The sequence below is a fragment of the Loxodonta africana genome, chromosome X (genome assembly GCF_030014295.1).
Source record: "Loxodonta africana isolate mLoxAfr1 chromosome X, mLoxAfr1.hap2, whole genome shotgun sequence".
NCBI lineage: Eukaryota > Metazoa > Chordata > Mammalia > Proboscidea > Elephantidae > Loxodonta > Loxodonta africana.
The window spans coordinates 147,592,299-147,664,387 of record NC_087369.1 but is presented as its reverse complement, the minus strand read 5'-3'; positions in this window follow the sequence as shown (position 1 = coordinate 147,664,387).

The following is a 72,089-nucleotide window of genomic DNA, read 5'->3' as shown; positions in this document are numbered from 1 at the left end:
ATGCACCTATATGCTGCCTGAAAGAGACAGACCTTACACTCAGAGACACAAACTACAGCACAAAGGATGGAAAAAAATCAAGCAAAAAACAATAAAAATAGAGCAGGAGTGGCAGTATTAATGTCCGACAAAATAGACTTTAAAGTTAAATCCACCACAAAGGACAAGGAAGGACACTATATAATGATTAGAAAGACAATATGCCAGCAGGATATAACCATATTAAATAATTATGCACCCAATGACAGGGCTGCAAGATACATAAAATGAACTCTAAGAGCATTGAAAAGTGAGATAGATAGCTCTACAATTATAGTAGGAGACTTCAGCACACCACTTTCAATGAAGGACAGGACATCCAGAAAGAAGCTCAATAAAGACACGGAAGATCTAAATGCCACAATCAACCAACTTGACCTCATAGACGTATACAGAACACTCCACCCAACAGCAACCAAGTATACTTTCTTTTCCAGTGCACATAGAACATTCTCTAGAATAGACCACATATTAGGTCATAAAGCAAGCCTTGGCAGGATCCAAAACATTGAAATATTACAAAGCATCTTCTCTGACCATAAGGCCATAAAAGTAGAAATCAATAACAGGAAAAGCAGGGAAAAGAAATCTAACACTTGGAAACTGAACAATACTCTACTAAAAAAAGACTGGGTTATAGAAGACATTAAGGATGGAATTAAGAAATTCATAGAATCCAATGAGAATGAAAACACTTCCTATCAGAACCTTTGGGACACAGCGAAAGCAGTGGCAGAGGTCAATTTATATCAATAAATGCACACATCCAAAAAGAAGAAAGGGCCTAAATCAAAGAATTATCCCTACAACTTGAACAAATAGAGAGTAACAAAAGAAACCCTTGGGCACCAGAAGAAAGCAAATAATAAAAATTAGAGCAGAATTAAATGAAATAGAAAACAGAAAACAATTGAAATGGTTAACAAGACCAAAAGCTGATTCTTTGAAAAAATTAACGAAATTAATAAACCATTGGCCAAACTGACAAAAGAAGAACAGAAAAGGAATCAAATAGCCTGAATAAGAAATGAGATGGGTGATATTAGAACAGATCCAACTGAAATTAAAAGAATCGTATCAGATTACTATAAAACAGTGTACTCTAACAAATTTGACAACCTAGAAGAAATGGACGAATTCCTAGAAACACACTACCTACCTAAACTAACACAGAGATCGAACACCTAAATAGACCCATGACGAAAGAAGAGATTGAAGAGGTAATCAAAAAACTCCCAACAAAAAGAAAACCCTGCCCCAGACGCCTTCACTGCAGAGTTCTACCAAACATTCAGAAAAGAGGTAACAACGCTACTACCGAAGGTATTTCAGAGCACAGAAAAGACGGAATACTCCCAAACTCATCCTATGAATCCACATATCCCTGATACCAACAACAGGTAAATACTCCACAAAAAAAGAAGTTTACAGACCTATATCCATTATGAACATAGATGCAAAAATCTTCAACAAAATTCTAGCAAAAGGTATTCAACAACATATCAAAAAAATAATTCACAATGACCAAGTGGGATCCATACCAGGTACGCAGGGATGGTTCAACATTAGAAAAACAATTAATGTAATCCATCATATAAATAAAACAAAAGAACCACATGATTTTAACAACTGTTGAAGAAAAGGCATTTGACAAAGTTCAACACTCATTCATGATAAAAACTCTCAGCAAAATAGGAATGGAAGGAAAATTCCTCAACATAATAAAGGGCATTTATACAAAGCCAACAGACAACATCACCCTAAATGGAGAGAGTGCGTAAGCATTCCCCTTGAGATCGGGAACCAGACAAGGGTGCCCTTCATCACCACTCTTATTCAACATTGTGCTGGAGGTCCTAGCCAGAGCAATTAGGCTAGAAAAAGAAATAAAAGGCATCCAGATTTTAAAAAAAGAAGTATCTCTATTTGCAGATGACATGATTGTATACACAGAAAACCCAGAAGAATTCTCAAGAAAACTACTGACGCTAATAGAAAAGTTCAGCAGATCATCAGGATACAAGATAAACATAGAAAAAGCAGTTGGGTTCCTCTACACCAACAAAAAGAACAATGAAGAGGAAATCACCAAATCAAAATCATTTACAGTAGCCCCCAAGAAGATAAAGTACTTAGGAATAAATCTAACCAGAGACATAAAAGACCTATACAAAGAAATCTACAAGACACTACTGCAAGAAACCAAAAGAGACCTACATAAGTGGTTCTCATGGATGGGAAGACTCAACATTGTAAAAATGTTTATCTGCCCAAAGCAATCTATAGATACAATGCAATTCTGACCCAAATTCCAATGACATTTTTTAATGAGATGGAGAAACAAATCACCAACTTCATATGGAAGGGAAAGAGGCCCCAGATAAGTAAAGCATTACTGAAAAGAAGAATAAAGTGGGAGGCCTCACACTACTTGATTTTATAAACCTTTATACTGCCACAGTAGTCAAAACAGCCTGGTACTGGTAGAATAACAGACACATAGAACACTGGAATAGAATTGAGAATCCAGACATAAATCCATCCACATATGAGTAGTCGATATTTGACAAAAGCCCAAAGTTAGTTAAATGGGGAAAAAAAATGGGGAAAAGACAGTCTATTTAACCAATGGTTAACTGGATATCCATCTGCAAAAAAATGAAACAAGACCCATACCTCACACCATGCACAAAAACGAACTCAAAATGGATCAAAGACCTAAATATAAAATCTAAAATGATAAAGATCATGGAAGAAAAAACAGAGACAATGCTAGGAGCCCTAACACATGGCATAAACAATATACAAAACAGTACTAATAATGCACAAATACCAGAAGAGAAACTAGATAACTGGAAGCTCCTAAAAATCAAACACTTATGCTCATCCAAAGACTTCACCAAAAGATTAAAAAGATTACCTACAGACTGGGAAAAAGTTTTTAGCTATCACAATTCTGATCAGTGTCTGATCTCTAAAATCTACATGATACTGCAAAAGCTGAACAACAAAAAGACAAGTAACCCAATTAAAAATGGGCAAAGTATATGAACAGGCGCTTCACTAAAGAAGACATTCAGGTAGCTAACAGATACATGAGGAAATGCTCAGGATCATTAGCCATTAGAGAAATGCAAAACAAAGCTATAATGAGATCCCATCTCACTCCAACAAGGCTGGCATTAATAGAAAAAACAAAAATAATAAATGTTGGAGAGGTCGTGGAGAGACTGGAACAGTTATACCCTGCTGGTGGGAATGTAAAATGGTACAACCACTTTGGGAATCTATTTGGCACTTCCTTAGAAAACTGGAAATAGAACTACCACACAATCCAGCAATCCCACTCCATGGAATATATCCTAGAGAAGTAAGAGCCTTCACACAATCAGATATATGCAAACCCATGTTCATTTCAGCACTGTTTACAATAGCAAAAAGATGGAAGCAACCAAGGTGCCAATCAATGGAAGAATGGATAAATAAATTATGGTATATTCACACAATGGAATACTATGCAACAACAAAGAACAACAATGAATTCGTGAAACATCGCATAACATGGCGGAATCTGGAAGACATCATGCTGAGTGAAATTAATCAGTCGCAAAAGGACAAATATTTTATGAGACCACATTGTAAGAATTCAAGAAAAAGTTTAAGCACAGAAGAAAATATTCTTTGATGGTTACGAGGGTGGGGAGGGAGGGAGGGGGTATTCACTAATTAGATAGTAGACAAGAACTATTTTTGGTGAAGGGAAATACAACACACAATACAAGAGAGGCCAGCACAGTTGTTCTAAACCAAAAGCAAAGAAATTTCCTGAATAATCTGAACGCTTCGAAGGCCAGAGTAGCAGGATTGGGGGTCTGGGGACCATGGTTTCAGGGTACATCTAGGTCAATTGGCATAATAAAATGTATTTAGAAAACGTTCTGTATCCCACTTTGGTGAGTGGCGTCTGGGGTCTTAAATACTAGCAAGTGTCCGTCTAAGATGCATCAATTGGTCTCAACCCACCTGGATCAAAGGAGAATGAAGAACACCAAAGACACAAGGTAATTATGAGCCCAAGAGACAGAAAGGGCCACATAAACCAGAGACCACATCAACCTGAGACCAGAAGAACTAGATGGTGCTCACCTACAACCGATGACTCCCCTGACAGGGAACACAACAGAGAATCCCTGATGGAGCAGGAGAACAGTGGGATGCAGACCTTAAATTCTAGTAAAAAGACCAGACTTAATGGTCTGACTCAGACTAGGAGGACCGCAGAAGTCATGGTCCCTGGACCTCCTGTTAGCCCAAGACTGGAACCATTCCCGAAGCCACCTCTTCAGATAGGGATTGGACTGGACTATAAGACAGAAAATGGTACTGGTGAGGAGTGAGCTTCTGGGTTCAAGCAGACACATAAGACTATGTGGGAAGCTTCTGTTGGAGGCGAGATGAGAAGGCAGGAGTGGACAGGAGATGGCTGAATGGACAAGGGAATCCAGGGTGGAGAGGAGGAGTGTGCTGTCTTATTAGTGGGAGAGCAACTAGGAGTACATAGCAAGGTGTATATAAGTTTTTCTGTGAGAGACTGAATTGATTTGTAAACTTTCACTTAAAGCACAATAAAAACAAATAATCTCTTTGAGAGTCTCCCTCTTTTTCTCTGACCCTTTACCTACCTTACCAAGCATGATGTCCTTCTCCAGGGACTAGTCCTTCCTAATAACATGTCCAAAGTATCTGAGATGAAGTCTAGGCATTCTCCTTTCCAAGGAGCACTCTTGCTGTACTTCTTCCAAGACGGACTTGTTTGTTCTTCTGGCAGTCCATGGTATATTCAATATTCTTCACCAACATCATAATTCAAAGGCATCAATTCTCCTCCGGTGTTCTTTATTCATTGTCCAGCTTTTGCATGCATATGAGGTGATTGAAAATAGCATGGCACGGGTCAGGCGCACCTTAGCTCTCAAAGTAATACCTTTGCTTTTCAACCCTTTAAAGAAGTCTTTTGCAGCAGATGTACCCAATGCAATACGTCATTTGATTTCTTGACTGCTACTTCCATGGGCACTGATTGTGGATCCAAGTAAAATGAAATATTTGCCTACTTCAGTATTTTCTCCATTTATCGTAACGTTGCTTATTGGTAGACTGCATAAATGGTTTAAGTGGAGATTCTATGAAATGCCTATAGACCCAAATATCTCCTCATTTGGCCTTTCCTGGTGCTCCAAATTATTTCCGTTACCATAACACTGATGGGATCTTCACTTGATTGTGTAAAGCATTATTATGGAAGAGATACCACATCACTCCCAAGGCTCTTAACCTGGGGTACAAGAACTCTGGAAGCTCAGGAAACGTTAGGTAAAGTGGTATGTTCTTGTGCACCTTCCTGAGGAGATAGTTAACCAGTTTTCATCAGATTCTCAAAGAGGTCCCAGACGGAGAAAATTTTAACAAAACAATTACTGCACTAAAGCGTTAGCAAGGTTGGTTTATCTGATTAATCCTTTACTTTTGTTTCCTGCTTGAGACTTAAAATTTATGGGTATGTGGGGAATTCTGATGGAAGTGAGTGAGTGGAGTGGTGAACAGCTCAGGAATAGCATGTGGAAGAAGGTAGGTGCTAGAGTTTGGTAGCAGAGACAGGGTAAGATATAGATTTGGAAGTTTCCTTGTGCATCCTGGAAAACCACAGGGTAGTTAGGGGACCTTGTATGGAATACGGAAACCCTGGTGTCATAGTGGTTAAGTTTGAATCCACCAGGTGCTCCTTGGAAACCCTGTGAGGCAGTTCTACTCTGTCCTATAGGGTCGCTATGAGTTAGAATTGACTTGATGGCAACGGGTTTTGTTTTCTATAGAATACTGGAAGAAGGAAGGGAGAAGAAAGGGCAAAAGCAAGCAGAGTGGATAACTTGGCTTATTTCATAATCTTTTCCTGGGACCACCTTAGAGTGAGGTATAAAAACCCAAACCAAACCCAGTGCTGTTGAGTCGATTCCGATGAGAGTGAGGTATAACTGGTAATATTTTTAAAATATTAATCTCCTCTGACTTGTATATGCTTTTTCAGTCTGAAGGACCATAAATGAAACTCAGAGTATGCACTAGTATACCCACCCCACTTGAGAGTAACCTTGAAGAGTTAAAGTGTTTTAGATCTGAAGATAGCAGATACCATTCCATCATTTACTTCTATTTTCTCTTTAGGGAGAAAATAGACCTAATTGGAGTTTTCCAGCTCTAATGCCTCCAAGAGTTAAGCTTCAGTTAAAACAGTTAAAGAATGAAATATTAGCTTCATTTTAAAATTTCTGTGCTTTCACTGATGTGTTACTACTATAATGCCATTATAAATGTATTTTCAGTATGTTAATTATCATTAAGATAACCAACTAGCTGTTAGAAATTAGAACAGTGTGGAATAAAAAATATTAATGAATGATTATGTCAAATATATTTATAATTCAGTCACCAAGACCTCAGTAGTGAGATGTTATTGAGCAAAACTAAATATTGTTCCTAGTTTCGGACCTCATTTTATTTTTCTCTTTATGGTAAAAAAAAACATCATTTGGTTCTGCTTTAGCTCTAGTAAGGACTAGATTATGCCCATGCAAACACTGTCCCTGGACATTTAACTCAGCTCCTTAAATATCAGAAGACTGGAAAATAGAAGCCGCTTGGAGAGAAATTATCATTTCATTTTGGGAGTATAAGGCATTTTGGATAAGATATAAGATTTTCACTGCTCTGACATTTCTCCAGGTGTATCAGACAGTCTTTTGTTATAATAAAAAACAACCCAAGTGTCCATCAAAAAAATGGATGGATAAACAAAAGTGTGGCGCAAACACACAATGGAATATTATTCAGCCTTAAAGAGAAATGAAGTCCAGATACATACTACGACATGGATGAAACTTGAAAACATTATGCTGAACGAAATGTCAGACACAAAAGGACAAGTACTGTATGATTTCATTTATAAAAATTGTCCTGAATAGGCAAATCCATAGAGACAGAGAGTATATTAGTGGTTATTTGCGGCAGGAGGAAGCAAGGGGATGGGCCGCTATTGCTTAAGGAGTGCTAAGTTTCTGTTTCAGATGATGAAAAGCTTTTGGAAATAGATATTGGTGATGGTTGCACAACATGATGAATGTAATTAATACCACTGAATTGTACATTTAAAAACAGTTAAAATAGAAAATGTCTTGTCATATATATATATTTACCATAGTAAAATTAAAATTAAAAAAAGGAAAAAATATTATACATCATAGAATTTCAAGGTAGGGAACACTTAGTACCATCTTCCTGAGTCCTTTACCTAAATGGGTAATTTATCACAAATATATATACTTTATATTATATTACCAGTACATATTATGGAGCCCTGGTAGGGCAGTTAAGCTTTCTGCTGCTAGCTAAAAGGTCAGCAGTTTGAATCCACCAGTGGCTCCTTGGAAACCCTATGAGGCATTCTACCCTGTCCTATAGGGTCCCTATGAGTCAGAATAGACTCAGCGGCAATGGTTTTTGTTTGTTTGTTTATACATATTATATATAATTACTTTGCATAGCTATTATATTACATATGTAAACATATGCTATGTTACATGTACTATATATCTTATATTATTTTTTCACTAAAATGTATAACTACGTAACACCTCTAAAACCCACTCAAGCTTCTATAGTCTGCAAAAACTTTCCTCATAATTAAACCAAATCTATCTGCAGGTTTCATCATTCATGGAGTCACATTTTCTACCAGAAAGGGATTTAGAGGTTGTATTAGTTTCCTAGGGCTGGCACAACAAAATACCACAAACTGAGTGACTTGTAAGAACAGAAATTTGTTGTCTCACAGTTTGGAGGCTAGGAGTCAGAATTCAAAGTATCAAAGGCCATGTTATCTCTGAAGGCTCTATGGGAAGATCCTTCCTTGTCTCAGCTCCTAGCAGCCCTAGGCATTTCTTGGTTTGTAGTTGTATCTTCACATGGCTGTCGTTCCTCTGTGTCTGTTTTTCTGTATCTCTTCTCTTTAAAGAAGACACCACTCAGACTGGATTAGGACCCCACCTACTCCAGTATGACCTCATTTTAACTGATAGCATCTGCGAAGACCCTGTTTCCCAATTAGGTCATATTCACAGGTACCAAGGGTTAAGACTTCAACGTATCTTTTGGGGGGGTACACAATTCGATGTATAACAGACATCATCCAGTCCCATCTCTTGCCTGAGTTTGCCAATGAGGAGGCTGAATATCACAGATCTTCTCAAGTGAATAGGTACTTCAAGGCAGTATCAAGGATCAAATCTGCATCTTCTGCTCCTCAGTCCATTATATATCATGCTGCCTCCCCCCATTGTCCTGCATCTTTGCAAACTGGTAAATCTCCAGCTTTTTATTCCCCTTCTAAGCAGAAAAAAACCCGATAAACTCAACAAAGACCTATTTTAGCTTCAAAAATTGACTATTAATATCCGTCGTTATTAGGTGCTGTTTAGTTGTTTCCAACTCATAGCAACCCTGTGTATAACTTAAAGAAATACTGCCCATTCCTGCCCTACCCTCACAATCATTGTTATGCTTAAGCCCATTGTTGCAGCCACTGCGTCAACCCATCTCTTTGATGGTCTTCCTCTTTTTCACTGGCTCTCTATTTTACCAAGCATGATGTCCTTCTCCAGGGACAGGTCCCCTGATAAAATGTCCAAAGTACATGAGACAAAGTCTTATCATCCTCGCTTCTAAGGAATATTCTGGTTGTAGTTCTTCCAAGACAGATTTGTTGGTTCTTCTGGCAGTCCATGGTATAGCCAACATTCTTCACCAACACCATTATTCAAAGGCTTCAATTCTTTTCTGGTCATCTTTAGTCATTGCCCAGCTTTTGCGTGCATATGATGCAATTGAAAATACTATGGCTTGGGTCAGGTGCACCTTAGTCCTCAAAGTATTATCTTTGCTTTTTAACACTTTGAAGAGTTCTTTTGCAGCCCATTTGCCCAATGAAATATGGCGTTTGATTTTTTGACTGCTGTTTCCATGGACATTGATTGTGGATCCAAGTAAAATGAAATCCTTGACAACTTCAATCTTTTCTCCATTTATCATTATATTGCTCATTGGTCCAGCTGTGAGGATTTTTGTTTTCTTTATATTGAGATATAATCCATACTGAAGGTTGTGGTCTTTGATCTTCATCAGCAAGTACTTCAAGTCCCTTTTACTTTCAGCAAGCAAGGTTGTGGCATTGGCGTATCACAGGTTGTTAATGAGTCTTCCTCCAATCCTGGTGCCATGTTCTTCATACAGTCCAACTTCTCAGATTATTTGCTCAGCATACAGATTGAATGGGTATGTTGAAAAGATATAACCCTTACGCACACCTTTTCTGATTTTAAACCACACAGTACCCCCTTGTTCTGTTCAAACGACTCTCTCTTGGTCTATGTACAGGTTCCACATGAGCACAATTAAGTGTTCTGAAATTCCAATTCTTTGCAATGTTATCCATAATTTGTTGTGATCTGCACAGCCAAATGCCTTTAGATACTCAATAAAACACACATAAGCATCTTTCTAGTATTCTCTGCTTTCAGCCAGGATCCATCTAACTTCAGCAATGATATCCCTGGCTCCACATCCTCTTCTGAATTCGTTCTGGCAGTTCCCTCTCGATATTCTGCTGTAACTGCTTTTGAATTATTTTCAACAAAATTTTGCTTGCATATGATATTAATGATATTGTTCCGTAATTTCGGTTGGGTCACCTTTCTTGGGAATAGGCACAAATATGGATCTCTTCCAGTTAGTTGGCCAGGTAGCTGTCTTCCAATTTTCCTGGCATAGATGAGTGAGCACTTCCAGTGCTGCGTCCATTTGTTGAAGCATTTCAATTGGTATTTCGTCAATTTCTGGAGCCTTGTTTTATGCCAATGCCTTCAGTGCAGCTTGGACTTCTTCCTTGAGTGCCATGGGTTCCTGATCATATGCTACCTCCTAAAATGGTTGAATGTCAACCAATTCTTTTTGGTATAGTGACTGTGTATTCCTTCCATCTTCTTTTGATGCTTTCTGTGTCATCTAAAATTTCCCTGTAGAATCCTTCACCATTGCGACTCAAGGCTTGAGTTTTTTCTTCAGTTCTTTCAGTTTGAGAAATGCTGAGCGTGTTCTACCCTTTTGTTTTTCTACCTCCAGTTCTTTGTACATGTCAATATAATAGTTTGTCTTCCTTAGCTGCCCTTTGAAATCTTCTGTTCAGCATTTTTATTTCATCATTCATGATATTTTCTGTGGGTCAGGTTATCTGAGTCCTCTTCTAAGGGTTTCACCAGGTTAACACCAAAATGCCGACAGGGACTGCAATCTCATCTGAAGCTCACCGTGCTTTTCCAATCTCCCATGGCAGTTTCTTGAGATTGTGGAACCAAAATTCCCATTTTCTTGCTGTGTGTCGGTTGAAGTCTTTCTCAGTTCTTTGAGGGCACCAGTCATTCTCTGCCACATGACTCTCTCCACAACATGGCAGTACACTTTTTCAAGCCAGCAGGAAAATCTTTTCTACCCTTTAAATATCTTATAGGAAGGGATTAGTTTCCCTTAAAGTCTCACGTGATTAAGTCAGGCCCACCCAGGATAATCTTCCTTTTGATTAGCTCAGAGTTAACTGTTTTGGGGCATTAATAACACCTGCAAAATTCCTTCACCATTGTTATGTAACATGTCCTAATCACAAGAGGAAAATCCATCATATTCACAATCCTGCCCACACTCAAAGGGAGGGGATTACACACAGCATGTATATCAAGGGGCAGGAATCTTGGGATTCATCTCAGGATTCTGCTAACTACAGTAAACATTAATATAGGAATGAGGGAAGACATTCATACAGCAATGAAGAGAAGACGAACTTTGAGAGAAGACATTCACCTAGCATTGAAGAGAAGATGAACACTGGGTGACTAAAAGAGAAAGATGATTAGCATACATATGTTTAGGGAAGACAGCACTAAGACAAAACGTTACCTGTTGACCCCCTGTTAAATAACTTTAAATCTTTTGTGATTCTTCTCTAAGTTTCTTAGCTAATTGCGTTAAATGAATTCTTAGTAATGACATTTTTTTTTTTAATTTTTATTAAGGTTCAAGTGAACATTTACCATTCCAATCAGTCTGTCACATGTAGGTTTACATACATCTTACTCCCTTCTCCCACTTGCTCTCCCCCTATTGAGTCAGCCCTTACAGTCTCTCGTTTCGTGCCAATTTTGCCATCTTCCCTCTCTCTCTATCTTCCCATCCCCCCTCCAGTCAAGAGTTGCCAACACACTCTCCCGTGTCCACCTGATTTAATTAGCTCACTCTTCATCAGCATCTCTCTCCCCCCCACTGACCAGTCCTTTTCATGCCTGATGATTTGTCTTTGGGGATGGTTCCTGTCCTGTGCCATCAGAAGTTCTGGGGAGCACTGTCTCTGGGATTCCTCTAGTCGCAATCATACCATTAGGTGTGGTCTTTTAACGAGAATTTGGGGTCTGTATCCCATTGGTCTTCTGCTCTCTCAGGAGTTGTCTGTTGTGCTCCCTGACAGGACAGACATCGATTGTGGCCGGGCACCAACTAGTTCTTCTGGTCTCAGGATAATGTAGGTCTCTGGTTCATGTGGCCCTTTCTGTCTCTTGGGTTCTTAGTTGAGTAATGACATATTTTTAAGGACCCACAATTTTCAAAAATTTATTTCATTTAATCCTCACAAAGAATTCTAAGGAAATATGTTTTAATCATTTCAAGAGATTCTGCTCATAATATGCTCAAAGTAATACATAGCCAGAAAAGAATGCAGCTGGACATGAACTCAGGTTTTCTGCTTTAAGTCCACTACTTTTCTACTAAACCACAAGTCCCTCAACTTACTTGCTCTGTGCACTGGGCTTCGTTAGCACAATTGAGTTACTAGCAATGTATTATAAAATTCTTGCCCTTGTTGAATATAACATTTATTTGGCCATGCAGCCATCTCACAAGAAAAAATATATATATATATACATACATATATATTTATAATGCAAATTAGTTTACAAATTAGCGTGAAATGAATATTAGATAAGCCACAGGCATGTTTGTGGTACCATAGACTACAAAGCATATATCTTTCATTATTCTCTTCTCTGTTTTGAGAACAGAGACAGAGCTACCATACCATGAGCTACTTGAGGGCAGGGACTGAGTCAAATTCAGCTTTGTATTCACGACTAGCTTTGAGCTTGTACATGATAACATAAAAAAAATAGGCTCCCAATTGATGTTTGCTAAATTAATTAATTATTTTTCCTACAAGGGAATTTGTATTAGTTGTAACCGTAGTAAATTTATCGAGTATGTTATTTTCTAGCGGAAGCACTAGGATATATTCAGAAACCAACATGAATTTGAAGCAATGATCACAAAGCATTTAGAAAGAATATTTAAAATCTAAAATGAAGTGTTTAAGAAATAGAGAATTTTTGTTCATGTTGCTGTTGTTGTTAGGTGCCACTGAGTTGATTCTAACTCATAAGGACATTATGTGCAACAGAACAAAACACTGCCTGGTCCGGTGCCATCCTTGAGATTGTTGTTATGCCTAAGTCCATTGTTACAGCCACTGTGTCAATACATCTTGTTGAGGGTCTTCCTCTTTTTCACTGATCCTATATTTCATCAAGCATGATGTCCTTATCCACGAATTGTTCCCTCCTGATAACATGTCCAAAGTATGTGGGATGAAGTCTCGTCATCCTTGCTTCTAAGGATCATTCTGGTTGTACTTCTTCTAAGGCAGATTCATTCGTTCTTTTGGCAGTCCATGATATATTCAATATTCTTCGACAACACCTCAATTCAAAGGCGTCAATTCTTCTTTGGTCTTCCTTATTCAGTGTCCAGCTTTCCCATGCATGTGAGGCGATTGAAAACACCATGGCTTAGGTCAAGTGCACCTTACTCCTTAAAGTGATATCTTTGCTTCTTAACACTTTAAGAAGATCATTTGCAGCAGATTTGCCCAATGCAATGTGTCATTTAATTTCTGGAGTGCTCCTTCCATGAGTCTTGATTATGGATCCAAGTAAAATGAAATCCTTGACAACTTCAGTCTTTTCTCCATTTATCTTGATGTTGCTTATTGGTACAGTTGTGAGATTTTTGTTTTCTTTATGTTGAGGTGTAATCCATATTGAAGGCTGAGGTGTTTGATCTTCATCAGTAAGTGTTTCAAATCCTCTTCACTTTCAGCAAGAAAGGTTGTGTCATCTGCATATGACAAGTTGTTAATAGTCTTCTTCCAATCCCAGTGGCTTGTTCTTCATATAGTCCAGCTTCTCGGAATATTTGCTCAGCTTACAGGTTGAATAAGTATGGACAAAGGATACAATCCTGACACACACCTTTCCTGACTTTAAACCAGACAGTATCCCCTTGTTCTCTTCAAACAACTGCCTCTTGGTGTTAGTACAGGTTCCTCATGAGCACAATTAAGTGTTCTGGAATTTCCATTCTTCACACTGTTATCAGTAATTTGTTATTATCCACAGAGTCAAATGCCACCACCTGTCTGTTAATTTTTCTTACTATGGTGGCTTGTGTGTTGCTGTGGTACAGGAAGCTTTGCTAGCAGTATTTCAGATACCAGCAGGGTCACACTTGGTGGAAGGTTTCAGCAGAGCTTCCAGACTAAGACAGACTAGGAAGAAGGGGCCGGCAGTCTACTTCTGAAAAAATCAGCCAGTGAAAACCTTATGAATAGCAGTGGAACATTGTCTGATATAGTGTCAGAAGATGAGCCCCTCAGATTGGAAGGCACTCAAAATACGACTGGGGAAAAGCTGTCTCCTCTTAGTAGAGTCGACTTGAATGACATGGATGGAGTAAAGCTTTAAGGACCTACATTTGATGATGTGGCACAATTCAAAGTGAGAAAAAATATCTGTAAATATCCATTAATAATCAAAAGGTGGGATGTAGAAAATGTATATATTTATATATATATATTTTTTTACATTCCACAGAAGGTGGAATGTATGAAGTATGAATTTAGGAAGATTAGAAGTTGTCAAAAATGAAATGGAATGCATGAGAATAGATATCCCAGGCATTAGTGAGCTGAAATGGACTGGTATTGCCCATTTTGAGTCAGACAATCATATGGACTACTACTTCTGGAATGAGAAATTGAAGAGGAATGGCATCACATTTATTGTCAGAAAGAACATTTCAAGATCTATCCTGAAGTACACTGCTGTCAGCGATAGGATAATATCCATATGTCTACAAGGAAGACCAGTTAATATGACTATTATTCAAATTTATGCACCAACCACTAAGGCCAAAGATGAAGAAATTGAAGATTTTTACCAAAAAAGATGAAGAAATTGAAGATTTCTGCTGTCTGGAATTGATCAAACACACTATCAAGAGGTATGGTAATAATTGGCAATTGGAATGTGAAAGTTCGAAACAAAAAAGGATTGGTAGTTGGAAAATATGACCTTGCTGATAGAAACAATGCTGGAGATCGCATTATACAATTTTTCAAGAACAACTTCTTCATAGCAAATATCTTTTTTTAAGAACATAAACAGTGACTGTACATGTGGGCCTCACCAGATGGAATACACAGGAATCAAATTGACTACATCTGTAGAAATAGATGATGGAAAAGCTCAATATCATCAGTCAGAACAAGGTCAGGGGCTGACTGTGGAAAAGACCATCAATTGCTCATATACAAGTTCATGTTGAAGCTGAAGAAAATTAGAACAAGTCCAGGAGAACCAAAGTACGACCTTGAGTATATCCCACTTAGATTTGGAGGCCATTTCAAGAATAGATTTGACATATTGAACATTAACGACCAAAAACCAGACCAGTTGTGGAATAACATCAAGGACATCATACATGAAGAAAGCAAGAGGTCATTAAAAAGACAGGAAAGAAAGAAAAGACCAAAATGGATGTCAGAAGAGACTCTGAAACTTGCTCTTGAATATACAATAGCTAAAGCAAATATAAGAAATGATGAACTGAAAGAGCTGAACAGATGATTTCAAAGAGCAGCTTGAGAAGACAAAATATGATAATGAAATGTGCAAAGACCTGGAGATAGAAAATCAAAAGGAAAGAACTCACTAAGCACTTCTCCAGCTGAAAGAACTTAAGAAAAAATTCAAGCCTTGAGTTGCAATATTGAAGGATTCTATGGGAACATATTAAATGATGCAGGGAACATCAAAAGAAGATGGAAGGAATACACAGAAAAAGAATTTGTTGACTTTCAATCATTTCGGGTGGTAGCATATGATCAAGAACCAATGGTACTGAAGGAAGTGGTCCAAGCTGCACTGAAGGCATTGGAGAAAAACAAGACTCCAGGAATTGATGGAAATCAATTAATATGTTTCAACAAACAGATGCAATGCTGGAAGTGCTCACTTGCCTATGTCAAGAAATTTGGAAGACAACTACCTTGTCAACCAAATGGAAGTGATCTATATTTGTACACATTCCAAAAAGGGAGATCCAACAGAATGCCCAAATTATCAAACAATATTATAAGCAAAATTTTGCTGAAGATCTTTCAAAAGTGGTTACAGTAGCACATTGATAGGGAGCTGCCAGAAGTTCAAGGCAGATTCAGAAGAGGATGTGGAACAAAGTGTACCATTGTTAATGTCGGATGGATTGTGGCTGAAAGCAGAGAATATCAGAAAGATGTTTACGTGTGTTTTATTGACTATGCAAAGTTATTGTTATTAACTGTATGGATCATTACAAATTATGGGTAACCTTGGGAAGAATGGGAATTCCAGGACACTTAATTGTGCTCTGTTCATAGTGATAGAAAATTTGGCTGTTGATATTGTTGATGGTTGCACAACATGATTGATGTAATTAGTCTCACTGAACTGTACATGCAAAAAAATGTTGAACTGACAAATGCTGTGTTACCTATATTTTTGCAACAACAAAAATACAATGAAATTGAGTAAAAGTAAAAAGAATCTAGAATAAAATTATATCAGAAAAGTAACAGTAAACAAAAAATAAGTATATATTCATTTTTATTCAACACTATTCTAAATATTAATAACTAAAGATGGTTAATAGGAGGTCTCTGTGTTTGGAAGCTTACAATTCCTTCGGGGAGAGAGCTTTAAGCAGAAATTTCTAAACTGTATGAAGAGTGAGCCGATAGAGAGTTTGCTGTCTTAGCACTGAGAAGGAGGTTGCTAGCTCTGCTTCGGAGAATATGAACAAAGGTGTCGCTGTCAGTTATATGTCACTATTTAATAGAAAAATACATTGTTGCTTTAAGTAAATTAGTATGGATTGCGGTTCATTTGAGAACAAATAAAAATATGTCCCTTTACATTTCAGTTTCTAAGGCAAGGGCCCCCATGTGTCTGTCAGTTTGTCGCACTGTGGGGGCTTGCATGTTGCTGTGATGTTGGAAGCTATGCCACCGGTATTCAGATAACAGCAGGGTCACCCATGGAGGACAGGTTTCAGCTGAGCTTTCAGACTAAGACAGACTAGGAAGAAGGACCCAGCAGTCTACTTCTGAAAAGCATTAGCCAGTGAAAACTTTATGAATAGCAGAGGAACATTGTCTGATATAGTGCTGGAAGATGAGCCCCCCAGGTTGGAAGGCACTGAAAAGACTACTGGGGAAGAGCTGCCTCCTGAAAGCAAAGTCGACCTTAATGACGTGGATGGAGTAAAGCTTTCAGGACCTTCATTTGTTGATGTGGCATGACTCAAAATGAGAAGAAAAAGCTGAAAACATCCATTAATAATCGGAACCTGGAATGTATGAAGTATGAATCTAGGAAAGTTGGAAATTGTCAAAAATGAAATGGAACACATAAACATCGATATCCTATGCATTAGTGAGCTGAAATGGACTGGCATTGGCCATTTTGAATCAGACAATCATATAGTCTACTATGCTGGGAATGACAACTCGAAGAGGAATGGTGTTGCATTCATCGTCAAAAAGAACTTTTCAAGATCTATCCTGAAATACAATGTTGTCAGTGATAGGATAATATCCATACACCTACAAGGAAGACCAGTTAATTATGGCTATTATTCAAATTTACGCACCAAACGCTAGGGCCAAAGATGAAGAAACAGAAGATTTTTATCAGCTGCTGCAGTCTGAAATTGATTGAACATGCACTCAGGATGTGTTGATAATTACTGGTGATTGGAAAACGAAAGTTGGAAATAAAGGATTGGTAGTTGGAAACTATGGCCTTGGTGATAGAAATGATGCCAGAGATTGCATGAGAGAATTTTGCAAGACCAATGACTTCTTCATTGCAAATACCTTTTTTCACTAATATAAATGGTGACTATGCATGTGAACCTTGCCAGATGGAATACACAGGAATCAAATTGACTACATCTGTGGAAAGAGACGATGGAAAAGCTCAATATTATCAGTCTGAACAAGGCCAGGGGCTGACTGTGGAACAGAACATCAATTGCTCATATGCAAGTTCAAGCTGAAACTGAAGAAAATCAGAGCAAGTCTACCAGAGCCAAAATATGACCTTGAGTATATCCCACCTGAATTTAGAGACCACCTGAAGATTTGATGTATTGAACACTAGTGACCAAAGACCAGACAAGTGGTGGAATGACATCAAGGACATCATACATGAAGAAAACAAGAGGTCATTGATTTGGAGGACAGCTACCTGGCCAAGTGACTGGAAGAGATCTATATTTATGCCTATTCCCAAGAAAGGTGATCCCTCCAAATTCAAAAATTATCGAACAATATCATTAATACCACAGGCAACTAAAATTTTGTTGAAGATCATTCAAAAGCAGCTGCAACAGTATATCCAAAGGGATCTGCCAGAAATTCAGGCCAGGTTCAGAAGAGGATGAGGAACCAGGGATATCACTGCTGATGCCAGATGGATCCTGGCTGAAAACAGAGAATACCAGAAGGATGTTTGCATTCAACTGTGTGGATCATAACAAAGTATGGATAAAGTTGCAAAGAATGGGAATTACAGAACGCTTAATTGTGCTCATAAGGAACCTTTACATAGATCAAGGCAGTGTTTGGACAGAACAAGGGGATACTGATTGGTTTAAAGTCAGGAAAGATGTGTGTCAGGGTTGTATTCTTTCACCATACCTATTCAATCTATATGCTGAACAAATAATACGAGAAGCTGGACTATATGAAGAAGAACGGGCATAAGGATTGGAGGAAGACTCATTAACAACCTGCGTTATGCAGATGACACAACCTTGCTTGCTGAAAGTGAAGAGGACTTGAAGCACTTACTAATGAAGATCAAAGGCCACAGCCTTTAGTATGGATTGCACCTCAACATAAAGAAAACAAAAATCCTCACAACTGGACCAATGAGCAACATCATGATAAAAAGAGGAAAGATTGAAGTTGTCAAGGATTTCATTTTACTTGGATCCAGGATCAACAGCCACGGAAACAGCAGTCAAGAAACCAAAATACGCATTGCACTGGTTAAATCTACTGCAAGTGATCTCTTTCAAGTGTTAAAAAGCAAAGACGTCACTTTCAGTACTAAGATTTGCCCCAACCAAGCCATGGTATTTTCAATTGCATCATATGCATGTGAAAGCTGGACAATGAATAAGGAAGACGGAAGAAAAATTGACACCTTTGAAATGTGGTGTTGGCGAAGAATATTGAATATACCATGCACTGCCAAAAGGACTAACAAATCTGTCTTGGAAGAAGTACAACCAGAATGCTCCTTAGAAGCAAGGATGGTGAGACTGAATCTTACATACTTTGGACATGTTGTCAAGAGGGATCAGTCCCTGGAGAAGGACACCATGGTTGGCAAAGTACAGGGTCAGCGGAAAAGAGGAAGACCCTCAACAAGGTGGATTGACACAGTGGCTGCAACAATGAGCTCAAGCATAACCACGATTGTAAGGATGGCACAGGACCGGGCAGTGTTTCGTTCTGTTGTGCATGGGGTCGCTATGAGTCGGAACCGACTCAACGGCACCTAGCAACAACAACAACAAGGCAAGGGAACCATAATTAGAATTAAATGCTGAATACACATAGGGAAGCATTCGTTCAATTAGGTAAAACCTGTTTGAAATGGCTCAGTTATATTGAAGCAATGGAGAATGGAGTCATCTAAGAATGGTGAAGACCTTGTATATCAATTAATACACACATAATATATTATATATGTATATATGTGCATGTGTCTATATACATATATTTTTTCTATATACCAAGTTGTAGTAAAGATTGTATAATCTAAACACTATTTAAATATTTTTCATTTTAAATGACAAAACTCTAAAAATGTCATACTTACTAATTGCAATCTTTTCAAAGTCTGTCATCTGGGCAGGTATGTAGTGAAAGAAGGTCATGTAAGTTGTATAATAAAAAGTCAAATCAGATATTCTGCTAACTGTGAATATGACAGGAGAGAGATTACATGGAAATAAATGCACACTCTGTTCCTGATTCTAATGAGGCATCCTTATTTTTATTCTGGAAATGTTTTTAGTTTGTAATTAATCATTTTGCAAAATGGCTTTTTTTATGAAATCCAAACGTAGATGTTTCTTTTTCCCCCTTCTGACCATTCATCAGTCTCATTTTATCAGATCACTATTTTCAGAAGTCAGAGACAAAGCAGCATATTTTATACACACTAAATGTGACTGTTATTGCCACAATATAAAAAGAAATATGTTTTCCCTGTCATTCCCAGAAAGAAAATCTAAAAATTGTGTATGGATATAAGGAGCTCGATTTGGCCCAACGAAGCCTCGAGTACTAAATACATGAACAACCCTTTTGTAGCCTGAAGGAGCTGTTTGAATAAACTTACCCAGAAAGGTAGTATTAGTTGAAATGATAATAAAACTGTAGAAAACACAGGTATGTTTTTTACCCTCATTTATATTAACACCTAGCATACTACCTGAAAGTTCTCAATAAAGATTTGGCTCAGTAAAGAAAAGAATGAATAAATGTGCTTTTGGATGACTAATCCATAGTGTGTTATGGATTTGTTTAAAAATTCAAGGACATGCCAATCATATCTCTTAGCTTGGAGGATAGTTATCTGTTCTTACACAATCTTTTAGAACATTATACTGACCTAACACTCCATTTTCTACGCTCTTAAATTCTCAAAATGTTTTTGAAACTTAAGAAGAATAAAGGAATAGTGTGTCCCAGAGGCCAAAGAATCAATGTAGTGGTTCTGCCAACTCCAAAATGTCTATTGTAATTATAAATTTAGGGATCAAAGAAACACCACCAGGTGAGTCTGTGGGCCTAGTGGACACACTATGAGCTAAGCTGAGGAGAGGAATTTACTTATTACCTGGACTCTATATTTCTCCTCTGTAAACAGTGATCTATGATAACAATTTGGGTCCTCAGGTATTAATGTCAACTCATACCCTGGGTCCAACAACCCTTGAGCTGTTGCATAATCCCTTTTTTCCACCAATTCACAACTTCATAAGAAAATGGCCATAGGTCCCTGAAGGGATCATTGCCATATATGCTTGCCATGGTATTTTAGGGTTCTTCCTCATGGGGACCCAGAATCCCCTTCAGTCGGTGGGTTCTGGCCCTGAGAATGGTCTCACTTTCTAAAACTAGGCTTGGAATCGTGACTTTTTATTGAAGCATCCGGCCTCAGCCTCATAATCATCAATTTTTGATTATTTTTTATTGTATAGATTGGGCAATGCTCTTTTTGACTGCCCACACTTATTGCCTCTTAGAATGCTGTGTTCTACCAACTTTCTCTATAACTCTTTGGAGGTAAGACCCTACTGGCTACCATTTTGGCCTCGCTTCTTATTACAGTAATTGTGCTCACCTTGCATCTGAGGGTTAAACACCACTACTCGGCATCTGTTATTTCAGGATCCTGTCAGCTCTGTTGCTATCAAAGTCAGTTCTATAACAGAATCTTCTACTGTCAACCTGGGACTTCAAAGGACAGTCATGCCTGAGCTTAATGACAACGCTTGTGACTCCCCCACTAGTGGATTCCTTATTATTTTGTCAGCGCAGTATCTCCTAGAACCTCCTGGAGAACATAGTTACCTAGAGGGTTTTCTGGGCTTACACAGTATATTCACTCCAGCATACCTATTCCTTTGAGCCTTTTGATTCTTTCATCCACTGTTCGTCAGGTAGGTTCTGGCATTTCTATATTACTTTGTGAGGACTATCCTTTTTGTCAGCCCTTACAAAAGCCACCTTAAGCAGTATGTTAGTACCATCTCCTGTGGTCCTTATCAGGATATTAAATCCTGTTTCACAAGTGAGTGCCCTTATATCAATACACTCTTCCTTATCTAACTTATATTTGTCTCACTTGAACCAGCACACTTAGTGTCTGGCCTCATATGTTTTCTCCGAGCTTGTTCTGGTACCCGTTGCCTAGATCTTGCAACAATTTCAGTGTATAGCCCCTCTCCTTCTTTAGCAGACCAAGTACTTCCTTGACTGGTTTATGTTGTAACTTGATTCTAACTATTGACCTGTTAGCCAGGGGAGGAGGGTTAGTTTAGATCCCGGGATTCTGAGGAGGCAGGTATGGCCTTATAGGGAAGAGTCCTCTGCATTACCTTCAACCAAGAGTGTGGGCTATCCTCCAACAAGGAATAATGCTCTGTTTTTGCAGAGGATTCAAGGTGATATGGAGATTCAAGATTTTTGGGTGCACCAATGCAGATATTCCCAGGCCAAGTCTTGAGATCCCAACCTTTCCCAAACAAGGTTCTTACTTTGGCATAACATACTTGCCTGGATGAGAATTCAACCTTCTCTGGAACTTTGATACTCTTATAATTAATTACTACTGATTCTCATCATTTCCAACCCTCCAGCTTCAGAAGATGATAGCCTCTTTATATGCTGCCAAGGAAGCCCTCAGATTTTCACACTTAAATTTCACATTTCACCTTATATTGGTTGTTAATCGCCCTCAACCTTTCATTGTCTTTCTCCAGGGCATAGATGGCCCCTAGCACAGCCATCTCATTCAAAGGTCCTTATAATTACTCTCTTTTTCCCTCTCAAGAAAGCCTCTTGACTACCTGAGATATCACACTTGTCAGGATATTCCTTCCTTCAATATTTCATTGAGTTCACCATCAATGAAAGTTTTAATTATTATATAAATCCACATGCCAGGGACTTTCAGTGACTCACCTACCATAAGTTATCCACCACATTTTAAGTCTGTTCCTAGGCACCTTCTTAGTACCAGCTGTTGTATGTTGGGTGCTTCATGAAACAGACTCTGAGACCCCCAGAGTTGCATTGGGGAACAACACCTATAAGGGGTGAGGGCAGCAGGATTAGGCAGCAGGAGAAGCACGACTGAAAGGAAGTTATAACAAAGGCTTCAGCTGAACCTACGGGAAACTCTGAAACTGGAATGGCACTTCAGAGTTGTCTTACCCTGAAACAAGGGGGCCAGGCCTTTATGCCTCATTATTGATCAGTCGCTGGATGTGGGCTGACCCCATGGGGAAGACATGATCTTGAGTGAAAGAGCTCTTTTGACTGATACCAATTCCTGGAGAGGGATTGATGTGAGAGCCACCAGTCACAAACACGGCAAACAGCTGAGGTTCTGACTCCCTTCTCCTGAAGGGTAGACCTGAACAGCTTGCCATAGCACCCACTACACTTTCCCAGGGAAGAGTTGCAATTTCACAGAAGGCTTCTGAAAATTCTAGACTTCAACACAATGAAATACCTTGCGTTGGTGATTCTAAGCATTGTAGTATCTTGAAAGAAAACAATAATTTTAGAGCAGGAAGTGTACTTGGTGGTCCTCAAAAAGGTCAGGAGTCCCTGTTCAGGTTTGAAGCTAGCCAATGTTCCTGTCCACATTATACCAACTTCAATATTGTGTAAAGTATAATATGAGCCTGTAGCTGCTATTTGCAGGGATTGTATTGGATTTGACTTGGATTTATACAAACGTCTTTGCTGTAAAAAAGGCCCTGATCCTGATTACTGTGCTCCATAGAGCTCCTTTGCCTAGCCATCCAGAGCCGGATGACAGTGTTTAAAGCCATACTTCAGGTCCTTCTTAAAGCATTCCTTCTGCCCTTGCTGCCTGCAGTTGCCATATTTTAACTCTCCATACAATAGCTGCTAGCTGCATGAAATGATTTTCTGAAAGATGATTATTAAAATGCCTGAGAGAGATTATACTTTTTTTAAAAAAAAAAAAAAGCAAACCTCAGAAAGATTGATAAACTGGACACACTGTTCCTTCTGAGTTGAATATATAATTAAGGAATTAACCGCGTCCTTTAATGGAGCAAGGTGACCCTTTCCATCTTAAGAACAAGTGGGAAGAGGAAAATAGAGGCTAATTTTAATGTGTGTGAATAATAATTAGGTAGAATCCTAAATTGTCCCCATAAAATGAAAAAAATAAATCCTCACTATCTTTATTTTTTCTTAGTTTCAATAATATCTCACAAATATTAAGTAATTTGAAAAATCTATGCTATGGCAATATGGTTATTCAAGTGAAAAATTAGCACTTTAAGGGACTTACAAGCCTACAATGAAATGTTTCTTATACCAATCTCTTCACCGTTAAATTGGATTCACTTTCAAGTCAGTCTCCTTTCAGGCAAAATTACCACTTGTAATTAGCTTACACAGAGACTTGCTCTAGCCAAATTAGGCTGTCACTTGATATACAAAGTATATTCTAATGTGAAGGGTCAGAGACCCTCATAATTATAACTGCAAAAGATTTCTGTAATGATAATAATACCTTTGTCTGTAATGTGATTGAGTTTTAGTTTTAACTAAGGTCTAGAAAACCTAGAGATAATGGTTGGAGGATGGAGTGGATAAATGCAGTATCTTTCTGAAACACACTATCCCTGACCTTCTTCTCCATAAATGATTTTATTAGAGCGTGTTACAAAATCTTCTTTATTCCTATACCATGAATAATTTACAGAATCAATAAATAATTGCTACAAAAAGTACAGAGCAGTTTAACACAGCTTTCCTAAATTTCTGACTTGGGCAAAAATTCCTTGGGAATGATTGACAGAACCAAGAAGAAGAATATATTATGAGAAAAGCAAAGCTAAGCATGAAGGTAGTAGTGTAGGGACAGTTGAATGGTTACTGCTAAGTGGAAATAATATTTCTGAAACAGGTCTTACATTAAGTGGGATGTGTAAGGCATGAAACAAAAAGATCCTACCAAGATGGGAGACAATTTTTAGTGAAGAAATGGGTAGATGTTCAGAGCCCTTCTGAACATTTTTCCTCTTTGGGAACCTAATCTTGTTCTTGTTGGTTTTAGGTGCCGTCAAGTTGGTTCCGACTCATAGCGACCCTATGCACCATAGAACAAAACACTGCCCAGTCCTGCGCCATGGTCACAATCGTTGTTATCCTCGAGCCAGTTGTTGCAGCTGCTGTGCCAATCCATCTTGCCAAGGGTCATCTTCTTCTTCCCTGACCCTCTGCTTTACCAACCATGATGTCCTTCTCCAGGAACTGATCCCTCCTGACAACATGTCCAAAGTATTTAAGATGTAGCCTCACCATCCTCGCTTCTAAGGAGCATTCTGGTTGTAATTCTTCTAAGACAGATTTGTTCGTTCTTTTGGCAGTCCGTGGTATATTCAATATTCTTCTCCAACACCACAATACAAAGGCGTCGATTTTTCTTGGGTCTTCCTTATTCATTGTCCAGCTTCGGCATGTATATGATGCAATCGAAAATACCATGACTTGGGTTAGGAGCAACTTAGTCTTCAAGGTGACATCTTTGCTTTCCAACACTTTAAAGAGGTATTTTACAGTAGATTTGCCCAATGTAATGCATCTTTTGATTTCCTGACTGCTACTTCCGTGGGAGTTGATTGTGGATCGAAGTAAAATAAAATCCTCAACAACCTCGATCTTTTCTCCATTCATCATGATGTTACTTATTTGTCCAGTTGTGAGGGTTTTGTCTTCTTTATGTTGAGGTGTAAACCATAGTGAAGGCTGTGGCCTTTGAGGAACCTGTACAAAGATCAAGAGGCAGTTGTTCAGACAGAACAAGGGGATACTGCGTGGTTTAAAGTCAGGAAAGGTGTACATCGGGGTTATATCTTTCACCACACCTATTCAATTTGTATGCTGAGCAAATAATCCATGAAGCTGGACTATATGAAGAAGAACGGGGCATTTGAGGAAGACTCATTAACAATCTGCGGTATGCTGATGACACAACCTTGATTGCTGAAAGTGAAGAGGACTTGAAGCACTTATTGGGAACCTAGTAGTACTTGCAAGAAAAGCCAAAAACAAACAAAAACACAGGACATAAGGAAACAAGTGACCTGTATAGTTTGAATTGAAACAATCTTCATATGTAAATAAGAATGTGCCAGGACTCAGTAGGAACATTGTTTAATAGAAATAAGAGGTCTCTAGGGGGTCAGTAAGAGTCAGAATTTACCCAATGGCAGCAGTTTTAGAGGAATGTAATGTTTAATAGGAAAAATAACATGGTGGTAAATGGATGGAAATTGCATTTCCCACCATTTTATCTCCATTAAGTTGACTCATGCTATCAAACTTAAGCAATATAATGATGGCCATAATGTTCTTGCTTGTTAGGAGAGTGACACAACCTCAGATCGTTACTTCCACAGTTCAAGTTGCACACAGGTGCATCTGTTTGGCAGAAACTAGTCACATGTCTGCAGTTTGGTAACAAGGAATGCTGGAATTTATTTTAAATTCTACCTGGGAAAAGCAATACGCCCAGTGGGAAACTAACAAAATGGGGAGAGGATTTACAAAAGATATTGGGTAGCCCCAAATTGCATAGTTCATCTAGGGCAGTAAAAGATGCTTATAATAGTGAAAGGAGGTCCCTGAACAGGAGCTATGCAGGAATCCTAGAGAACCACCTCTCCAGACTTGAACAGAAGTCAAGACAACTTCAAGACAGAGAGTCTAGAAAATAATGAAGTTGATAAATTAACTGATAATTTTGGTCATTCTTTAAACATGGGAGGAAGTTTAAATTTCTGTTTTAGCATTTTGGTAAAACAGATAGGTATATGGATAATTTAGCAAATGATTTTAGAAAGGGAAGTGGTGAGGATAGGAGGCACTGTTTTTAATAGGGCTATCAGGGAAGACCACTCTGAAAAAGAGACATTTGAGAAGAGAGCTGAATGAATTAGTTATATGATGACCTGGGGAAAGAATGTTCCAGAAAGAAGAATCTGTAAGCGAAAATGTACTAACGTGAAAAAGAGCTGTTCAAGGAACAAGGAGGCCAGTGTGGCTGGAAATTGGTAAGATATGGAAAGAGTGGCATGAGATGAATGGGGAAAGTAGACAGACCTTGTAGACAAGAGTAGGGAGTTTGGGTTTTATTCCAATTGTTTTGGTAAGCCATTGCTTGATTTTTAACAAAGGAGTAACATGAACTTATTTACATTTTCAAAGAGTTACTGTGGCTACTATATTGAGAATGGACTTGAGGTGAGAGATGATGATAGCTTTAAATGGAATGGCACGGTGGAGATAATTAGAAGTGGTTAGTTTGGGTAAATATTTTGAAGGTAGAGATTATAGGACTTGCTGATGGAAAAATGGGGTGATGAGGAGAAGAGGGGTGTAATTGATGACTTGTAGATTTTTGGCATCAACAAGTGATGACCAGTGGTACCACTGACTGAGATGAGATAGGGAAGTCTGAGGGAAGAGTGGGTTTGGAGAGGGAAATAAAGAGGCTTGTTTTGCATATGTTGTTTATTATGCCTATTAGACATCCAAGTGATGATGTCAAGGAGGAATAAGTTGTTTTATGTGAACTTATTGCATTACTAGTGATGTTGAATATTTTCCATATGCTTGTTTATTAGTCATATTTCCTATTTTGTGAAGTATTTGTTTTGTCTATTGCCCATTTTTATTTTGGAGCCTTAGATATTAATTACATTAAATGCACACACCAACATATTTGTGCAAACGTATGTCCCTGTCATTTGTTGTTTTATTTTATGAGGTTTTAATGATGTTTAGAAGTTTTTAAGTAGTTCAATTAATTTATTTTATCAGTAATTTTCATTGCAATTTATTCTATTGCTTCTAAGGCATTGCCCTTCCAATGCGTTGATAAATATGCAATTTAATTTATTTTTATATTTTATTATTTTTTTAATTATTCAATTTTAATTCCTTGGGAATTCTTTGGATGTATGTTATTATCTCATAGCTCATAGTGACCCTATAGGACAGAGTACAACTGCCCCATAGAGTTTCCAGGTGGATTTGAACTGCCGACCCTTTGGTTAGCAGCCGTAGCACTTAACCACTACGCCACCAGGGTTTATAGGGTCGCTCTGAGTTGAAATCAACTCGATGGCACTGGGTTTGGTTTTGATTTTGGTTTATGTTATTATCTCAGGTTCTGAGTTTTCCTAAAACTTCCTATTGAATAGTTTTTTCAATACACTCTTTGTGATGCCACTTTTAGCATACATGTTGTTGTTGTTAGTTACCATTGAGTTGATTCTGATTCATGGTGACTGTACTCTATAACAGAACCAAACATCGTCTGGTCTTGCCCTACCTTCATGAAGACAAAACCTTAGCATACATAAGATGCATTAAATTCCTGTTCACAAGGGTCTGTTTCTAGGTTATTCTGTTCCATTGATCGCTCAGCTTATTAGTGTTACAGTATCACTGCTTTAACCGTTATCACTTTATACATTCTTAAATGTCTGATAGCTTTAGTTCCTTCATCAGGTTTCAATTTTTTAATTTTAGAAAATGCTAACTTGTTTATTTTTTCCAAATTAATTTAGAACAATTTTGCCAAGTCCCTGCTGTCCCTAAACTCCTATATGATTTTGATTGGGAGTACATTAAATTACATATTAATTGAGGAAGAGTTGATATCTTATCTCTACCATAATTAGTTTTCCCATCCCAAAACCAACCCAATGAGATTACACAGAACTTTTGTCGCATCTGGTATACGTCTTCATTTTTTTTCAAGTCTTAGTGTGATTTGTATTTTATTATTTAACCTACTATACTCTTTGCAAGGAGCCCTGGTGGTGTAGTGATTAAAGTGCTTGGCTGCTAATCAAAATGTAGGCAATTTGAATCCATCAGCAGCTCCACGGAAGAAAGACGTGGCAGTCTGCTTTCATAAAGATTTATAGCCTTGGAGACCTTATGGGGTAGTTCTACTCTGTCCTATAGGGTCACTATGAGTCAGAATCAACTCGACGGCAGTGAGTTAAAACATTCTTTGCAATTATTGCAATATATAAAGCTGAATTCTTGATTTGTTCATTTAAAAAAATAGGTTGTAATGATTTGGAATCAACCTGAAGGCACACAACAACAACAATCTTAAAGGTGAAAAACGATGCCACGTAATTTTACTATATAATTATGACAATACAGAATAATACAAAAGTACATTTTCAAAATGGCAGAGTAGGCAGCTCCAAGTAGGCAGGCTGAGGTCTAGAGAGGTTAAGTAAATTTCTAAGGTCTTATAGGTAGCACATGAAAGTGCTAGAATTTTAAGCATGGGTCTCTCTTACTCCTAAAATTGTTATTTTCATGGTATGTTTTTTACATACCCATGTATTCTCCATTCTTAACCAAGTTGGACTCAGTATACTCTCTTGTCTCCTCCCCACATACACATTTCATTTTTGATTAAAATCAAAACCTTAAGAGATCTGTTCATGTAGTTCCATGGTAACTTCCTACTATCTTATTAAGATCTACCCCATCCCACAGCGTGTTCCTAGCTTGCCTAATGGCCAGCATTGCACTAATCTATTCTAACTTCTGCTGGAAACACCCCCATAGTATAAATTCCTGTTCATTAATTTTGCCTGCAACATGTAAGTCTTAATACCTAATAATATATTTTTTACCCGTGATTATTTGGTTTGAACCATTTTTCTCTCTTCTTCTTCTGTAATATTTATTATTTGCCAATTGGACCTCTGTGATCTATTTTACAGATCCATTATCTTTCCCCTTCTTTTGCTCCCTTTATTCACTTCCTCTGCATTCTTGTATGTGTTCTGAAATTTGTCCTTTGCATCAATGATTAAATTTTCTCCAATGTCAAGGCTGTTATTTATTGCTATCAAATTTTGTTTCCTGTAACATGTATAGATTGTTGGCACATTGCAGTAATTCAACAAATGCTAGTTTTTTCCTCTAGGTGTAAATCCACACTCAAATTCTCCAAACAACTCAAAGGCACATTTGGTATGGGCTCTTGGAAATGTCCTTGATAAATACAATCTCATTTCAGATAAAAAGGGAAGGTTAGAGGCTTATCCACACTGACTAAAATTTCTGAGGCAAAAGCAGTTTTCAGGGTCAGGCTTTTTGCTAGCCACTGTGGTGCTATTAGCATAGACCATGGAGTAGCCCAGGGTAGCAACCAGAATTACTTTAGGAGCTGGGAGAGATAAGTATTGCAGACCCTAAAGGAAAACGAATCCAACTTATCAGAACTAAAGATTGAATCAATTTCTGACAGAATCAGAAATAAACTTTGATTTTTTCAGACCCAATGAGGTTACATAGAACTTTTTTCACATAAATTTTACAGCAAAGTCAGGGATGAGATTCACGGCATCTATACACATTCTAGTATCTTCCTGAAAGAGTATATCATTATTGGAATTAGAAAACATTTAAATACACTTACAACAACAACAAGAATAAATATAAATTAAACTTCTTGTGATTCAAAGTTACTTCAAAGTCTTGCAGTGCTTCATAGTATACACTGTAATCCTAAATTCTTTCTGCACTATGCATGTGGAAGTTACAAGTAGTTCGACTAAATGGGCACTTATTTTATGGTCACCTAAGAGACCCTGAAAGTTGGTATTTGGCATTGAGGTGCGCCACAGCTTATTTTCTAGCCACTTGTCTCAGTCTCAGAACAAAATTTCATTTGTTTCAATTTTGTATAAACTGGAACTTTCTCTAATACTACTTTAATTAAAATTTATATTTTACAAAATGAAAGGGACTGGCAAAGAAAATTTAAAGGGGGTTAATGAACTTTTTAATTAATTTTAAATGTTTCTTTTTTACATTCTAGTTTGTTAATAAAGGGGAAAATAATGTGGGCAGATTTTATCTCTAATCATTACTCAAACAGAAAATTGTATTTCCCCATTAAAATTGTTACAGTAAACTGTACACATTCTTAATAAAAAGTCTAACTTTTATGTAACAACATTTTACCCAGTAATTTTCATATTACAAATTCAAGGTGATTTCTCTAGAAAACCTGGTGTACAGACATGGCAGAAGCATCCACTTGTATAATACAAAACCTATGCAGAATTGTACCTGAACTCCAGTTCTTACAGGAGGTCACATGTGCCCAAGTATCACTTGCTTTTTATCATGACTGAGGAGTCAGAGTTAAAAGGAGTTCTAAAGTACACTTGTAGAAATTTAGTGTTAAGCTAATAAATTAAAACAGAGCAGTTCTTGTTAATTTGATCTAGAGTGAGTGAGAGTACAAAAATACATTTCCTCTGGCCAGTAGCATTTTTGTTTTACATTTCCTCCTCTCAGATGTGCATTTATTCATTGGATTGTTATTTTGTTGCCACAGGGTATTTCCATTTTACTCTGGCAGAAGACCAGGATAATGCAGTGGATGGAATATAGAATGCTGTAATTCAGGGGGGTCATTCAGGAGAATGTTATAGGCTTGGAATGCCAAACAACTAAATATTTGAAGACAAGGTGAGCTTTCCCTGGCTGAATTGTGGCAAGTGTGTCTTATTCCAATAATCATAGAATTATGCCAGGTCATGGGTACATGGGGTTGCAGAAATGACAATCCTGATAACCTAGAGAATCCTCTCCACAAAACTTAGAAAAAGAAATAAGGGGTTTTATTATTGAATAAACATATCCAGATTACAAGGTACCATAGTTAATCCAAAGAAATGGTACTCTATTTATATAGCCAACGAATCACAACCCATTACATACATATGTTCTCAAGTCCTTTGTTAGAGGACTTGACATTATCATTTTCTTCAGATTCTTTCATAAAGTTCATCATAAGTTTGCTAGGGAATTAAGGTAACCATTTGTTTTAGTTAATTGTTCTTCTCCAAAGAAATAATAAAATTTCTCTTATCTCTATGACAAGCAGACAGTTACTGCTCAGAGCAAGGTGCCCAGGTTAAACTTTCACAGTGACATGAAGGTAGGGGTGCTATCTTTCTAGATATTTATATTTCAAAGGGATTACTTCCAAAAGTTTGAACAGCTTTCCTTGATTATAAACCTTAAAGAGGGTTACTTAGCATCTGAAAAATTAACTCTTGAATATCAAAAGTTTAGAGGAAAGATTTGCACTAGTTTTCTCATGGAAATGCTTTAAGAAAGGAAAAGGAGAAAATAGCCTCTTCCCCTTATGACAGTGAGGAAAATTTTAAAAATTTATCCTTACAATGGATATAATAATAGAGTACAATCCCACAGAAGCATATTCTACCCCTAAATGTAGCTCCCTCAAGGATTGAACAAGAGCATCAGTGGATACAGATGAATGAAGCAGAGCAGAACAGCATTGTGTGGACTCAAAAACCTAAATTGTCATTGGAACTAAAGCCCATAAAATTAAGCCAAAACCTACATGCTAATCTAAGCAGGATGACAGCCTGATAAAACAGTAGTTTTAAATAGGATCAAAGGTCTCCAAACATAATTTTTAAAAATGTTCAGGATATAATTCAAAAATCACTAGCTATGCCAAAAACTAGGAAAATCACAATTTCAGTGAGAAAAGACAAGTAACTGAAGCCAACACCAAAATGAATCAGATGTTAGAATTATCTGACAAGGATTTTAAAGTAGCTGTCATAAAAATGCTTCAACTATCAATTACAAATTTTCTTGAAATAAACGAAAAAATAGAAAATCTCGGCAAAGCATTAGAAGTTGTAAAAAAGAACCAACTGAAAATTATAGAAATGAAAACATAATGACCAAAAAAAAAAAAAAAAACCTCACAGGATGGACTCAATAGTAGATTGGAGATGACAAAGAACCAGTAAACTTGGAGACAGATAAATAGAATTTATTCATTCTGAACAGTAGAGAGAAATTAGACTGAAAAAAATCAACAGAACCACAGGGATGGATCTGTTGGACAATAACAAAAGCTCTAACATTTATAACAGAACGAGAGAAGAAAAAGAGTGGGGCTGAAAGATTATTTGAAAAAACAATGGCTGAAAACTTCCCAATTGTCAAAAGACACAGCTAGCAATCTGAGAAGCTGAGTGAATCCCAAGTAGGTGAATCCAAAGAAATCCACGCCAAGACACAACATTGTCAAAGTTCTGAAAACTAAAAAACAAACACACAAAAAAAACCCTTGAAAGAGTCCAGGATGATCAACACATTACCTATAGGTAACAAACAATTCGAGTGACAGGCAATTTTTCATCTAAACCGTGGAGACCAGAAGAAAGTGGAATAACATTTTCAAGTGCTGGAGAAAGGAACTGTCAAGAGCAAATCCTATATCCAACAAAATTATCCTTCAGCAATGAAAGGGAAATGAAGAAAAACTAACAATTTGTTGTTAGCAGACCTACTCTTAATGAGTGCCTAAAGGAAGCTCTCTAAACAGAAAGAAAATGATAATAGATAAAATCTTGAACCTTAGAAAAAGAAAGAACAACAGATTGCATAAAAATCGAAATAAACATAATAGACTTTATTTCGTCTCATGACTTTTTAATTATGTTTCAAGGTTGAACAAAAGTTTTAACACCATCTGATGCAGTGCTCCGTGTATGAAAAGGAAATATACAATGTATAAAAAGGATAATATGTGTATGAAAAGGAAATACTTAATACAATGATATTTAAAAAGTGGAAAGGTTGTAAGAACCCAAACGGAAGTAAAATTTCTACACTTTAAGTAGTAAAGTGTTGACACCAGTAGACTGTGACAAATTATAGTAATACCTAGAGCAACCACTGTGAAAACTATACAAAGCAATATACTAAAAAAACATTATAAATAGGAGAGTGCAAAAGACATTTTCAGTCAGAAGTATAAAGTGGAGACAGTGTTAACTTGACAGTGAAATAATTCTACTATAGTGTCTTCATTTAAAAAAAGTTTAACACCCCCTCCCTAGCCTTTTTGATCTCTATTATGTATTTTCTTTATTATTACTACAGTTATAAAAAAAGTAAGATAGTGAAAATGTACAAAACTTGATAGCCTAGTGGGGTCCTTTCATTTCCAATCTCCCATGAGGTTTTAATGGCACTTCATTATATATGTATATATAATGTTTAATGCCATTATATATAAAAATTTATTTATTTATTTAATATACTACATATTATATATATTATAAAGTGCCATAATATATATATAAAATAAAGTGCCATTATATATATTTTACAAAATAGGAGTGTGCAAAAGATATTTTCATAGTCAGAAATATAAAGTGGAGACAGTGTTAGCTTGACAAAAATACCAACAGTGACAAAACAAACAGCTGGTGATTAGCAAGTTAATAGGTCAAGTTTTGGGAAAAAGAAACCAGAGTTGCAAGACAGTGGTGATTACAATAGGGTTCAAACACTTAACTCCCCCTCCCGTTGTAATTCCAGTTAGGAAACCAATATAGCAAGAGTATGAAAATAGATAGTATTAATTAATGAGTCCATGGGTATATCAGGTTCCTTTTAAGGCACAGAAAAAAGAAATCTCTTGCCATTAGTATCACAGGTAAACTTAAGATGAAAATAAAGGAAGAAACACCAGAGTAAAGGTTGTATATTATTCATCTAATATAGTCATTCAGTGAAGTGCCATTAAATCCTCATGAGACATTGGAAATGAAAGGGCCCCAGTAGGCTATCAAGTTTTGTACATTTTCACTATTTTATAACTGTAATAATAATAAAGAAAATGCATAATAGAGATCAAAAAGGCTAGGGAGGGGGTGTTAAACCGTTTTTAAATGAAGACACCATAGTAGAATTATTTCAACTATCTGAAGTCTACGTAAAACACCAAGTGAAATATCTATAAATTAAAACATCCTTGAAAGAGTCTTCAGCATTAATTTGCAAAAGTTTAAAAAGCAGGGATTGACTTGTCTAGTCAAGTTGTATAAAATAGCACTGCTCAAGCTCTAATGTGCTTATAGCCTGCATATATTCTTAAAATGAAGATTCTAATTCAGCAGGTCTAGGATGGAACCCGAGAATTTGCATGGTTAGCAAAGTTCTAGGTGATGCTGATAACCGCTCATTCATGGGCCACACTTTGAGTAGCAAAGGAATAATAAATTAGGAATATGTGCTGATAAAGTCAATATTATGAATTCTATTTTCGTATTGGCCAGTTAGCTTGGGGTCAAATGAAAGTGCACGACATTTGGAGTGAGGTTGGACAGTTTCTAATCCCAGATCATTCACTTCTTAAATTTCTGTGGTCTGGGCAATAGACTTAATCTCTCTAAGCTTCAGTTTCCTCATCTGTAAATTGGGGATAGGAATACTCCTTATTTCTAGGAGGGGGGTTGTTGTGAAAGTTCAAATAAAATATTTGCAAGTGCCTGAGACATATTTGGTGCTAAATAAACATTAGCTCTTCTCTCCTCCCCACCTCAGCCACCATGGATCACATCCCTAACTCCAAGAATTACACGAGACAGAAAAAAGTCTCAAATTGGAAGTACAATTTCATATATATCTTGAGTAGCATCAAATGCAACTTCTTCAGTTTTGCTTACTATTTCTCTTACTCCATCTCTTCTCAGCCCCATATTCTCAGTTTTATTATTTTTGAAATCTCTTCAGCTTTGGTCCAAGGAGTTGTAGGTATCTAATTATGAAGACTTAATATCTCTGCTCTTAAATATACACCCCCAATAAAATGAGGAAATAAATATGTTGAAAATTATTTGACTAAAATAAATTAAGAAAAAATGTTTTCATTATAATTACTTAGAAAAAATAATAAAAATTGAGCAAATGGATAGTGTAATTTTGATTCAATATTGCTGCTTTGTTATTGGTTCTTATATCTGTATTTTAAATATGCATCAACCTTGACCTTGCTAACTCCATTTCTAGATAGAAAACCCAAAACAATATTAAATGGCTTATATTCATCATTATTCTCAGCAAATAAAACCGTCTGGAGGAAAATCAAATAGAGTTAGCCTTCTGAATCTATAAAATATACAGATATTTTTTTTCTAGATACAATGAAGAAAACGTAATATTCCACTGTACAAACCCCTTGCATATTCGATAAAAAGTGTGTTTCTTCTGAGCAACTACTACTGAGAAACCTGGTAAAATGAAAATTATTTTTTCATCTATCCTAAATTTTTCTGTGCATAGATAACTGCTTGGTCTAATGTTTTATCTAGGAAGCACCTGGAATAAATTAAATTAAGCCCCCAGATGATTAAACCAAAAAAAAAGCCAAACCCACTGCCGTTCGAGTCGATTCCAACTCATAGCGACCCTGTAGTACAAAGTAGAACTGCCCCACAGAGTTTCCAAGGAGCACCTGGTAGATTTGAATCGCCGACCTCTTGGTTAGCAGCTGTAGCACTTAACCACTATGCCACCAGGGTTTTCCCTAGATGATCACAATATAGAAATGCCTGACTCACTGAAATTAAATTTTGACTTGCATGGCTTTCCAGGTCCAGTAAATTGTTGATCTTTAGAGCTATGGAAAAACATGCCCCCTAGTGGTTCTAGTGGGTGATAGGACACTTGGCCAACCCATATTATTGTCACTTTTGCTGACAAACTTGAGTCTGCAGGCAAAATTTTTGTTTAATCTCACAGATACAGGCATGGTTTATAAGTAGCAGAGTTGTAGGTATAATTAAATCCTGACTATGATCATTTAAAACCTAAAATTATCATTAAACTACTGCGCTTCTATTCAAACAGTTGTTTATTGAAATATGTGTGTAACACACACACACATAAAATAGGAATGTTTTCTTAACAAATCAAAGAGGTTGCCGCTGTACATGGAAGTACCGTTAACAAAAATATTTAAGATGTATTTCTCAAGATACTGAATCTCAGTGTTTAATCTCAAACTAAAAAACGAAATCAAAACCATTGCGTCAAGTTGATTTCAACCTCTAAAGCTGTGAAATTGCATAACCAAATATAATCATATATGTTGTTGTGGTTAGGTGCTGTCAAGACAGTTCCAACTCACAGTGACCCTATAGGACAGAGTAGAACTGCTCCGTAGTGCCTCCAAGGATTGGCTGGTGAATTTAATCTGCCGACCTATTGGTTAGCAGCCAAGCTCTTAACCACTAGCCACCAGGGCTCCAATAATCATATATGTGTATGTGTATGTATATATACGTATATACAAAACTAAAAAAAAATCTCATTTTCATTGTGTTGATTCTGACTCATAGCAACCCTATAGGACAGAGTAGAACTGACTCATAGTGTTTCCAAGGAGCAGCTGGTTGATTTGAACTGCTAACTTTTTGGTTTGCAGCTGTAGCTCTTAATCACTATGCCACCAGGACTGCATGTGTATATGTGTGTATACACACGCACACATATATATGTATACATGCATATATATATACATATACACATAGCTCACAAGAATGAAAAATACAAAATGAATTAAACCCAATCTAAAAACTTCCGTTGCACTAAAAGTGTTAAAGTTAAATGAACACTGTCAGGAACATTTAAAAGGCATTTCTTGCATCTTGTGGTAAGCCGGTCTGGGGCTCATTTCTATGGCTATATGTTGATGTGCCTTGCTTTTACCACTGAAAGGGAGAATAGTACAATATGTATGTTCATTACATGGTCTATGTGAATCCTACACTGTATCATTTTGTGAAGGTGAAACACATTTCTGTAATGCTCGCGATTAACCCCTACTTTATAAGCCTGAGCTTTTTGTGTGTTGCCTCTTCTTAAAGTTGGTTCTTGAATATTGAGTAGAATTTAATAATTAAAAACTTTTCTTGCGCATCTGGAGAAATTACTCTGCTCATGTTGAGAATTCTGACTATTTTTGGACAGTCACGAAACAGTAATTATGCCCACATTTTCAGGGAATCCAGTTCACAGAATAGCTTGACCTGCAAATGTTTTTATATCAGTAGCATTTCATAACAAGTTGAGTGTGTTAAACTTTGAAAGATAGAATTAAGGACTAGCCCAGTGTAGTGTTTGATAATTACTCGTTGAATGAATGATGGAGAACACAATCGGACAGATCCATATCACTGTCTTCTTAACCAGTCTTAGGAATAAAACTTGTTCTTTTAATAAAAAGATTATCTTTGAAAAGAAAATCCAGTGTTTTTTCATCACACAAGTATTTCTAAGGGAAACAGGAGCACTCACTGTAAAGTTCTTTTCTTACTCATCTTCCAGGCACATTCAATCTTTGTGTGTCTTTCGTTTTTTTTATTTGAACTCATTCATAAAATAGTTTACCTTGTCTTCTTTGAAAGTGATGCCTTACAGATAGTAGGCACTAAAAAATGTATTAATTTTTTGATTACTTGAGATGACCATCACTAAATTAAGTTACAATCGGCCCTCCATATCCATGGGTTCCACAATTGCAGATTCAATCAGCCTCAGATTGAAAACATTCATAAAAAAAAGAAAGTTCCAAAAAGCAAAACTTGAATTTGCCCCACTCCAAGCACTTTTAAGCACTACCCTGAAGGCACGTGAATGAAGTGCTGTGTGGGCATTCCCTGCTGTAGCCTCTCGCCATTTCACAGGTCCTCAGTCCCTCTCCAGCACTCGTTGTTTGAGCATCATTTGCCTCTCGTCTTGTCATTACTCCCTAAACAATACAGTACTGTACAACAGGATTTACATAGCATTTACATTATATTAGGTATTATAAGTAATCTAGAGATGACTTAAAGTATATGGGAGGATGTGAGTAGGTTATATGCAAATACTACACCGTTTATATAAGGGACTCGAGCATCCTCGGATTTTGATACTGTGGGGTTCTGGAACCAATCCCTGCGTATACCAAGGGATGACTGTACTCAAGTGAAGAGAAGGGAAAACTACAAATTAAAAAAATAAACCTTTCTAATAACATTGGGAGGAGGTGGAGACAAGGATTTAAACACTAGCCAAAGCAAAACAAGTTTGATGTAAAATGTCCAAAAGGCCTCATTTTAAGTAGTCCTACTTGATTAACAGCATTTATAGTTGAATTATGGTGTTGGCAAAGACTATTGAATATATCATGGAGTGCCAAAAGAATGAACAAATCTGTCTTGGAAGAAGCACAGCCAGAATGCTCCTTAGAAGCAAGGATGGTGAGACTTCGTCTCACATACTTAGGACATGTTATCAGGAGAAATCAGTCCCTGGAGAAGGACATCATGCTTGGTAAAGTAGAGGGTCAGCGGAAAAGAGGAAGACCCTCAACAAGATGGATTGGCACAGTGGCTGCAACAATAACATCAAGCCTAACAACGATCATGAGGATGGTGCAGGACTGGACAGTTTGGTTCTGTTGTACATAGGGCTGCTATGAATCAGAACAGACTTGACTGCACCTAAAAGCAAAACAGTTGAACCCACTATTGATGGGAGTAGGAACTACTAAAACTATTTGGTATGTAAGTGTGCACCTTTCTTATATTAGTTTCAATTTTTTATAGGTTACCAATATTTAAAATATACTTAATAAGTTTGCCTTGGAATTTCTTTTCTTAAAGTAATGATCTTTTACCATGTTGCTTGTGTTATGGTCCATATACTCTAAAGAAAATTATTTATTGTTTAGAGAACAGGAGTAAAATATATCACCATTAGACCTTGATGCAGCTGAAACAAATAGAGCAAAAACAAAATTATACTCCAATATCCTTGAAATCTTTGTTGTTTTGTAGTAAATGTGGATTGTTTCTTTAGCTTTGTTTTTTGGAACAGATGTGTATTTGCATAATGTGAAGATTTAGTTAGACTTGTGAAAGGAAAATCACATCTCTATTTTACAATGGGACTAATATATGTATGAAGGATTAGATAAAGCAATCCAAAAACAAGCATGTGATTTACACTTTAGTTCTAACCCACTCTTTGTACTTGAGGAGCTAAACCATGTATCAAGAATGTATAACACTATGCCGAATTTTCAATAGAGTGCATAAAGTTATGCCTCATCTGTAGAAAATTTTTCTCTTTGCATCCTTGGGAAATCAACTTGTACTGTTGCAGCTCTTTTTTTAATTTTTTTTTCTCTTTAAGATTTATATGCTAGAGTGCTTCCTTGTGAATGCTAACTCTGAATCTTAGATAATATCTGAAGCAACAGCAGACAACTAAAAATTTAATATAGTATAATACCAAGTTTCAAACAGTTGGTCCAGTATTCTGCCTTGAATCATAATATCCCATTACTATGAGTCATTTAATGCCACAAAGATGTCCATGAACCAATTTATCATCTCTCTTCACTTTTTCCCCCTAGAATGGAAGAGTTTATTTTTTACACAGCATTCTCATATATATATATACATTATATATATATATACACACATATATTATCATGGGCACAAAAGGTGGGTTGCCTTGTATTAGGACTATATTTTCTGTAATAGTAGTGTTTATTGGTTGCAGTGATAAAGAAAATAGAAGCCTGGTAACCTATTAGCATAAGGTAGGCTGATATGAGATATGTATTAAAATCTATTACAAATCAGGGCCAGCATAACCTATTTTAATCCAGAGCAGATCAGAATACATTGTTTTGATTTTAGATTCATCACATTTGGATTTAACATAAAAATAAGGATCCACACTAAGGTCACCCCTGTCTGAACTAAACTTGAATATTTTCTCCTTGGTCTAATCCATTAAATAAAGACTTTTAGTGCTTAGTAGTGTCTGACCTCCACTACTGACAAACCTGAATCCCCTCATCCGACAGGATATGATAGAAACAGGGAGCTTAAAAAAAAAATTCAACCATATCATGACTGCAAAGAAAAATAAACACATTCGACCATGTTACCTTTTTGACCTGATCTAAATGTATCATTGTAACAACTTTCTTATATTTGCAGTTACAGTAGTCCAAAGGTCAAAGCACTGACTATCTTTGGATTATCTTTGGTTTATCTTAAGAGGCCTTATGGAAGACTTCAGGAAAGATTTTGCAAAAAAGAAAATAAGGTCACAAAGGAAAAGTCAGATGGCTTCAGGCTTTTAAATAATATATAGAAATTGAAATTCTACAAAAGTGTTCTTTTCATTCTTTGTGTTTTATGATTCTGTACTGTTCAACAAGCTTTAGGAAGAGTTCCTATTATGCATATATAAAAATAAAGGTTTTAGAAAGTCAATTAATATTGGTTGAAGCATTATCTTGATTTAATCCAACCCCTTACTTAATAAAAACCTGCAAAATAAAGTGAACATCAAAGAACTCCACTGCTATTTTCTATTCAAGAATCTACTTCAGTCAAAACCGTAAAACAGAACCATATTTTAACATACCTATAAAAATATAAAACTAACATTAACTAAAGAATTTCATCTAGTTGCTTAAAATTGTTTAACTTTGATTAAAATGAGTTCATTAAATTTTGTGTCTGTCTATGAAAGACTAAGCAATATGTTTGGTTTATTTTTCTTGCAATCTGGTAGAAATAAAACTCCTTATTCCAATTGGTAAAGAAATAAAAAATATCTGTTATGACATGCATGCAAGGTTATATTACTGGGCATCTTGTTTTTTGAATTTTGTATTACACTATTAAAGCAATCAATACTTGTATACTATGATCTCATAAGCATTGTTCAATTTTCTAAGAACATACAGGGAGCATTGAAAATAATTAAGGAATATTAGAAACTATTGATGTACATGTTCTCTTTCTCTATTTTTAAATAATATTTTCCTTAAAAGACAGTCTTTTTAACAAATGGTGCTGGCATAGCGGGATACCCATCTGCAAAAAAAAATGAAATAAGACCCATACCTCACACTATGCACAAAAACTAACTCAAAATGGACCAACGACCCAAATATAAAATCTAAAACGATAAAGATCTTGGAAGAAAAAATAGGGACAATGTTAGGAGCCCTAATACATGGCATAAACAGTATACAAAACATTACTAACAATGCAGAAGAGAAACTACATAACTGGGAGCTCCTAAAAATGAAACACCTATGCTCATCCAAAGACTTCACCAAAAGAGCAAAATGACTACCTACAGACTGGGAAAAAGTTTTCAGCTATGACATTTCTGATCAGCGCCTGATCTCTAAAATCTACACGATACTGCAAAAACTCAACTACAAAAAGATAAATAACCCAATTAAAAAATGGGCAAAAGATATGAATAGACACTTCACTAAAGAAGACATTCAGGTAACTAACAGATACATGAGGAAATGTTCATGATCATTAGCCATTAGAGAAATGCAGATCAAAACTACAATGAGATTTCATCTCACTCCAACAAGGGTGGCATTAATCCAAAAAACACAAAATAATAAATGTTGGAGAGGCTGTAGAGAGATGGGAACACTTATACACTGCTGGTGGGAATGTCAAATGGTACAACCACTTTGGAGATCGATTTGGTGCTTCCTTAAAAAGCTAGAAATAGAACTACCATGTGATCCAGCCTTTACACAAACAGATATATGCACACCTATGAGTTGGAAGCGACTCGATGTCGTTGGTTTTGGTTATGTTCATTGCAGCACTGTTTACAATGGCAAAAAGATGGAAGCAACCAAGATGCCCATCAATGGATGAATGGATAAATAAATTATGGTATATTCACACAATGGAATACTATGCATCGATAAAGAACAGTGATGAATCTGTGAAACATTTCATACATGGAAGAATCTGGAAGACATTATGCTGAGTGAAATTAGTCAGTTGCAAAAGGACAAATATTGTGTAAGACCACTATTATCATAACTGGAGAAAGAGTTATAAAAAATATAAAAATAAAAATATATTCTTTCAAGGTTATGAGAGGGGGAGGGAGGGAGAGTGGTTTTCACTGTTTAGATATTGGATAGGAATTATTTTGGGTGAAGAAGGGAAGGTCAATACACAATACAGGCGAGGTCAGCAGAACTGGACTAAAACAAAAGCAAAGAAGTTTCCTGAGCCAACTGGCATAATAAAATCTATTAGGAAAACATTCTGCATCCCGCTTTGGAGAGTGGCTTCTGGGGTCTTAAATGCTAGCAAGCAGCCATCTAAGATGCATCAGTTGGTCTCATCCCACCTGGAGCAAAGGAGAATGAAGAACACCAAAGACACAAGGTAATTATGAGCCCAAGAGGCAGAAAGGGCCACATAAAGCAGAGACTATATTAGCCTGAGAGCAGAACTAGATGGTGCCCGGCTACAACCGATGACTATCCTGACAGGAAACACAAGAGTGAACTCCTGAGGGAGCAGGAGAACAGTGGGTCCAGACCCCAAATTCTCGTAAAAAGGCCAGACTTAATGGTCTGACTGAGACTAGAATGACTCCAGAGGTCATGATCCCCAGGCTTTCTGTTAGCCCAAGACAGGAACCATTCCCAAAGCCAACTCTTCAGACAAGGATTGGACTGGACTATGGGATAGACAATAATACTGGTGAAGGATGAGCTTTTTGGATCAAGTAGCTGCATGAGACTATGTTGGCATTTCCTATTTGAAGGGGAGTTGAGAGGGTAGAGGGGGTCAGAAGCTGACGAAATGGACAAGAAAAGAGAGAGTGGAGGGAAGGAGTGTGCTGTCTCATCAGGGGGAGAACAATTAGGAGTATGTAGCAAGGTGTTTATAAATTTTTGTATGAGAGTCCAACTTGATTTGTAAACTTTCACTTAAAGCACATTAAAAATTAAAAAAATATATATTTTCCCTTCTGAATACTTACAGTAAGCACACAAACATCACAATGAAAACCACATTTTACTTTAAATTCCTATTTTAGGGGGTAGGAGAAATTTTAATGACATACAGCCAAACCGATGACAGCATTCATAGTAAAGCACGTTTTTATGTTGCAGTTTCTTATGGTCAGAGCTACATACTAAACAAAATAATAACTTTACTCTACATACTCAAGATCATAGTTAGGCTATGGTACCTTGGATAGAAATACAAGATGAATGACCTTACCTATCTGGCTTCTTGCAAATGCGTTTCAGAGTCTCCTTTCCACATTTTTGTTTTTCCGTGATAAAAAGGTATAAGGAATGATCCTGTTTGAGCATCATTTTTGTTTATAGTCCAGTATGTCTTTCAGTGACTGAATGTTCTTCGTTTATTCTGTTTTTTGGTTTGTGTACAAGTGTACTTTTTGAAATAACATTATTTCAGTGCCATAGCACTTTGCTAAACCATTTCTTTTCTTTATAACTCAGGTGGCTTCCACGTGGCAGAACTTTTCCAGAGTGGTGTAAAGCTAATCCATGAACTCATTTTTATTTGAGATCTCTGTAAATGTCATAATGCTAGGTCAAGCAAATATATGTCAAAAGCAAAAATGGTCTATTTGTCTTCAAAAGAAAAATATTTGCTATGTTTCTTTCTGAGTTATAACAAAGAAATTAATATTTTAAGACCCAATGCCAATGTAACATCAATAGCTAATTTTCATTGAGTACTTGTTCTGTGCCAGGTAAATGTCAAGTTCTTCATATAAATATCTCATTTAATCTTCAAACAATTTTATGAAGTAGATACTATTATCAGTCTTATTTTGCAAATAATTAAAGCGAGAGTCGGTGTGATGGTAAGATTTGACCTCTGGAATCGCACTGCTTAGATCTGAACATCTATCACTTAGCTATCTGGGGATAATTAATGTAACCTTTCTGAACCTCTTCCCCATTTTGAGGGGGAGAGCAGATAACCCAGACTGGCATCCTGGATAAACAAAAAAAAAAACAAACTTGTTGTTGTAGAGTTCATTCTGACTCATGGTGACCCCATGTGTTAGAGTAGAACTGCTCCGTAGAGTTGTCTTGGCTGTAATCTTTACGGAAGCAGATTGCCATATGCTTTTCTTCTGCAGCACTGCTAGGTGGGTTCAAACTGCCAGACTTTAGGTTGAGAGGAAACCATTTGTGGTACCCAGGCACCTTCAGCTGTAGGGTTGGGGGTTTGCATTAGAAGGTTGTTGGAACTAAGGCGGGAACAATAATATGGGGATGAGGTTTGGAAAGACTATGTCTTAGTTTCTTAGTGTTGCTATAACAGAAATACCACAAGTGGGTGGCTTTAACAAAAATTTAGTTTTTCACAGTTTAGGAGACTAGAAGTCCGAATTCAGGGCACCGGCTCTAGGGAAAGGCGCTCTCTGTTCATTCTGGGGAGTATCATTGTCTCTTTCAACTTCTCTTCCTTGGTTCCTTGGTGACCTCCATATGGCATCAATCTTTCTCCATTTGTGTTTTCTTTCTTCTGTGCCTGATCTGCTCTTTTATATCTCAAAATGCGGTTGGCTTAAAACACATCCTACGCAGTCATGGCCTCATTAACATAACAAAAATTCCTGTTCCCAAATGAGATTACACCCACAGGAATAAGGGTGATGATTTGTAGCACGTAATTTTGTGGGGATGCAATTCAATTCATAATACCTTATATATTCAGCTAAGTGTTTTTTGAATTTTACTTAATAGGTAGTGAAGATTGACCTAAGATCTTTTAATTTTTTGTCTAATTGCTATACTATAAAGATGCACTTTCAGTTCAATTTATGATTCCATCTTAAACATGTAATTGAAATATTCTAGACCTAAGCTGTCCAATACAGTAGCCACTAGCCACATGTGGCTATTTAAATTTTAATTAACTATAATTAAATCAAATTTTAAAATTGGCTCCTTAAAAACACCAGGCACTTTTCAAGTGTTCAGTAATCACCTGTGGCTGGTGGCTACTATACTGGACAATACAGTTATAGAACTTTTCCATTATCACTAAAATTTCTATTGGACAACACTGCTCTAGTCCAGGTCCTTGTGCTTGTTGAGACTCACCATGAAGCCTTCACCCCATGATATTTTCAAATTATTTCTAGACGTCCTCAGAGGGATGCCTCTCATGCTGTACTCTGCCCATTAGGAGTGCCTGCAATATGTTTCCTTTCCTGCTCTGATTACCATCAACCAATGACCCCTGGCTTTAAAGACTTCTGGAAAGATCTCTCTATTGTCACTGCAGTGTCCATGTCCATATCAAAGTGTTGTCTTTCAGTACTTCCAAAGCTCTTCAGAAAAATAAAGAACTTTTAAAGCACTCTGTCTTTTGTCTGCGCCCAGGACATGATTTACCCCACTTCTATCTCCACCCCTCCCCCCAAAAGCAAGTTATATAATCCTACATAACCTCAAGCATACACAGCAATTTCCAAAATGGAACACACAATAATGTACATTCAGATCACCAGGGCTTTACAGTCTCCCTAAGGGCGTGTAGAAGGGAACCTGCTTTATATTTGTATAACTAAAAGGCCATTCAAGCACTTCTTAAACAGAAGCCATCTTCCCTGAAGGTCGCTTGAAGTTGCTGCTACCACTCGATAAAACAGACCTATAGGGTCACTATAAGTCAGAATTGACTTGGCAGCAACGGGCTTCGTTTTGCTTGGTTCTACAGTTAACTTTTTAAAATGCCTCCCTTTTTTCCCTCAAAATCTTGAAATGAATTTATAGCCAAAGTATAACATAATGAACAACGTGTTGATAGATAAAATTTTATATTGATGTATACTCTGAAGTTTGACTAATCTAAATTGTTCCAAGGAATTTCGATACATAGATAGATAATATATTTGCACCAGCTATTGCTTTACAATCCATTTAACTAGATAGCAATTCAAGTAGTACATTTTATTTTACCATATTTGGGTAACCTGGATCATAGGACCCCATCCCCTGTTCTTGTTCAAAAAAGTAAGGCAAGCAAGACAAAGACAATTCACTTTAAAAAAGTTAGATGTGGTTTGCTTGTATGCATATAAAAAAATGAGATAACTGGGTGCTGGACATGAAATAAATCAGAGAAAGGAATGAGAATAAGAAGATGGAAGCCAAAAAGTAGTATAAAAATCAGCATCTTGAGGATAATCCTCAATCTCAGAAAATGGACTTTAAAATTGCATAGAAATGTGAAGTGCTGATAGAGGTGCTGAAAAATTAATTTAGAAACTGTCAACTTCCTTAATAGAGCATCAGTAAACAACACTGGAATTTGCAAGGTCATGTTCTTTACATACATTTTCATAACTGTGGCTATAGCCATTTTAAGATAGCCCAATATCAGCCTATCCAGGTGTGATTTGGGGCACTATGTAAATATAAAAAAAGGGTAGCATTTATTTCAAGTTTCAAGGGTACTCACGACATTTTGTTTTGTTTTATGAGTATAGGGAGTTTTCTTTGTTGCCATTGAATAGATGTGATCAGTATAGTAGGAGCCCTGGTGGCACAGTGGTTAAAGTGATCCACTGCTAACTGAAGGGTAAGCAGTTTGAACCCACCAGCTGCTCTGAGGGAGAAAGATGTGGCAGTCTGCTTCCTTAAAGATTACAGTCTTGGAAACACTTATGGGGCAGCTCTGCTCTGTCCTATAGGGTTCCTATGAGTCAGAATGGGCTCAACAGCAGTGGGTTTTGCTTTTGGGTGATCAGTATAGAATATCAAGGAAACATACTACAATGAGACTTCACTTCATGGCCACTAGATAGGTAGATAGATAGCTGCTGTCAAGCCAAGTCCAGCTCATGGTGACCTCATGCACAACAGAATGAAATGTTGCTTGGTCCTGTACCATCATGATGGATGCCATGTTTGAGTCTATTGTTGTGACTGTTCTGCCAATCCAAATCACCAAGAGTCTCCCTCACCTTCGGGGTCCCTCTACCACACATGATGTCCTCCTCTAATGATTGATCCTCCTGATGACGTGTCCAAAGCAAGCAAGTCGGTCAATGTTCTGTTGTGATTCATAAGGGTCTCATGGGCTAATTTTCAGAAGTAGATAGTCAGGCCTTTTCTCCTAGTCTGTCTTAGTCTGGAAACTCTGTTGTAACCTGTCTACCATGGGTGACGCTGCTGGTATCTGAAATACTGGTGGCACAGCTCCCAACATCACAGCAGCATGAAAGTCACCAAAATACCACAAACTGATATACGCGTTGTGGTCATGCCCACTAGCAAATGTCGGCAAGGATGTGGATAAACTGGAACCCTTATACACTGCCGGTGGGAATGTAAAATGGCCTAGCTGCTGTATAAAACAGTCTGGCAATTTCTCAAAAAGTAAAACATAGTTACCCTAAAATCCATTGCCCTTGATTTGATTCTATCTCATAGCGACCCTACAGGACATGGTAGAACTGCTCCGTTGGATTTGCAAGGCTGTAATCTTTACAGTAACAGATTGCCACATCTTTGTCCCATGGAGCAGCTGGTGGGTTTGAATCACTTACCTCTTGGTTAGCAGCCGAACATTTAACCTTCGCAACAATCCAACTCCTAGTTACATACCCAAAAGACCAGAAAACAGGTGTCTATCCAAAAACTTGTACATAAATGTTCATACCAGCGTTATACATAATAGCCCAAAAGCGGAAACAACCCAAAAGTCCATCAACTTCTGAATGTATAAACAAATGTAGTATGTTGATATGATGGATTATTTTTCTCTTATAAAAAGGACAAATGCATGCTATACCATGGATGAACCTTGAAAATATTATGCAAAGTGAAAAAAATCAGTCACAAAGACCACGTATTATATGATTTGTTTTATATGAAATATCTAGAATAGACAAATATATAAACACAGAAAGTAGATTAATGGTTGTGGGTATGAGGTTTCTTTTGGGGGTAATGAAAATATTCTAAAATTAGATATTGGTGATGGTTACACAACCCTGTGAATATACTAAAATTCATTAAATTTTAATTGGGTTAATAATATTATATATGAATTATATATCTGTAAAATTGTTAATATTGTGAAGAATGGGAAATCCAGAACACTTAATTGTGCTCATAAGGAACTTGTATATAGATCAAGAGGAAGTTGTTCAGACAGAACAAAGTGTTACTGCGTGGTTTAAAGTCAGGAAAGGTGTGCGGCAGTGTTGTATCCTTTCACCATACCTATTCAACCTGTGTGTTGAGCAAATACTCCGAGAAGCTAGACTGTATGAAGAAGAATGGGGCATCAGGATTGAAGGAAGACTCATTAACAACCTGTGTTATGCAGATGACACAACCTTGCTTGTTGAAAGTGAAGAGGACTTGAAGCACTTACTGATAAAGATCAAAGACTACAGCCTTCAGCACGGATTACACCTCAATGTAAAGAAAACAAAAGCCCTCACAACTAGATCAATAAGCAACATCAAGATAAAAAGACAAAATATAGAATTGGTCAAGGATTTCATTTTACTTGGATCCACAATCAAGAGCCATGGAAGCAGCAGTCAGGAAATCAAAAGACGCATTACATTGGGCAAATCTGCTGTAAAATACCTCTTTAAAGTGTCGAAAAACAAAGAAGTTGCCTTAAAGACTAAGGTGCACCTGACTCAAGCCATGGCATTTTCAATTGCATCATGTACATGCAAAAGCTGGACAATGAGTAAGGAAGACCGAAGAAGAATTGATGCCTTTGAATTGTGGTGTTGGTCAAGAACATTGAATATACCATGGACTGACAAAAGAATGAACAGACCTGCCTTGGAAGTCGTACAGCCAGAATGCTCCTTAGAAGCAAGGATGGTGAGATTGTGTCTTACATACTTTGAACATGTTGTCAGGAGGGATTAGTCCCTGGAGAAGGACATCATTCTTGGCAGAGTACAGGGTCAGCAGAAAACAGAAAGACACTCAACGATGGCTGCAACTGTAGGCTCAAGCATAAAAACGATTGTGAGGATGGCACAGAACCACGCAGGATTTCATTCTGTGGTACATAGGGTTGCTATGAGTTGAAACCAACTTGAGGGCACCTAACAACAACAACAACAAAATTGTTAAGAAAGAAAAGTTGACAGAATTTTGAAAAATCAGTTTATAATCCCAGAGCATAGAAATAACGATTATTATCATTTTGGTGTATTTTTATTCTAGTATTATAACATTTAAATGGTTACCAATACTAAACCCAGTGCCGTCAAGTTGATTCCTACTCATAGCGACCCTATAGGACAGAGTAGAACTGCCTCATAGAGTTTCCAAGGAGTGCCTGGCAGATTTGAACTGCTGACTCTTTGGTTAGCAGCCATAGCACTTAGCCACTAAGCCACCAGGCTTTCCATTTAAATGGTTATTGGATGATATATAAAAATGCTTGTATATTGATTTTTACGTCTACTGCAATACATATTTAAAAACAGCAAAACTGGATATAAGATTTTAATTAATACTGAAATATAGCATATTCATATATATGAGGACTTACAGAAAAGCCAACAATTCTCTTAAAATTAATGTATGTGCTTGACTTAATACTAATCAAAATCTCAATGAGATTTTTTTTCTCTGACTTCTTTAAAGATATTTCGTTTTTAGTTTTCAGCAGTCTGATTATGGTGTATAGTTTGTAGGTTTCTTTGAGTTTATTCTGTCTGGGTTCACTGAGATTCTTGAATCTATTTGGATTAGTTCCACACGTGCACAATTAAGTAATCTGTCTGGAATATATGTGGTCGTCTATTTATTAGTTCAGGTTTTAAAGTTTTTGATATGCTGAATAGGGTCTGTTGTTACTGTTGTTGTCCAGTTGATTCTGACTCATTGTGACCCCATTTGACAGAGTAGAACTGCCCCATAGGGTTTTCTTGGCTGCAATATTTATGGAAGCAGATGGCCAGGTCTTTCTCCTGAGGAGCTACTGGGAGGAGGAGCCCTGGTGGCACAAATAGAATAAGGTCTGACCCATATATTTACAGCTCAGGGATTTCCCATGCTTTGCCCTCCCTCTCTGTAATCTTCCTGAAACTTTCCGTTCCCCTGGGGCTCCCCATTTTCCTCCTGCATCCAGAAAGTGGGGGATTAATTTACTCTACTCTGCCACATACCTCTGCAGCTGTGCCCACTTCCTGGGCCAAGAAACAGGAGGACATGTAGAAAGAAAAATTCAAAGTGTTTTTTAAAGAGAATGACTACTCTGTCTTAGTTTTGAATCCTATGGGCTCTCACTGGGTCTTTGTTGCCACCATCATGAGGTTTCTTGAGAGAATGAAGAAAGGTAACAGTAACAGGTTTATCACACTTTCTCTGACTGGTAGCAGTTTCCTTTCCTCTCCTTGAGCCAGAAATGGAAGGCTTCTCCTGGAGCTCTCTCTGTTTGTGCCCTGGTGCCTACTTCTGAATTTCAGGCAGTGCTGTATTCAGGCCAAGGGAGATGTTCACTATGTTGCTTTACTTTGATCACTTTAGTTGATATCTGAGGGAAGGTTATAGTTAGCAATTAACTCATCATCTTTCCCAGAAGTTCAACATTAATTATAAACATGGAGAAAATCACAATTCTACTTCCTTGGCAATGAAAATGGGAATTATTGTGCCCTATGGAGTAGCTTTTGTGGAGAGGGGAAAAATAAAAATATGGTGTTAGCTAGTAATCTTGGCAGCATATTTTGGTGATGTCAACAGTGTATATAGCCATTCAAGCAAGTATAAAGAAAGTAGTTGTTTCCAGTCCTGATCAAACCGGGCTAGATATTCAATCTGACCTGAGGAAGTGAAAGCACAGTGTTGTAGAAGAGGAATACCCGAAGCAGCGGATTTCAGAATCTATATGACAATATACCATCTGACTGTAGTAATAAATTTGGGGCAGATGTTATATAAGAGAATACCCGCAAGTCCTTTTATACCATTTTTAAAAAATTAATTTCTAAATTATATATTTCGACTCATCTCATAAAAAAAAAAAACAGGTGAATGTAATATATTTTCAAATATGTGTCAAGGAGTCAGTGGTGAAGGAATAGAAACATTTGCTTTATTGCAGATGTCATTCTGTTGCCCTGACATATGAATAGCTATATGGCTTAGTAAAATACTTGGATCACAAACCCTATACTTCTGGAAACCCCGTAGAGGTTATCCCACCACTGCTAAGAACATGAGCTCTGAAGTCAGAAGGATTTCTTATTTCTAAACCAATGACAAGAGAATGGTGGCCAATGACAAGGGTCATTCACACTTATAGGTTCTCATTGTTTTCAGAAACACAGATGGTTGATCCACAGGTTCCAAAGTGTTAATGCAATTTGTTGTCATTAGTGGAAAATTCTTTTAGATATTTATTTACTACAAGTTCACTAAAATATCGTCGTTTACTGGAATTATTATTTTTTTTTGTAAAGTGTTCATCTTTTCTGTGTATTTCCAGTATTTTATTTCTTTACAACTGGAAAAAGCTCTGTCAAGTTTTGCCAACCAGATACCATTTTAAATTGATAGTCCCCTGCTAAGGATTTTGTGAGTTATATAATCAAAATTTGCTTTAAGAAGATAGATGTCACAGTATTTTTCATGAGAGATTCAAAAAGGAAGAGCTTGGAGGAGAAGGAAAACTATAACATAATCTAGGGGGATGTATGAATTGCTGTTGTAAGGTGCCGTCGAGTCCGTTCTGACTCATAGCAACCCTATGCACAACAGAAGGAAATACTGTCTGGTCCTGCACCATCCCCACAATTGTTGCTATGCTTGAGCCTGTTGTTGCAGCCGCTGTGTCAATACATCTCGTTGATGGTCTTCCTCTTTTTCACTGATCCTCTACTTTACTAAGCAAGATGTCTTTCTCCAGGGATTGGTCCCTGATAAAATGTCCAAAGTACTAGGCAAAGTCTCGCCATCCTCGCTTCTAAGGAGCGTTCTTGTTGTAGTTCTTCCAAGACAGATTTGTTGGTTCTTCACCAATACCATCATTCAAAGGCATCAATTCTTTTCTGGTCTTCTTAATTCCTTGTCCAGATTTGCATGCATATGAGGCAATTGAAAACACCATGGCTTGGGTCAGGCGCACCTTAGTCTTCAGGGTGACGTCTTTGCTCTTCAACACTTTGAAGAGGTCCTTTGCAGCTGATTTGCCCAGTGCAGTGCGTCTTTTGATTTCTTGACTGCTGCTTCCATGGCTGTTGATTCTGGATCCAAGTAAAATGAAATCCTTGACAACTTCAATCTTTTCTCCATTTATCATGATGTTGCTCATTGGTCCAGTTGTGAGGATTTTTGTTTTCTTTATGTTGAGATGTAATCCACGCTGAAGGATGTGGCCTTTGATCTTCATCAATAAGTGCTTCAAGTCCTCTTCACTTTCAGCAGGCAAGCAAGGCTGTGTCATCTGTGTACCACAGGTTGTTAATGAGTTTTCCTCCAATCCTGATGCCCCATTCTTCTTCATATAGTCCAGCTTCTCGTATTATTTGCTCAGCATACAGTTTGAATAGGTATGGTTAAAGAATACAACCCTGATGCACACCTTTCCTGATTTTAATCCACTCAGTATCACCTTCTTCTGTCTGAACAACTCCCTCTTGGTCTAAGTACAGATTGCACACGAGCATAATTAAGTGTTCGGAAATTCCCATTCTTTGCAATGTTATCCATAATTTCTTGTGGTCCACGCAGTCAAATGCCTTTCATAGTCAATAAAACACAGGTAAACATCTTTCTGGTATTCTTTACTTTCAGCCTAGATCTAACATTAGCAATGATAGCTCTCGTTCAGCTTCCTCTTCTGAATCTGGCTTGAATTTCTGACAAAATGCCAGAACGTATGAATAATGGCAGTATAAGGAGAAACAAGGGATTTGATATTTTAATTAAAAGATTAATAGATTGTGATGATGATTGTTGGAAGGGGCTGGAATAAGGATGTGAATAACGATGGGAACATTAAATGAATCATGCTGAGATTTCCAACCAGGGTTTTTGTTTACTTACAACCAAAAGCATCATTAAAGTCAGAATTTGGTGGTGGTGGGGAGAAGTAGTTAAAGAAAAAGAGGAGAGAATATTGGCCAAAAAGCTAAGTCTTATGCAGAAATAGTCTTAGTTTTCCCTGCTTGATCTCTTCAGACTTACTAAGAATTATTTTTTGTCCTTTATCTTAGAGGTTGTGATTTTCCTATACCCATAAACTTTGAATTGTTTTCATAATTCATATGTTTGTGCGTTTCGATGAGTTTTGTGGCAAGTTTCCATTTACATAATACTTAAGGCTTTATTGCTGGTACTAAATACTGTGATCACATGAAGGTTTTTCTGTCAATAATAAGCTATAAATCTTTAATTCTGTTAGACATAATTAAGAATAATACCTGATATATCAAGTACTTTCTTTGCTTTCTATTGTATTGGTAAATCCAGTTGGCTAATTTTATTATTTTTTTTAGATTTTGAGTTTCATTTTTATCATATATGGCTGGAATAGAAGTCCATTCAAACATTACAAAGTGATATTACTATTCTTAAAAATGAAATCCATAGGTATAATCAGTTGCTATTCATTTGAAAGTCATAGATAAGAGTGCCATATCATTTGTAATGGCCTAGTCAATTTCATTCTTTTACTCAGGTGTCATTACTAGAAAGTATTCCATTTAGTGGAAGTTTTTAGACTAACATAAGAGACCAATCACATACTACACAGCATTTGCATTGTATTAGCCCTTTTCCAAAGCTTTCCTTTCTCTTGTCCAAATTATATTCCTGTAATTCATGAACTTAGAAACTCTCAGTGATTTGAATTTCATGTTCAATTGCAGATTCTCTTTTAGTAAATCATGCCACTATTCTGTATCCCCCTCTTTCAAAAAAAGAAAAAAGAAAGAAAGAGGAAGGAAGGAAGAAAAGAAGGAAGGTTTTGAAACTGAAGAATCATTCGAACTATTCCGTTTTCACATCACTGAAATGCTTCATACTCTTAAAATATCATCTTTGAAATTTTAGCTTCAATAAAAATGTTGTAACTCTATGTTGCAGACATTTAGGGAAACAGCATAGAATATGACCTTTTCTACATTTCAACACCAAGAGCGCTTGTTATAGGGGGAAACGTCAGATGCATTTGTCAGCATTGACAGCATAGCCATCAGCTACTTTGCCAAAGTCAAAATTATCTCAGCCAGATCCCGAGTTAATCCCCCGCCCAAAATAGTTCCAAGAACATACAACCAGGTAATAGAATAATATTGACGGGCACCGTATATCCGTTCCATGAAATTGTTGTTGCAAGTTGCTGTTGAGTTGATTCTGACTTATGGCATCCCCACATGTGCAGAGCAGAACTGCTCCATAGGGTTTCCAAGGTCGTGACCTTTCAGAGGCAGATCAACAGGCGCCTCTGAGTGGTTTCAGCAGTCAACCTTTCAGCTAGTCGAGTGCTTAACCATTTGCGCCACCCAGGCACCTAGCTATATCTATAGGAATTTATTTGAAATGATATCTAGGACATCTCAAGTGAAAAGAAAAAGAAGTATCAGAATAAGGTGAATCATCTATTCAGCTAAAAAAACTACAAAACTCTGTATATTACTTGTATAATCAGGACAGAGTTTAGAGGCCATACGAGCAACTGTTTTCATTGGATACCTTGGGGTTGGGGGGAAGGCACTTGGGAGAGGGGAAGCAATTAAGCTTTTCTTTACATGTGATTCTGTGGCTCTAATTATTAAAATGAGTATGCGTTGCTAATGCAGTTACAATAAAACAAAGTATTTTAAAGGGTATGCAGTAAATATTACCTTGTTTTAGCACCCATTTACTCATATTTTCTGCTCAAAACAAAACTACTTTTTTTCCTCTGGCAAATTACAAATAAATGCCCCATCTGAAGCATTTCTCCTTACTAGCATGTTTAAAGAGCCCTGGTGGCACAGTGGTGAAGCGCTCCACTGCCAACTGAAAGGTCTGCTGTTTGAACCTACCAGCTGCTCCACAGGAGACAGATGTGGCAGTCTGCTTCCCTAAAGATTATAGCCTTGGGAACCCTAGGGGGCAGTTCTACTCTGTACTATTCGGTTGTTATGAGTTGGAATCAACTCGAAGGCAGTGGGTTTGGTTTTTTTGGTTTAGCATGTTGTTGTTGTTGTTAGGTGCTGTCCAGTCAATTCTGACTATAGTCCACCCCATATATGTCATATATGTCCCTTTAGGACCTGCCCCATACTGTTTTCTAGGCTTTAATCTTTACAGAAACAGATCACCAGGTCTTTCCCTTTCAGAGCTGCTGGGTGGATTCGGACCATCAACCTCTCGGTTAGCAGCCCAGCATTTAGCCATTGAGACACCAGGATCCCTTTTACCCAGCATATCTCTTTTTCCATTCCAGGCTCCTATGTCTCCCTTTGTTTTAAAATAATAATTATACTTACTCTCTTCATGAAACACTCTTGTCATCTTCCTAATAACAACAATAACTTCTCTGCACTTAAGTGCACGAGAGGGTGGGCAAGGATCCAGTAGGAAAGACCAATTATCAAATTCATCAGTTAGAGCCTTTCTTGCCTCCTCTCTCTAAACTTAAATCATTCGTTTGTTTGAACTTCTCCCTTTGTTATAGTCAGTAATGGCATTCAGTAAATGATAATCTGTTTGAACTTCACAAGTAAGAATTTCATAATTGCATTTCTCAGCAAAGCCTTAGTCCATATTTTCACAAACCAGTACCTGGACAATAAATAAGGAAGACCAAAAAAGAATTGATGCCTTTGAATTACGGTGTTGGTGAAGAATATTGAAAATACCATGGACTGCCAGAAGAATCAACAAATCTGTCTTGGAAGAAGTACAGCCACAATGGTCCTTAGAAGCAAGGATAGCAAGACTTCATCTCACTTACTTTGGACATATTACCAGGAGGGACCAGTCCCTGGAGAAGGACATCATCCTTGGTAGAGTAAAGGGTCAGCAAAAAAGAGGAAGACCCTCAGTGAGATAAACCGACACAGTGGTTGCAACAATGGGCTTAAGCTTAACAGCGACTGTGAGAGTGGCACAGGACCAGGTCATGTTTCGTTCTGTTGTGCATAGGGTCCCTATCAGTCAGAACTGACTCGATGGCACCTAACAACAACAACAGTACCTGTTACTAGGATATGGTAGGTCTTACCTAAGCTAACAAATGGCATTTCTCGTGGCACTACTTTAACACAGATATTGATGTGTTGATTTCCCATGAGTGTTTTCTGATAAGAATTTTAATCTTATTTCAGTTTCATATACAGCGTGTGTGCATCCCTGTTGCCATTTTTTAAATGTATATTTTCAAGTCTTTGTTATTTGGGTTTTCATGTGTGTGTGAGTATGCATGTGTGTTTTGTGTTGTGTTAAGTCCTTCTAATTGGATTGCAAGATTCTCAACAGATTGCATCAAATTTTCTACTGTTGTACTTACTTTGTAATACCCCACAGTGCCTATTATGTCCCCCCAAAGTCTGGTTGACCTACTCCATAAATGGAATGAAAACAGTAAAGGAGGATTAGGAGTGTGGGATGGGAAGGTGTTAAGATAGTGGGAGTGGAGAAGGAAAAATATGTTTTATGTTTTTCTACTGTAGTAGGAAAATAAAACAGAGATTTTAATGCTAGAATTATCTTAACCAACTACTTTTCCTTGCTTGGGTATAAATATTAATCATGCTTTGTGTATTTTTTCTTGGTATATTAAGATAGATGTCATGTATATAGAATAATAAATTCCAATTCATTCTTCATAAGCGTTGCTATGACAAGCAACACACGTTCAAGATAGGCATTCTCTGGTTAATTCATTGTGATGAAAGATGATCTTGCCATGTCCTAAAATTGAAACCCCTGGTGTTCAATTGTCAGAATGAAACCCTATCAAAGGGAAATAAATGTATCTTTCTCCATCTTAATCTCCAGGGTGCTCTGGGACCAACCTGAGGTACTAAACATGAACTTCACCAGGACTTTCTCAGAAAAATGTAAAAAAGTCCCTACTTTATTTCTGAGTATTACTCTAATAAGACTTATATAAAGTCCCTAAGGCATGGGGCATCTCATTCTGGACCCTTACTCAAAAGTGTTATCTTTTCAGGCCCAATGAGATTTAATATGAAAACAATTCTAGAATTATACCCTTGACAGAGCATCTGAATTATTCTTAGTATAGGGGTCTAAAGGATTTTGTCCAAAACCTCCAGAAAGCTCACACAATTAGAGTAAGAAAGGACTACAACTAAGGTCTTCGGCCCCTCAGTGCTCTTCCATTTCTACTGACTTGGAGGAAAATGATATGAAATATGATTTGGCTACTCACCTTTAAGTCCCACTTTAGAAAAACTGATATGTACCTTGAATCATGCTGTAAGTTTAATGAGAAGAGGATAATTAACTCATTAGTTTCCTACACTTGTTTTATGCTCTACTGTGAAACCACTAGGTTGCCAGATAATACAGGAATAATTTTGAATTTAAAATTTTATATTATTTTATTATCACAAAAAGATGATTTGCCTCCAGGAAAATAACTTGGCAAAGCTTATTTTAAAATAACTGACTCTCCCAAAGGTGAGGCAAAATTCAGATCCATAACCACAAAAATCATGCAGCAAATATTTTTGAGTACCCAATCTTAAATTCTGTAGTTTGTACTTGTCATGAGCTATCATGATAATCTCAGTGTTGGGATGATTATATCTTAGAATTTAGCCTTCAAAGAGTCACCTGCTCCAGTACATTTCCTCTGAGTTTGAAGAGTAATATTTTTTCACTCTAAAATAAAGATGCTGGTGGGGATGATGGCAAAGATAGTTCTTAAACACTACAGGCAGGTAATTAGGACATTCTGTTTTGAAACATCATCCATCTGGAGTTTAGTACATTTTGTGTTATGGTAGGTATACCAAGTTTTCTTATTTCTGACCCAGTAGGTCCCAGTCTTTTAAAAGGACTCATGGTTCTACTTATAGTGATCTTGTATTTTTAAACTAATCTTTAATTTTCCGAATCCGTGCATTTTAATGTTCTTCCTCATATTGTTTTTTAATCAATGTAGCACATTTACAGCTGTTAAAAACCAGGCCAATGTGATGGACCAGTCAGCTTGTCATAATAAGCACACATTTAAAGAAATAGAAATTTTTAGATGTCAGAAAGAAGAGAACTGAGCTCCGTGCTACTTTTGATTTGATTTATGAAAATTATATATTATGTCTGAGGATATAAAGATAACTTTTAGTGATTCATGAGGGTCAGGAGGAATACACCTGTCAGATTTTGTCTAATCAAAACTTATTTCTTCATTGCTAAAATGAAGAAAAAATTTTTTTATTTTTTGCATATGTTACCACCATGGTGTATTGTGTGTATGTTTTAGATACTAGCAAAAACGCATAAGCTGCTGAAGTTGTATGATGCTTTGTCAGCAAAACTGCCACTGACTTCAACAATGTAGCAAGAGCGGCAATGTATTCTTTAGAATATAAGCCACAGAAGGACAAAATTGGGCAGCGCATCATTTCATGCTTATTATCTCCTTGGGTACAGTAGGCTGCAATGCAGACAGAACACTTAAGTGGGGTTGGAAGTAGCAGTAGAACACCTCAGGGAAAATTCTATCACTCAGTCCTCCACCTGCTAATGTTCAGGTAGAAAGTCCCAAACACTGGGTTTTGTTTGTAAGTGTGTAAGTGTGTGTGTGTGGAGGACTGGTGTCACATATCTCAACTATAGCTTATCATTGGAATAAAATTGGTAATCCTGAAGCTTCACAATTATGTAACTTGTAAAAACCTGACTAATAATTAGAAAGGTAGTTATTTGAGATCCTCATTAAATTCTATGAATATTTTAGAAGGATTTAATGTCATGCCATTTAAAAAATTAAAGTACAGAGAATCTACAGAATATTTCTCAGGGGTACCTATGAAAACATTTTAGTTTAAAAATATAAAGGGGCAAATAAGTAATAGCCCGGAATATAATCCTTTGGTCCCATGACCATTGTAGTCTGAACCAGTTAGCTCCTCTTTGCAGCATAGTGCCAAAAAAGCCAAGATTCTGCTTTTGTTTGTTCTCTATGTGAACTAGCTAGCTTACACATTAAAAGAAAAAAAAATGCCTTTTCAGGGATTACAGAGTCCACCCTTCATATAAGCCAGGTGTTTCAAAACCATGTGTTTACAGGGGAAGGCTCAGTGCAGGGGGTGGGGGGGATTCTCCTTTCCTAGAAAATGATTCAGAACGTATGTCTTGGTGTGGGTGGTTCAGTGACATTATTTTTATATGTGACGGAAAGTATATAACGTGATTACTAAACATGACATTGATCTTCTATGTCTTTAATTTTATTGATGATACACACACACACAGACACACACATGCACACACATAGTATACCTGAGTTTTGTTTTTTTCACAATGATGTGCATGATAGTTTAAAGAAGAGGAAAGAATGGTGTTTTTTAGGTGCATAATGCAGCCCACAATACATTTTCACTATTCGGTCTACCAAGAGAGGGAAATGAGTCTGATTTCTTCTGTGTAAATCTCTTGACGAAGAATTATTAACCAAAGACAGAGCCTTGGGGCTTATCACACACACTCTAAATCAGCTATCACTAAGTTGGGAAAGCACTGCAGGCCTCTTTTCCTGTCAGAAGAAGCAGGCATTGTTTACAGCTCTTCAAATGCCTTCTTTTTCTGAGAAGTGCTAAGTTTCTGTATCAAAAGCTAATTATAGAAATTTAAAATGAACCACTATTTGCCTAAGTGACAAGTCTTGATAAGCATCTATTTGGAATACCTTATAATAATAGTCATATTGTGTGTATGTACTGCGTGCTTGTACTAAAGATCAGTTTTAGTGGAACCACATAAAGCAAGTCAGGAAAGGAGATCCCCAGGAAAAAGTGAAAATCAAATTCCGGAAGTTTATCAATCTTTTTTTTTTTTTTTTAAGTCTTGATCTACTTGTTTAAAAGTAGCATTTCTCTGTAGTGAGTATCAGAATACATTTGGAAATGCTGAGTACATAAAGGTTCTATTGGTCTTTTGACAGAGCGAAATTTTAAATCTTGGTGCAAGAAATGGCACCAGAGTTATTGAGGTTCTTAAAACAGTTTAAAGTGTTTTATTTAAAAGAATAAGTAATAAGCTTGATGGTGGACTAGTGCCTTGCTAAAAAATAAAATAGTCTAAAAACAGGTTCTTTTTTTTCTGGGGGATGGGTGGCTGAGGGGGTCCTATCCATTTAGATGGCCCACATTCATATAATTTATTTTTCTATTTATAGTCAACAAACCCAAGTCCATTCAGCTCCGGATTTCTGTATGTCTCCCTATTGAAATTCAGCTCTTCGTGCATTTTGACCTTTTCAAGAAAACCAGCTTCATAGTGAATTGTGGTGCATTAGGAAGGTAAACACATTTAGTACTTGTTATTCAATGGGTTTGGATTTAGAAAGTCATTGTCAATAGGTTAATCCTTTTGTACAGACAGTTTCCTTGGCTAAGAGGCATTTTAAACAAATAAAGGTTTTACCAAAATGCTAATTTCTGAGTCTTTCTGTCAACTGTCAAAGAATACATCTCAGCATAGGCCTTAAACCTGGTTAATACTAGTTTATATTCATTTCCCATCAGCAGAATTTCAAAAATAACTTTAATGTACATAACTCTAATCAGAGGTTATTTGTAACCCAGCTCAAAAATCATTAGAACTTTTAACTTTCATTCAGCCATCTACTTTTTTTGCAATTGCGTTTAATCAATAAAAGAGCTACCTACTTTGGGAGCATATTCAGAGATCACCAAAATAGAACAGATTCATAATCATGACATTAATTTGGAATTCACAATATTTTTGTGCATTACGTGTTGTTGTCAAACAAAAAACAAACTTGGACCTAGGTAAAATAATAAGCAAAAAGAATATGGCAACATGGATAGAGGGACCATTGTGATAGGGAGAATGCTCCTACCATAAGATATAAAAGCTTCTCAAAGGTCTGGCAGGAAAGGGCATATATTTTATCCCTTTCAAGTCTCAGCTATTTTGTTCTTTGACTTTTTTGTTGATAACTTGTGTTTTCATTAACAGGAGCATGCTGAATCATTGAGTGTTGTTGAATATTTGGTAGGCAGTAACGGATTTATTTTTCTTGCCCCCTGCCACAAGCTTGCCCTTAGAGTCCAGAGGGACTGACATTGTCCCACTAATTCTACCCCCTAGAGTCCTTCCCTAGTCCACTGGGACAGGCGCACCAAAAAAAAAAAAATCCAACATTTCTATTTTTCCTCCCCAAAATGCACACACCTCATACAACACCCTGTAGAAACAGTAATTTGCAGCACATGCACTTTTTTTTTTTTTGGTTTCAAATAGTCATAAAGGCCCCTGCCTTGCAGCAGCATGCACTGTCAGTGGGAAAGCAGCTTCCCAATGAACCTGAGAGGCAGAAAAATGTTGATGGGCAACCATATATCCAACCAGGCATGAAAAACTTATAGAGAAGTGTGGCACAAGTGGTTAAGTGCTCGACTACCAGCCAAAAGGTTGGTGATTCGAACCCACCCAGAGATGCCTCTGAAGACAGGCCTGGAGATCTCCTTCCAAAGGATCATAGCTTTGAAAACTGTATGGAGCAGTTCTACTTTGCACAGGGCAACTAACAACGACAAACAAAGCTACAAAGAACTGGGATTACACAATTGGTCAGGGAATGTCTGCTGTTTTTGTGAGGGATCATTAAAGAGGAGCTGTTCTGCATTCCCAAGCTGGCTCAGGCTGAGAATAGGTCAAAATTCAGGGTCTTGTGTGGAAGAGAGAAGCTTAACTAACTTTTGGGCAAGTTAAGAAACGTTTAGTTCTGATTGACCAGTGGGGACAAACTATTCAGCTAGTCATTTATGAGGCAAAGAATAGGAATTTGGACAGCCTGTGTCTGGCCTTACCCTAGGCAAACAAAGTGGATCGCCTTAAGTTTTATGTAAGTCATAAGAGGAAGGGCTGTTTTTTGCAGCAAACCCTTTCCTGGAAGACCAAGCTTGTGAGTATTTCTTTAAGCATCATTGTTTTTAAGGAGCATAGGGCTCAGATAAAGTTCAACATTGTCATAACTGCTTAAGATAAGTCTACTTAAGCAACTTTGTTTATTTATGTATGTGTAATGTGCAATTCGATAGCATAAGCCTATTGAGAAGTGTAGTAACTTTATTAATTTTATGTCCTTTATTAGTAATATCACTGTTTTTTTAAATTAATTAATCCTGATTAGACAAAGTGTGTTAAGTGAATAGAGCATATATCCAAAAACAGCCTGGGTTAGAAACATCTATTTACTAATTTTGCACATTTGGGCATGGTGTTGGAAAAGTGGAGATGCATTTAGTACCTATACCACAGAGTTGTTATGGCATTAAATATAAGCATTTATATTCAAGTCCTGAGAAGGATAGTATTTCTTTCATCTTATTCCTTTTCTTTCTTTCCATGAGGCAACGTTACTGCATGAACAACACATCATGTCGATTTAGGATGAAGGAAGTTATTATTGTCAAGAAAGAAAAGTCAACCAGGATGAAAATAGACTTTAAGCACCCTGGATCCTAAGAAGCAAGCCCACAAAGCACATTACTGAGACTATAAAATAGATTCGTCCTCAAAATATGTATCAATAATAGGTTAATTGGAGCCCTGGTGGTGCAGTGGTTAACAGCTATAGTTTAAAGACAATGGCTGTCAGATTGGATTAAAAAAGCAAGATCCAAATAAATACTGTCTCGAAAAAACCCTTTTACCTAAGAAGACATACATATGTTAAAATCAAAAGTATACGTGAAAATGTACCATGAAAACAATAACCAAAAGAAGGTCAAACCAAAAAAACAAAAAACACACATTGTTATTGAGTCAATTCCAACTCATAGGTCAGAGTAGCTATATTTTCTAGCAAAGTTGTTGTTGTTAGGTGATATTGAGTCAGTTCCAACTCATAGTTACCCTACGTACAACAGAATGAAACACTGCCCAGTCCTCCCCATCCTCACATTAATTGTTATGCTCCAGCCCATTGTTGGAGCCACTGTGTCAATCCATCTTGCCAAGGCTTCAGAAAAAGGAATGTTACCTAAGATGAAAACAGGCATCACATAATGATAAAGGGATCAATTCTCCAAGAAGATATAACAATTTTTGATGTGTATGCGTTTAATGACAGAGTTTTAAAACATATGAAACAAAATTGATAGAACTGCAATGAAAGATAAACATATCCCTATGTTATAATTTAAAACTTCAACATTCTTTTCTCAGTAATTGATAGAAAAAGTATGAAGAGAATCAATAAGTGCATAAAAGACCTACAATGACACTATGAACCTACTTGACCTAATGGGTATTTACAGAATATTCACCCAAAACCAAGCAAAATCCACATTTTTTCCTAGGGTACATGGAACATTCACCAAGGTGAACCTTATTTTGGACAATAAAATAAACCTTAACAAATTTAAAAGGGTGTAAATCATACAAAGTTTTTTTTTTCTCAGACTGTAAGATATTTGAACTAGAAATCGGTAACAGCAATATATCTTGAAAATTTCTAAGTTTTGAAAATAAATAACACACTTGTAAATAACCTACAGGTCAAAAAGGAAGTATCAAAGGAAATTTTAAAAAATGTTTTAAATTAAATTGAAACAATATATTAAAATTTGTTGGATGCAATTAAAACAGTGTTTGGAGGGAATTTTACAGCATTAAATGCTTATATTAGAAAAGAGGAAATGTCTCTAACCGGTATTCAAGGCTTCCACAACATAAAGTTAGAGAAATAATAGCAAACTATACCCAAAGCAAGAGAGAAGGATTATTATTTATGTCTTTATTATTAGAGGTCAATGACTTAGAAAACAGAAAAACAAGAAAGATCACTGAAGCTAAAAGCTGGGGGTTTTTTAAGGCAGAGAAAAGAAAAGATGAACTTCTAACCAGAGTGACCAAGACAAAAAAAAATAGAGAAGACACAAATAACAAATAACAGGCATGAAAGAGCCTATACTACATCACATAGGATCCCTGGTGGTGTAGTGCTTAAGCACTGGGCTGCTAACCAAAAGGTTGCTGGTTCAAACCCACCAGCTGCTTCGTGGGAGAAAGATGTGGCAGTCTGCTTCCATGAAGGTTTACAGCCTTGGAAACCGTGTGGGACAGTTCTACTCTGTCCTATAGGATCGCTATGAGTAGCGATCGACTTGTCGGCAATGGGTTTGGTTTCGGTTTTCATACTACATTACTACTCTGCCTTAGCTTTCATCTGCTTACCTTTCACCCGGAGCCCAAAAAGCAGCCAAAAGTTTAAACGTAGGGTCCTCTCAAGTCTTTCCTGAGTACGCACCCAATGCTGGGTATGTCCGTGGTTCTCTGGTTTCCCCGGTATACACGAGATCCCTTCAAAGTCCTTCTTTCGTCAGCTATTTCCCTTCCCAGCTTCTTCCTTCTCAGGATCATTGGTCTGTTTGCTGCTTGACCTGTCCACCATCACTGATGTCAGGTGATTGCGAGTAGTATGTGTCTTTAACAGCTTTCGGCAACCACCACCCAGGAGGCCACTCCATTCTAAGAGTGTTCCGAGGGTGGTGAAAAAAAGCGAACTTCTGAGACAATCCATCAAGGAACTGCCAGACAGGTCAAAATGCACAACCACAATTCTTTGAGAACAAGGTCTGTATTGCCCCTCTGGCACTAGCAAGCTGTACTAGGAACACAGGCCAGGACCTCTACAGCCACCTCCAAGCTAGGGAATAGGGATGGTATGCAGGTAAGCAGAACTGCGGCTATGTTTTCTTAGGAAATTTAACAGCCTCTTTGTCCTTGGATGGCACAACAGTTTGCGCTTGACTACTAACCTGAAGGTTGATGGCTCGAACCCACTCAGCCTTTCCGCAGAAGACAGGCCTGATGATCTGCTTCCACAAAAATTACAGCCAAGAAAATCCTACAGAGCCGTTCTACTCTATAACACCTGGTGTTGCTATAAGTCGGAATTGACTCGAAGGAGATGGGTTTGGTGTTCTGGTTTTTCTTCATTAAGCACCACGCTGGTTTTGTAGGTTTTTGATTAGATTCCAGAGTTCCAGAAAAGTTGATTCTGACAGGTTTTGCCAGCATAATAGTTGCTTTACTGGAGGAAAGGCTCCTAGGAGCTCTCTACTTACTCGTTTTCAGTGTTATCACCTCCCATCCATGCAGATTTTAAATATACTTTTTGCAGTTGATATTCCTCATTGACAGGATGCCAGGCATGGAGCCATGCTCTCTGCACGTGTTATGCCATTAATCCTCATAGCAATCCAATAAGTTAGCATCTCGCCCCATTTTACAGATGAACATGAGGCCCAGGAACGTTATATAGCTTGTTCTTGGTGGTAGTGACAGTAAATGGGAAAGCATAAAATCAAACGTACGTCTGCCTGGTTCCTGTCTGTTTTTTATTTATTTTTCCTACTATATTATTTTGCTTCTCTTCAGGAGTTCAGAGAATTTAATCTCCAATCTTGTCTCTTGCTACTTGGTAAGAAATATAACATTACTTAGAAATGACAGAAGGCGCAAAGGCTATACAGAGAACTAAGCAGGGACTCATCTGTGCTGGCAGTGCTGCCTCTGGGGGGTTTGGAGTAAAAGTTTGACTTTTGACAGCTTTCTCTAGGTGAGCTGGCAAGGATAGGACATTGCAAATGAGAACTTTGCAATATAAAATTGATATGACCAAGCACTTACTTCACAGACAACTGGTTTCCCCCAAGAACAGGAGGCAGTTTGGATTAGCCACAAATTGGAGGGTGACATGGCAATCATTCCAGTGTCTGAGTCCACCTGCTAACCTGGAGAGGTTAAGACCACATCAACGTCCACCAAGTAAAGCTCCCTGTTTGTAAATCTGTGTGACCATCTAGTCTTTTCTCTTTCCTTTAAATGAGGGACAGATTTGCCAAGGCCAAAATTGAAAACATATTGGTATATCCGGCTGATTTCGAAACCCTGAAAAAATGCTGCTGCCCTTAGAGTAAGTGCAGGTGTGCGTGTATTCCGAACATTGTGCATGTGGGCTCATGCTTTCCGTTCACTAGTTCTGACTTTACCGATGGGTGCTTCCATTTGATCAGCCTTTCAGTGGAACCTGCGCTCACTCCTGAAGAAATAGGATCAGTGAGAAGCTACGGGGAACACATGTGGAAAGTGGTTAAGAGTAATAAGCTGAAAAATTTACTGAAGATTATCAAACGAATTCAGGAAACTTTACTTATTAACCATCAAATCTTAGAAAGTTACTTAGCCTCTCTGTTCCTCAGTTTCCTGATCTGTAAAATACAAATAATAATAGTAACCTACCTAATGGCTTTTGAAAATTAAAGGAGTCAGTACATGTAAAGAACTTAGAACAAAGCCTGGAGCATTGTAACTGCTATATATATAAGTCTCAGCTGCTATTATTTTTTATTATTATTATTAAATCTTAGGTACAAATTAATGGGAACAAGAGAGTGACCTGATGAAAACTGCATTTGACAAAAATATGTGTCACATTTATAATAGCATACATTGCAGTAGAGAGATGCTGGAGATGACCTTATGATTGTAATGTAAAAATTGAATGACAAAGACCAGAATGGTGGCACAAATATAGAATGGAGAGACAGAAGCCAAAATATACTTCGGGGAGAAAATGGACAGAACTTGGTAGTGTGAAAGAAGGAGGATAGAATTTGAGAAGCTAGGGAAGCGGTGAAGCCAATAGTAGTAATGAGAAAATTAGGAAAGGGTGACTGTTGGCAGGGGATTGGGGGGTATATTAAATTTGAGGTATCAGTTAGACTGCAAAGAGAAAATGTCCTGTGGATAATTGATAATTTAGACAAAAACAAGGAAAGAAGTTAGCATTGAAGGTGTATATCTAAGAATTGTCCATATTTAGGTAGATCCTGGAATCATATATATTATCTAAGCTTTCTTCTAAAAGTTTCCAAAAGCCGTACTTTTTCCAAAATATAGACTGGGACTTGGAAAATGAGCATTTCAGGACGAATAAAGAAAGCTGGTTTACATAAAATTATTCAAACAACTGAGGCAAAATCAGATGCATAACATACCAAACCCAAACCAAAGCCCATTACTGTCGAGGTGATTACAACTCATAGTGACCCTACAGGGCAGAGTAGAACTGCTCCACAGGGTTTCCAAGGCTTTAAATCTTAACAGAAGTAGATTTCCACATTTCTCCCTTGGAGCAGCTGGTGGGTTCCAACAGCCAACCTTTTGGTTAGCTGCTGAGTGTTTAACCACAGCACCATCAGGGCTCCTTGATGCACAACATAGGGGCATAATAAAATCAACAAGAACGACCTGCTAGATAGTATTTTCTGATCCCTGCAGTAATCGTTCAAATTACACTCCAATCTAGATATTGCTTCTACTAGAAAAAAATGAAACAATAATAAAGTACTCATTTTCAAATATTGTGGCACTCAACTAAAGTAAAACTATGACCGAAAAGTTAGTTGCAATGTAGTATAAGAGAATATTTCCTTTTTTTTTTTGAAAATGGTCACCAGTGTTACTCTTGGAAACCCTGGTGGTATAGTGGTTAAGTGCTACAGCTGCTAACCAAGAGGATGGCAGTTCAAATCTGTCAGGCACTGCTTGGAAACTCTATGGGGCAATTCTACTCTGTCCTATAGGGTCTCTTTGAGTTGGAATCGACTCGACGGCACTGGGTTTTAATGTTACTCTTTAAAACCCTCTAAAGATGCACTTTGTTTTGTGCAATGGATGAATTCCTGATAAGTTTTATGCAAATATATTATATCTTAAATATATTCTAATAGTTCATAATTTATAAAGAAAATTGTGATTAATCGCAAGATAATTCATCTTCGTTGTTAATTTTGAAATTTGTCTATTTGAATTGTTTTAAATAAGGCATGTTGCCAAAATCAAAGATGATCAAGAATAGGGGACTTTTGGTGTGTCTTCTCAGTCTATCTACCTTTCTCTGGGAAGGGCTTATTTCTACCTCCACTACTAATATACATGGGTGGCTTCCACAAGTAATTTTCTTTTTCACTTTGTGATTGCATACCTCTGACCATGGCTAATTGAACCAGATGTGGAAGCCTGATCACAGTGACTTAGTTAAGATTCTTTTACTGGGAATTTTGAATTGGAACGTAACATTAATTAACTGGTTTCTAGCTTGAAATGTAAAACGTATATTAGGAGTTGAAGAGTAGCCATAACTGACTGAATGGAAAGATAAGCAGAGAAAACCCAACTGAAGAAAGAACAAACGTATGAGTAGATATAAGCAGAAATGAGAGTTGGACTAATACTACTTCCTGAGGCCTTTCCAATCTTTGATTTTGATTTTGGTCCCCTTCCAAGGCCTGGGTAAATCCCTGACCTTCAGCTCTTTGAGGCTATTCCTTACCCTTACACTTTACTCTCCCTTATTTTGCCTAAGGTGATTTGGTTTGGTTTCTGTTACTTGCAATTAAAGGTTATTAATTAATGGAGGAAGTGATACAAGATATGGGGATGCAATTGCCAGACCTGCAGATAAATGGGCAATTAATGAGTCAAGTTGAGGTGAAGTGTAGTGAGGATTTATGCTTCTCTAGAGAGATGGGAAGCTGGCCATCAATGTAAAGAGCTAAGAAAGCAGTTCTGTAGAATATTGCCTCTTCCCTTTCGACATAAGATCACTTGTACCCCATGGGTAAGATTTTAAGAAACACGGCTATAGATGTCAAGATAAGAGAATGTCTTATGACTCGATTTTAATAAGTTGAAACAAGAAAGAGGGAGGTCAAATCTAGACTTGTCCAGCTAAAAACAGAGGGAGAAAGTAATAAGATGGTCTAACTGAAATCTCTGAAATCTAGATTAAAGAAAAAGAAAAACTGTTTCATGTGCAGATTGCTGAGTTCAAATAGCCAAATCCCTGATGTCCCTTGTTTTCCAGGATGAGGTTGATTGGGGAATCTTGGTGATTTCAATGGATCAGAGACCTTAGAAACCCCAGTTGCCTCAGGTTTTTCCAAAGCACTGTGCTTCTCAGAAATGATTTATTTCACCCAATGAAAAGTATGTTTCACCATTTAAGCTGGAATACAACATGGAGACTTGATCATGAATTTCAGACAATTTCGAGTAGAAAATCCAATTAAATAAATCATTCATTCCTTCATTCTGAATTGAATTGAAGAGTGCTGCCACTAGAACCAAACTGCCTACATTCTTATCTTGCACTCACTCCTTCCTAGCTTTGTGACCTTTGGTAAACCACTGAATCTTTCTGTGTCTTTGTTTCATAACCTATCTATCTATTGTATCTGTCTCACAGGATTTTGGAGGAATAATACAGGTAAAGGGATCAATACAGCTACTAATATGTGATAACAACTTGACAAATGATGACTCTTGTTACCCTAATCACCACCATCATGATCATCATCGTTCAGTAATTATCTGTAACTGCTTCCTTTGTGCCAGTCACTCTTCTAGATGCTAGTTATTAGCAACAAACAATACCATCAAGGTTCCTATCTTTGGGGAGCTTACACCATAGCGAGGACTGGAAAATAAATGAGTTAAAAAAATAATTCTAGATAGTGTTAAGTATCATGAAAAAAAAAACAGGATACTGAGAGGGTGTTGGGAGTGGGCGTGGGTAGGTTAGGTAAGATAATCATTTATTGAGCCATTACTATGCACCAAATACTCTTCTGGAAGATTAAGATATAGCAGTGAATATAATAAAGCTCTGGCTTTCATGAAGCTTATGTTCAAGTGGATGAGACAGATAATAAGGACAAACACAGATATCACATAATTTGACGTAGTGATAAATGAAGGAGCCCTAGTAGTACAACGGTTAAGTGCTCAGATGCTAACCAAAAGGTCAGCAGTTCAAACCCATCAGCTGCTCCAAGGGAGAAAAACCTGGTGATGTGCTCCCATAAAAATTACAGCCTAGGAAGCCATATGGGGCAGTTTTACTCCGTCCTATAGGGTTGCTATGAGTTGGAATCAACTCAACAGCATACAACAACAACAACAGTAACAGTGATAAATGCCATGAAGAATAAAGCAGGGTGAAAGAATAAAGGGTGGTCAAGGAAAGCCGCTCTGAGAAGTTGACGTCTTTTGGGCAGAGATCTGAATGAAGAGAGGGAGTGAGCCAAGCAAATATCTGGAGAAGAGTTTTCTGAACAAAGAGACTTGCAATTTCAAAACCCTTGGATAAGGTCCTGCCTGGTGTTCTCACAGTACATCGAGGGGGCCTGTGCAACATCAGGTCAAAGAACAAAAGAAAGAGCGGTAGGCGCTAAGATCAGAGAGATAACCTGGGGGCAAGACCGTGTAGAACCATGTAGGCTGATGTAAGGACTTTGGGGAATGACATGATCTGAATTACATTTTCACAGGAACATTGGCTACTGAATGAAGAATAGACTTTTGGATATGCTATGTTTGAGGTGCCTGTCAGACTTACAGGGGCTTGTAAATATATGAAAGAACCAGCATAGTGACAGGAAGGCTGACGTAGGAGAGGAGATACTGTAACTCTTCTTCAGATAAAGAAAGGAGGTTCAGAAAGGTGAACTTATTATCACTGTATCAGGTTCATGGACTTGCTAGTTACATGTTAATTTTCACCAGCCTAAATTTCCCCGTTTGCTATGAGGAGATATGCTATAGGATGTAATGATAAAAATCTCTAATAAAAAATCCTCTTATTTATATATTTTAACCACAATTTTTGCATATGTGTGATAGCAACTTATCTATATCTGGCTAAAAAATAAGTTCCACTACAGAAGTTTGTATGTGAAGCATCTTTTAAATCATTCCAGCTGGCCCAAATAATGCTTTCATTAAGTTCACAAATAAGACCTGTTTTAATGACCAGTGTGAAGTAAAATCTCCGTCTCTCCCTCCTTCCCTTCTTCCCTCCATCTCTTTCACCTTTCCTTCCTTCCTTTCTCCTTAGTAATTCAAATCATTACATAAACTCTTTTTTTCCACTTTGGCCACAGATCTTTTGCGTAAGTCTATCCACATACACCATTCACATGATATGTCTTTGTCATCTATAAAAACCATCTTGGAAGAAATCACAAACAGAGCAGCTATATGTTAGGAAATCCTTCCTAGGGTTCCTACACAAGGCTAGGTACTTTTCATCTATTATACAATTTAATCCTCACAAACCAGACCTTAAAGTATTAGTCTCTCCATTTTACAGATAACAAAACTGATTTTTATGGAATTTAAATAAATTCACCTAAGTCATATTTACAGGAATTCCTAGGTGGCACAAACAGTTAAGTGTTCAAAAAAAGTTTTGCACATTGAACCCACCCAGAAGTGCCTCAAAAGAAAGGCCTGGCAATCTGCTTCCAAAAAGTCACAGCCTTGAAAACTCCATGCAGTGCAGTTATACTCAGCACCTATGGGGTTGCATGAGTTGTAATTGACACTATGGTAACTGGTTTGGTGTTTTGAACAGAAGATCTCAAAGGATAGTTTGAAAAGACAAAATATCATAATGGAACATGCAAAGAACTGAAGTTAGAAAACCAAAAGAAAAGAACATTCTCAGCATTTCTCAAGCTGAAAGAACTGAAGAAAAAAATTAAAGGCTGGAGTTGCAATATTGAAGAATTCTATGGGCAAAATATTGAATGACTCAGGAAACTTCAATAGAAGAGGGACGGAATACACAGAGTTACTGTACCAAAAAGAACTGGTAAACATTCAACCATTTCAGGAGGTAGCATAGGATCAAGAGCCAATGGTATT